This window comes from Trifolium pratense, linkage group LG2 (genome assembly GCF_020283565.1).
Source record: "Trifolium pratense cultivar HEN17-A07 linkage group LG2, ARS_RC_1.1, whole genome shotgun sequence".
Classification (NCBI taxonomy): Eukaryota; Viridiplantae; Streptophyta; class Magnoliopsida; order Fabales; family Fabaceae; genus Trifolium; species Trifolium pratense.
The window spans coordinates 12,802,570-12,873,891 of record NC_060060.1 but is presented as its reverse complement, the minus strand read 5'-3'; the positions used below and the strand labels follow the sequence as shown (position 1 = coordinate 12,873,891).

The window sequence follows — 71,322 nt, the reverse complement described above, 5'->3', positions numbered from 1 at the left end:
TTGTAAAAATTTACAAGTAGGTCTAACTAGAGTGAGTTGGACAAATGACTACTTTATTGAAAATTTCTCAACGCACCTCAACATTTCTCCTGCACTCCCTAACGCACCTAAAAAAATTCGGAAAATACGTTCCGAACTGTTTTTTAGTGTAAAATTTACACTATAAAAAATTCGGAAAACGTTTTCCGAATTTTTTGGGAAGTGGGGGAGAAAGTGGGTGGGTGCGTTGAGAAATTTTCTACTTTATTTAATTACCAATTTGGACAAAGTACCGGATACAAAAAAATAAAAATTCTCCTTAAGTACAAGAAAAACCCCATTTTAAATATCTTTCTAAAAGTTTACATGCATAATAATAGAACTCATAATAAGTGATTAATTACTAGTATAGAATCTATTATTTGATAGGAGACAAGTCTTAATCAATGCTGCAAAATAGTGCTTTCAAAAATCTCGATTTGAAATAGATTGAACTAACTAAATTATCAAGACACTCTAACTAACATGTCAACTTCAATTAACGAAATACTAGTGAAGTGGACGCAAAGAAAAAAAAGTTTCTTTTCAAGTTAACCAATTATTACACCAACAATACTCATTACTAAGAACCTTAGTACTATATAGTTCACATATTTGTTACTTGTATTAAATGGGGCTCTTTCTGTGGTGCTTAATTTTGTCTTCAAATATATTCACTCATACACGTTTTGCCATTAATTGATTTAATTCTATCATAGTTTTAATTTGTTGTGTTTGGATTTTAAGTAAAGTTTGGTACTATTTAGCTCATAGCATAACATGGATAGAGAAGAAGGTGGAACATTGATCATGGGACGTGCAGAGATTGACACTGGAGCTCCATTCAAGTCAGTTAAGGAAGCTGTTCTTTTGTTTGGAGAAAGAGTCTTAGCTGGAGAAATTTATGCCAACAAGCTCAAAGAGGTTCTTTCTCTTTACATTCTCATTTTATTGCTACTAACGAACTAGTTTGACTCAACTGGTTAATAAATTTCAGTTTGCATCGAATCGATCAGAAGTATTGAATTCGAACCCTGACGCGTATAATCACTAGTTAAACTTTACATACATATAAGTTCATCGTCATGTAGTTCATAAGATTGCAAGTGACACAAAATTTACTTTTTTAAACAATGATATTTTAAAATAATTTTGAAATTGAATTTTTTATAGGTCACATGTCTTCCATCGATTAATTAATTCAATCCGCTAAATTGGTTTCGAACACATTTGATTGAAGATTCTCAATTTATGTATCGTTCAATAATTTTGTTAATTTTACAATCGACAATTTCAATGACTAAACTGTTGATTCAATGAGGTTTGAAATTGAAGAGGGTGCATAAATTCTGATTAATTTTCTTGTGATTATACATGTGCAATGATTAAGATGCAAAATGAAGAAAATGAAAGAGAGAGTGCACAATCCAAAACTGGAGCATTAGCATCTGAGCTAGAAGAAACAAAGCAAAAACTTGAAGGAACAAAAGAAGAAGCTAACTTCCTAGCTCAATGCATCAAATCCCTCAAAAAGGAACTAGACCAAACAAAGAAAGAGTTGGAAGAGACAAAGGCAAGAGAATTGAAGTTGCTACAACGATGCGCTATTCCAGAGACAACCGAAGACATCAAGTTCATAGCAAATGCAACCAACAAGGATATCAAAACACAAACCAATAACAACGACGATGATGATAACGAGGAAACAATCCAAAAAAGAAGATATGTGAAATTTGCTAGCCCTCATGTATTAGCTCATGTTATTCCTAATAAAGATGAGTTACTTGTGAGACCTAATTCAATCAAGAAAGGTAAGAAAAAGACAATGATGCCTTTGATAGGATGGCTTTTCTCTAAAAAGAAGGGAAGCCATGAAGTTGACTCTCCAAAAGCTTAAGGAGTGTTACTACATTAATAATTCCATGTTATTACTTTTCCTTATTTTCCTTGCCAAGTTCTTGTTTTGGTAGTGAAACAATGTAGGAAGAGTTTCCTTCTCTCGATAGAGTTATTGAAGAGAAAGTGAATAAACAGTGACTTTGTGCAAGCGTATACTGTATATATTATGTAGTATACAGTGCTTATACTATAATATACCTTACCACTTGAATATTTTATTTTTACATCTTGTTAACACAGAAGAAAATTTTGTTTTGGATAATAACGTATAGGGTTCAATTGATTTCTGATCGTTGCGTATGAAAAAATATTTATTGAAAGAGATCAATCTTTTAAATGGAAGGAGGAACCCAACGAACAAACACCAACACTTTAGGGGCACGCTGCATGAAATCCACCGTTTGACCAACCTGTGCATACTCCTTCGTTAGCCTACGAAAACAAGACCAAGAGTAGCAAGATCGAACAACATTCTCATCACGAGGTTCCTTATTTCTCCATGTCAATATGTAGTGACAAACCATATCCCAAAAAGCATTACACTCAACATCAAGACCATCAATCACACTTGTTCAAAAAGACCATCAATCACATTAAGATAGATGTTAAGAACAATCCACTTATGAAGATTAGCACCGAAAAATCGACTACACATATCAGCTGGAACATAATCTATCCAAGCTGCAATGGCCAGAGGGAAATCCTCATAACATGAATAATGCCATGACACACTACACTCTTTGTATATGTAACTTCATACAAAAACATATCAATAACACTAGTCATTAATACTGTGTCAATTTAAGCATAAAAGTTATTAACACAATGGTTAATAAATAGAAATCTAAGTTCGGCTTAGATGATAAAAAATATGTATATTTAGATAGAAATCTAAGTCTAAGATAAAATACTTAAACTTCACATAGTACTGTTAATACAAATATCTATCACTGATTCACCATGTAAAAGTTTCAGCATAAACGCCAAGTACCACGTCTCTTTTAAAATTCCAAACTACTGGCTTCTACAGATGGAAATATATTCAAAACAATCTAGCAGGAAGATGATGTGTATATATACACACAACTATTCATGACTAATCTTTCCAAGTTTAACCCTACAGGGAAATCCCCAAAAAAATACTTTCGAGATAAAAATCATGTACATTCATAAGTCATAACCAGAAGGTTGTTTTGCCGGAGGTAATCCTTCCAACAAATTCAATTGTCTTCGCAGCTTAACAATGTGAGCTTGCACCTAACACATTGCAAACATAGTTATTAGTTAGCACAGAAGTTCACAATATGTTTAAAAGACTTTAAATAGTTCAAGTACTACAAGACTAACAAATTATTTTCACTATTAAGAAAGAGAAATCCACAACATGTGCACAAAAGGAGCATTTAATTTAGTGCTCACTATATACATCCAAACTAGTGCAAAACAAATAAAACATTCGGCGAAAAAAAAAGAATTACTCCATTAAGTTTCACCATTCAATAAAAGCCTCCTAGACTACAGACAAGAAGAATGTGGACAAATACAAAAACAACGAATTACTCCATTAAGTTTCACCATCCAATAAAGGCCTCCTAAACTACAAACAAGAATGCAGACAAATACAATACGCATATCGTTTGTGAAAAGATGATCTTGATTAATTGCACACTAGGAATGAATCAAGGAATTGAATTGATTGTATTTATATTCAAAATGTAGTCCCCATAACTAGATATAATGTCACTTTACGGAAGAAAAAGTAAAACCTAACATGTAATGAAATAAATGCCGCTAACAATTTTCTAGTCATGAAACAGCGTATTCAAATAGAAAATGCATGATAGAGCAAAGCAACCAGAACCTGTTGGCGGGCTGATGCTAGTTTTAAGAGCTCATCAGCTTCTGAGAAGTTCAAGAACCACTGGCTTAGTGGATGGTCTTTGGTGTCACCTCTCTCGTTGTCATTCCTAGAATCAATTGGCACTGCAGAAACCAACACAATGGGATTATAAAGAATAGCTTTTGAAAGGTGAAATGTAATAGTAGTAATAATAACAATAAAAATCAGAAGATCATTGGAAGAAATGTACCCGGGCTTGGTAAATTCAAACCAGCCGGAAGCCTAGGAACAACAACAGCAGGATCATTCTGCACGCGTGCGAGAAAACTCTCAGAAGGTTCAGGAAAAACAACCTCATTGTAAGACTCAATGACAACAGGCCTCTTCGTAGTCTGCGGGCCAGATTCATCTTCAGGATACAATTTCAAATGGTGATACCTATAAAAACAAACAAAAGTCATTCAAAAAAGTGCAACCTCAAAGTAACGAGCGAAAAACGAATGCACTAGAGGAAGCAAAAAGAAGCTCACAAATCCAACTGTTTTTCACAGACATCACTGTGGAAAAAGAGGCTGATAGCTATCTCAAATTCACCCCAACCACATTCTGATACTTCAAAAGGCGGTGATTCAACAACTCTTGTTGGGTTGTTGAAACTAGGATGCAACTGAAACACAACCCTCTTAACCACCGCGGTAAGATCTTCATTAGAAGCTCCGCGTACATAAACCGTCCACTTATGAGATTGAGACCTAATAGCATTCAATTCAGTGATTAATTAAATTATAATTACAATTGCAACAAAATCTAAAATCAATAACCATAACCAATAAAACTAAGCAAAAATAAAAATCAGAACTTACTCACTAGCCTTCCTACCCAGATAAAATGCAATAGTCCCATAAACTATAGGGAGACAAATTTCAACATCTTTAACCCTCTTGTTGACATTCTGAACCAAAAATTCAATTTTTATCAGTAACCCAACAAAGCAAAATAACAAAAAAGCAAAGGGAAAATACAGGCACAATTAGGGTTGAATTTTTTTTGTATGATTGAAGCTAAAAACACATAAAGGTGTTACCTTTTTGTCACTATCTTCAGAGGGTAATGAAATTTTGAGACGAGAAGGTTTAATAGCAGAAGAACCATCATCTGATGGGTTTTCAGCTTGTTGTTTCTTGAGTGGTAACGTTTGAGAGTGAGACATTTGGTTGATTTCAGAAATTGAGAAATTTGAGAATTTGGGGTTTAGGGTTTTAGGGAGAAATTGGGCGCACTAATTTTATGTGTTGATTTTGATGATACTGATACAGACAGTGCAAGAGGATAATGCTTTCGCGTTTTTTTGTTCTTATTCTTCGGTGGTTGTTCATTTTTTTTTTTTTTTTTTTTGTATTATTGCATTTTCTTAAGATTAAAAAGAAAAAATCTTCCTGACCAAAAAAAAAAAATAAAAAGAAAAAATCTTAAATTAATGTGATGCACTTTATGTCCAGCGTGGCAGAGGCTGCCACTGTGCCAAAATGGAAGACTAATGCTATGTTTTGTAAAATATTGCCCAAAAGTCGATAAATTAGCTTGTAACGAATAAATTTAAGCTCATTTTAATAAGTTCATATTTTTAGCTTATAGTTTATCTATCTTTGTCATCTTACTTAAAAAAATTAAATATTTATTAAATATATATTTTTTTATGTCATTTCATACTTATAAACTAGTTTATTCGTTATCCACTATTTTTTGCCAAACAAAGTCTTATAGCTAATAACGAATAATCTAGCTGATTTTTTATTTTTTTTTACAATAATCTAGCTAATTTAGTTTATACTAAACATTTTTTTTATCACACTATAAATTCAAAATTTAACCGGAGAGTCTAATGCTCATTCCCTTGAAGTTCATACTTATAAGAAAAGAGGGAGAAAAAGGATTTAAATAAAATTTGAAAACCATATAAATATATGGTGTCTTTATTCATTTGTGTCAAAAATGTATATTTCTCTTCGGTATAATAGTGTTTTCTTTGGAGTATTTGTGTCAAAAAAGCAGTGTTGTTACATGTGTATTATTTACATAATTTAATTTGATCATATTTTTTATTAATGTATACAAACAGATGTTATTTTGTTCAATTTATCTCGACGAATATTTTAAAAAAATAAACCATTCATAATTTCTTAAAATATATAACTAATGATGAAAGTTGTAAATTAACATGTGTGCGGTGATCAAAAGTGACAAATAAAAAGAAATTGAGGGAGTGATAATTCCGTTATTACACGCTAAAAGTGACTTAAATTCTGTATAAAAAAAAAGTGACTTAAATTCAAGGAAGATTTAGAGGACATTTTGATTATTTTTAAGCTTAGAATAAGAGAATTTCATAATTTTAAAGAGTTGGTTTGTGCTAGAAGAAAGGTTTTACTATACATTTGGTCCCTTACGTTTATTTTAGGTTTCAATTTGGTCTCTTACGTTTAAAAAATATCAATTTGGTCCCTTACGTTTATTTTAGGTTTCAAGTTAGTCATTTCTGTCAATTTTGTCACATGTGGCAGTCAATTTGCATATGTGGACTGACACGTGGCACTTGGACACGCTGACACGTTTACTCTTCAAACGGTGTTAGTGACAAAACTAACGGAAAGGACTAACTTGAAACCTAAAATAAATGTAAGGGACCAAATTAGTACTTTTTAAACGTAAGGGACCAGATTAAAACCTAAAATAAACGTATGAGACCAAATGTGTAGTTAAGCCTAGAAGATTTCTGTTCATTACAGCCTCTACAGCAAGATTTATGCATCGATCAAGTGGCACCAAGAATGGGGTGGCAGGCTCAAATGTCAAAATTAAGCGGTCAAAAAAACTGTTGCTGAAATGGCAGAAAACTGCGCATGATGCGCAAGAAAGTGGATTATGATGCGCAAATGGCAGTGACACTTCTGCCACTTGCACATGATGCGCAGGAAACCGAGCATGATGTGCAAAAACTGGTAGTTGATCTATATAAGAGCTGTTCTTGCACCAGGAAAAAGGTTACGAACTTTGGGACCAAAATTGAAGATTGGAGCTCAATTGATGTGGATTCAAGCAAGGAACAGAGGGTTGAAACACTACAAAACCTCTTGTCATGAAGATTTCATTTCTTCTTCTTCATGTAATTTCTACTTTTAATATGAATTTCTAGATTCTTAGATTGAATTTTTATGGGATTCTTATTGTAATTTGTTTGAACCATGTGAACTTAACTCTTTATGAATAGATTATGATATAATTTTAATCAATTATTCTTTCCGGTTAATGCTTCAGGGTCGACCCAAGGGTAAAGCAGACCAAGCCCTAGTTTTAGGCCCCCAAAAAATATATTTTTTTATAGAGGATATAGGCCCCAAAAATAATTATACGTGTAAACTACTCGAGTATATGTATATTTAGGCCTCCAATTTTGTCAGCGAGGCCCCGTAGCCCAGTTGGTCGTGCGCTTTGTAAGTATCTTTCATGGGACACGAGTTTGAGTCCTAGTGAGGCCTGCCTTTTTTTTTTTTTTTTTTTTTTCTTTTCCTAGTTTTCTTCTCCTTTCACTGTTTTTACTGCATCAAATTTGTTAGTGGGAGGAAGCTTCTTTTTTTTTCTTTTTTTTCTTTCTTTTTCCAGGTTTTACTCCTACGCTTGGTGTTGTTTTCCACCTTTCTTTTCACAGTTTTTTATAATGTTCTTCAGAAAAATACTCTTAAGCTTTAACTTATATAACCAATACATTTTAAAATAATATAAAAAATGAAACAAATAAATTAAATTAAAATGAATAAAACAAATATAATTCAATAAAAATCATATTTTTTATTTTGTTCATATTATAGAAGTATTTTTTTAATAGTATATTTTATTTTTATTACAAATAAAATCGATATATTTTTTATTTTTTTACAAAAAAAATCTTATTTAATTTTTTGTAAATATAATTTTTACCTTTTATTTTTTGTTTACAATGTTGGTAATAAGAATCGAACCTAGGACCTCATGCATATCACCTAAATCCTTCACCACTAAACTTAATCTAGTGGCTTATTTTACGTTTTTATTTCTTACAATATTTTTTACTTAAAAAATACACATTTTCCTGTTAGGCCTCATATTAATTTTTGCTTTAGGCCCCACATTGTGTTGGGCCGGCCCCGATGCTTCATATAATTTGACGAAATGATACGATGAACTTAATAGTTGATTTATCATGAGAATGAAAATTAGCTATTGACCTGGGAATGATTGAACAATTGATGATCACTTTAGAAATTTAGGTTTATTGATTGTGATTTAGGAATCAATGCTTGTGAAAACCTCACTTAAACACAAATTCACCCAAGAGATTGAGGAGTTGTGATTAAGTGAGAGGATTATTATCCAAGAGATTAGGAATAATCATTTTATTGATTCAATCTTGAAACTAGTTGAGTAATTCATGAGTATATAATATGATTCACCAAACAAATTACTATGAAATGAACCGAAGAGATTTAATCGTCCGCCAATTGTTCGATAAAATTTCAATATTCGTTTTCAACAAATTCTTATGAACAAAACCCCCCAAATATTCTTTTATTTTCATTTAAGCATTGATTTAATTGTTTTGGTTCAAAGATAAAGACAATCATCGTGGACACGATATCTTAATTGCTACTTGACGATAATTGTATACTTACAATTTATCTATCAAAGAGTATTTTTTAAAAACAGTGGTATAATCAAGACGACTTTAATTGTGTAAATAATTTACACAAATACTACTAAGAATTTAAAAACATTTTTTTAAAAATTGTGTATCAGTATTACACACCTTAAATATTTAAATTTAAATGTTATTATCAGTTTTAAAATTTTTTTTAGCTCTTTCACGTGCTTCTTCCGTCCCATATTATAAGAAAAAAAAATTATTTTTTTATGTCCAAAATTATAAGCAAGAAAAACCAACTTTTATCATTTTCAAGGTAAACTTTTACTTAATTTACTCTCTCTCTTCTTTTCCTCATAATCAATAACCAATAAAAATTCTTTTTACATATTTCCATGAAACTTATTTCAACAAAAACACAAAAAGTAATCTTGAAATCATCATATTTTACTTTTCTTAATAAGCGTGAAAATATTTTTTTGGTTATATTATTATGAAACGGAGAGAGTATGTTCCAAGACATTTGTTTGCAAGACTCAAAATTTCAACTTTTTGAGAGCAAAAGACTCAAAAATTTATGCTTAAATTTAATTTTTATTAGTTTTTTACTATTATAAATTAATTACTAGTACTACATAATACTAGTACTCCTATTCTTCCTTGTTTTGAAACTCTGATAATAATATACTAGTAGTAGTACAATACTAAAAAATCGTGCATCCAATTGATTGATATAATGTCAGTATTTTATTTTCTAATCAATGTCAGTATGATTTGTTGATTGATAAATAAATAGTACCAAAATCCTAATAATGAGTTACAGATTGAAATAGACAATTATTATATCAAGGAAAATTATAAATTAATTATATGAGAGACGATGCAATGTAAATTATGCAATGCACTATGCACCCAAGGATGATGTCTGGAGATGGAACTTTCACCTCAATAAAATGTCTGAATCTGATATCTGACTGGACTTTTCAATGTTTTCAACAATCTCAAAAGGAATCGCCAGAAGCCCAGAAGGTGTTGTTGCATGAAAAACAAATTCAAAATATGCTAACATATAGACAATATAGAGTGCTTCATGTGTGATAAAATATAAACAAAATTTATTTTTCTTAGGTTTATTATACCGTATAATTAATGTATTTTATCTATATTTATCTAATTTATATTGGAAAATGCTAAATAATATTCCCAGAGCACTGTTTAAGGATATAAATATGAAAGTTTTATCTTATGCATTCACTGCTTCAAGATGTAAAATGTTATTTTCCATCATTAATATATATATATATATATATATATATATGGGGAGAGATCAAATTACACCGGTGTAACATTTGAGTAATGTTACACCGCTCAATAACGCTTTAATTAATATATATATATATATATACTAAAAAAAGAAGTAAGTTTTGTTTACATTTTATTACGGAGAAATACTTTTACAATATAAAAAAAGTACAAGTTAAAAAAATGTAAATAAAAACTTCACACTCGAGTGTGTAAGAACATTGCATATGATATGTAGGAATCAGAGTTCGAATTCTGGTACTCCAATCTCACACTATTCATCTTAGGTGAAATTGTAGTCACTAGAATACTTGATAAATAAAAAAGTTTAATGAATTAAATATATAAATTTCAAAGATAAATTTTAAATCTTTGCTTCTCTAATATACTCCCCATGTCCTTAGAGATCACATGTTAGTAAGTCGATCAAAGGTTTGTTTGTTATAGATTTTTTAAAAATAGGTTCTTATAGTGTTATATAATTTTGTACAAAAAAACTTTTTAAAAAAGCTTCAAATGAAAATTTGGTTTGAATTGTTATTCTTAAAATGTTATTTTAAGTATTTGGTCATTTTATTGAAACTTTTTTTGGATATCAAAATTTCGAAAAATCACTTAATTTTAAAGCTATTTCAAATAGATTTTCATAAAAATCATTTTTGAAATACAACTTTTTGAAAAAATTGTGATTTTGACTATGTTTTGAACTTTTGATCTTCAATAATGTGTGTTTATGTTATATGATATCAAAAGTGTTTCAATTTAGAAAAAACGAATATAAAAAACTTGTAATATTTTAAAAATCAGTTTTAGAAAATTGATTTTAAAAAATACAAAAAAAAAATCAATTTTTTTAAAGCTGAAACAAACAAGCCCAAAAACAAATTTAATTGAAAAATGGAATCTCAAGTACTGCTCTGCACCAGCAGTTAGGGGTATGCATGACTCAATCATCTAACTGAAAACTTGTCTTGTATAATATGCACAATTCGTTTTTACCATTAGAATTATTGAATATTCAACTGTGATAAGTTATAATTTACTAATTCAATGGTACTTGTGCGTTGTGCAAATGATTTACTTGTATACATCGTATATTCGTATGTGTTGATAAGTTAACAAGTTTATAATGGTATTTTTATCCATAATTTTTTTCTCGTTGAATTGATTCTTTCTCATTTTATTTTTGTAGAAATAAGAATTTAATTTCTCGTTATAGGTTTTCTCAATAGTCATGAGTTTGGTTATGTCTCCCCTTATGTTTTGTTATTTTCTCTATTTTTTTATTAAAATTCACTTAGGGTGTGTTTGGGAGTTTTTTTTTTAGGGAAGAAAGTTAAAAATAGAAGAAGATAAAGTGGAAAGAATGAAGGGTTTTGGGAGAGGAGGGCTTTTGTGAGGTTTTTTCTTTCTTTTTTCATAATACAAAATTTCTTCAATTTGGGGAAACTTAAAAATTGTATTGGAAGGAAGATTTTGATAAATTATTCAAATACAATTTATGATTATTTTTTTTAGGTTCACAAATTCAATTTATGTTTTTTTTGACAAAAAATTCAATTTATGTTGTTATAATACTTTCAATACTAAAAATATGTTAATCATAAGTATTCATTTATATATATTCTCTACAATAACACAAAAGGTTAAAGATTTATTTGCTTTTTTCCCCACTACATATAGATGATTGTTTTGTTGTTGGGTGTCAAATGTCAATAGAGTTGGAATCTTCATCTTCATTAGTGATACATAATGATATTTTTGCACTATTTTTTTTCTCCATAAAAGTTGTGTAATCTTTGTGAATATAATATTGGAGGGATAGCGCGGAAACAACAATATGGAACAATTATTTAGGACTATAAGTAAAGGAAATACATCATTTCCATTTTAAATTTTAATGTTTTAGGTTATTTATATTGAATATTTAACTAATTTGTAATCTATGGGAATTCAAACGATATTTTGCTTGCCGAGCTTAGTGTTAGAAATAATATAAAACCATTGATATGACTCTATCCTAATACCTTAAGGTTTTGGGATAATCGGTTATTTGACATGGTATCAGAGCCTCTATGACTAAGTGGTTTAGAGTTCGATCCCCGCTCCCCTCACTTTCTAATTAAAAAGTGGAATTTAAGCATATGGTAGGTGATCCTATGTATTATCCACGCTTCAAGCCCAAGTAAGCTCTTGTGTGAGGTGGCGTGTTAGAAATAATATAAAATCATTGATATGACTATATCCTAACACCTTAAGATTTTGGGATAATCGATTATTTGACACTTAGTGCTATATATCACGACTTGAATTTGGCTAAAGACTTAGCGCTATACCGATTCTTCTAACGTTTATGGATTTCTTGACGAAATTGGGTGCTTCTTCTAACGTTGATTTGCTGATCCATATTTATCCTCTGAATAGCCTCTTAAACCTCCTCAGTAAACGCTACATGTACTCTCTTCCCCATAGAGTAGTCTTTGTTTTCTTTGTTTCATTCTTTTTTTAGCTTTGTAACAAAAAAAAAACTTAAACCCAAGAGTTTAATTTTCCTATGATAAATTCCTCTTTAAGATTCCTCTAACACAAATGGATGCTCATATATATATATAGGTTAAAATTGTACTTACAAAATGAGAAAAGTTTTGTTTTTTTTTCATTTTTTTTTAAGAAAACTCCAAGGACCAAACCCTTCACCACTAATTCGTGGCTTAGAATGAGAAGAGCTTTACTTATTTTAACCAAAACTAAAGGATCGTACATAGTTTCCTTCAATTCCGAACAAGAATGAAGAAGAAAAAAAACAGGTTATTTATTTATTTATTTATTTATTTCTTGTTTTTTAATAGGAAATCAAAAGTGATCGAGATTAAGGCAATAATTTAATTGGTTTGTGTACTTTTAATGAATTACCTTCTTTTCCCTCAACCGATCGATTTTTTTCATAAGCAGAAAACAAAAATTAAATCTCCAACCATTTATTTAAGTAGTCCAAAATTTTTACCACTTGAATCAAATAAAGCTCCAACAGTAATTACTTTATTTTCTATGGTCAAAGCATCAATAACACCTTTGAAATGTAATCAAACTTTATTTCATCCTCTGATATGTTATATCTCCTTGTCCTTTCTGCTTAAAGTAACTGGAAATCAAACAGAAAACATGAAAGTTTTGGTATCCCCAAATGAACTAAATTTTTTGTTATCATACCAAAATTAGAAAAGTTTTTTTATAAAAAAAAAACAATATATCATAATTTAATAAAACAAGACCACGTGATTAAACGAAGTACTAGTATTATATAACATAGCTCTTCATTATTAGATGAGAAATTGTATTTAGAAAACAAATGAAATTGGAACACAACACAAACCATGTTTCTCAATGAAAAATCAAATTGAATATCAGAGGATGAGAAGAAAAAAAAACCCCATCACAGACTTATTTAATTTCACTATACCTAATTTCATTTTGTTTTTTGTAGAACCATAAGTTAACCACTCTTTTCTCATTGCCATTAAAAAAAAAAAAACCATTCTTTGCTCAAAATCAAACCAATGAAAAATGATTGGACAGCTGGTCAAGGGCTCAAGGAAATTATATCTTGCTTTTCCAAAAGTGTGTACAATTGATCATAACCTAATTGAATAAGAAGTGGAGAGAAGAGGAGACACCCCAAATCATTTTTCACATTTGTTTCAAGTCTCCAACATTGTTTGCATAATCAAAATAAACCAATTTGTTATGTTGTCACGTAAGAACATGTAATTCATTAAATTCAATGTAAAAACTCAATAATTGTGTCCACAAATTCTACTCCCTTCGTCCCAAAATACTATAAAAACTCATTGACCACTGCACGCATGTCAATACATCTAAAAATTGAAAAAAATATGAAAATTGTTAAGTCTGATGTCATAATTGAAGTCTGAACCCTAATTCTCCTACTTTATATGTGTGTGGATTTTTAACAGCTTGTCATTTTATCTACGTAAAATAAAAAACTCTAGAATTATAATATTATAATATCGAATTTATTCAATTTAAAGAAGTGACTTTGTCTAATAAAAATTTCTCTCTATTAGAAAAAGAAAAGCAACTCATTAAACTCATGAAAGTTACATCTGCCTTAAAAACTTTCAGAGAATCAAAGGAAATAATATACTGAAAAATATTACTAGGTTTGAGTCTATCCATAATTATGTCAATATGAAATCATGTCTGTTCCCGCAGAATATTAATTTCACACATATATATTGCCAAATCTCATTCGAATATAAATTCCTAAAAATCAATTGTTAGTTGATCTAGTGGTGATTAATGTTGGATTCGATCTATCGCAACTACGATCAAAAGAAGAATGAAACCACTTAATGCTAAACTGATCTCCGAATCAAATTATACGATTCAGTGGATAGATGGAAAAAAAAAGTAGAAGCTAATATGTCTAAGATAATACTTTTTGTATATGTTGGAAAAGTCACTATCGATCTAAAACATGGAAATAAAGAAAGGAAAAAGAAAAAGAAAGCAGTATAGAAGTAGAAGGCTAGATTGAGAGATATGGGAATGATCTTTGTGATGTTATGTTTAGAGATACGGTTGGAAAATTAGTGCAACAAGATGATTACCCGTAAGACTAGGAAGTGTACCACTGCGGCTGTGTGAGAGAGGCCTCTCTCTCTCTCTCTCTCTCTCTAGCTAGCTAGGGTACACACTCCCTTCCCTTATATTATACTATTATATATATATATATATATATATATATATATATATATATATATATATATATATATATATATATATATATATACTATGAGGTAAGCAGTTCAGGGTTATAGAGAGATAAGAGAGAGTGATCAGCAACTTCAAATTTGCTAACGTACACCCACTTGTTTTTTAGAAGGTGTGTATTAGCAAGTCATAACTAAAAAGTGATAACATACACCTTGAGGTGCATGTTGCTAAAACACTCCTTCTAAAAAATAAGTTGGTGTACGTTAGCAACTCCTATAAGCATTTGCTAGAATACACCCACTAATTTTTTAGAAGGTGTGTTTTAGCAACTAATAACTAAAAAGTGATTAAATACACCCTAAGGTGTACGTTGCTAATGCACACCTTCATAAAAATGCGTGGGTGTGTTATAGCAAATCCCATATATATATATGAAAGTGATTTAAAACAAATTAAAGAATGTGACCATTTGGCCAATCAACTAGTTGTGAATCTAAACTATATATTTGATTTTCTTTTAAGTAAATATTCGAGTTTGATTCTTATTAGATTTTTTTTTAAAAAAAAGTGATTTATCTTTTTGCTAAATTTTTAATACTCAACGTTAATGAATTAGACGATTAAGAAATAATAAGGTATGATTTTGAATATTGTGGGATCCATATTTCGTATGTTTTGTGAAGTGAGATTGATACTAGTCAGATTTGATCTTTTACATTCAAAAAAATAAGTCATATTTGATTTTTTTTTAATAACATTGAATATGTAAATAATCCCAATTGCGCATTTTATTTAGATTTATATCCACTTTTGCCCTTCTAAGTAACATTTTTTTTTGAAAAGCAAACAATTTATTAACCACAATTCTCGGCACAAGAAGAGCATAGAGAGGGACACAGAAGAAAGATACAAACAGGCAAGAAACACTTTTAGCTCTAAACAAGAGACAAAGCACCATCCCACCAAACAAAAGAAAAACCCACGCCCTTAAAACAACAGCCCTTCTATAAGTAACATGATTGTGGTGATTTTAATTAGTCCCTTATGTTTTTCTGACCAATTTTAGTCCTTATTATAGTAGGGGTGATCGTATCCAATCCAAAACTAAAATCGCAAACCGAAAATCGCAAAAAATCATATTTTGTGTGAACCGCACATATCATTTTTCTTCTAATCTGTGCGGTTTGGTTTGGTTTGCGGTTTTCATTTCAGAAAACCGAACCAAACCGTAATACTTAACTTAACCCTATCAACTAGTAGCAATCAACATATTACCTAGTTCAACTTAGCAAGCCCAACCCAAATTGAATCCATAAAACAGTATGCTGTGAAAACATATCATTTCATGCAATCAAGAACTATATTGTTCATATTAAAAATAAGTTCTTATGTATATGCAATTTTTGTATATGCATAATATATAATGTAAACAATAAAATAAATTAAAATTTCCTATGTGTATTTTGTAACAAGTTGGTAATATTGTCGTATTTTTTATATTGCGATAAATCGCATAAATCGAACCAATCCTAACCGCATTGATTTGGTTTGGATGATTTTTTAAAAATCACCGAACCAAATCGAACCGCGTGCATTTTATCTCGCAGTTAGGATGACTATTATGCTCAAAACCGAACAAAACTGCTCCGCGATCACCCCTATATTATAGTAGTGTCACTCCCTATTTATCTCTCAAATTTATGCTAATGTGACACAATTATGAATATTTGAATGTACTTATTCATCTTATAACATATTCTTCCAAAATCAAAACCTAAAACAGAAACTCAAATCATGCATCCTAAAAAATATTCAGAAATATAGGGTATGTTTGAAACACATTTTGTTTTTAGTTTTTAAAATGTGTTTTATAAATAAATATGTTTTAAAAAAACTGTTTTTAAGGAAATGAAAAATAAAACTCCTTTAACCTGTTTTATTTTTTCAGTTTTAAAAACTGGTCCATAGAAAATAATTTTTCAAAATACTTTTATTAAATTGAATTACCAATCAAGTTTTTTTGTCATTTGATTTTTAAGTCATTTGATTTTTAAGGGAAATGATTAGTTTGTCTTATCCCATTAAAAAAAATCTATAGTTCGGCTGCGAGCTTAGGAATGTATCATAAAAAATTATTTCCATGTAAGAATTGAACTTGAGTTATCATAAATTATGTATTATAGGGAAAATCATTAACCACTTGAATATTCAATGTATTTGTCACCCTAATTAAGGATTTCATCCTCTTTCACGTGATTTTTTTTCTTTGAACCAAATTGTCACTATTAATTGTGTCATCTAAGCATATACATTCAAGAAACATTTAAGATTACTATAATTTCTATAAATAAGAAAAGGAAAAATAAGGATAAAAATTACACAATATATATACTCCCTAATTGAGAGTATTTGGTTGCAAAAATGAATAGTTTAAGTCATTCATTTATTGTTAAAATAAAGGAACACACCCTAGATGTGTTAGCTATAGAGAGAGAGAGAGAGAGAGATGAAACTGTGAAAGCTAGCTATAGCTATATTAGCATATGTAAATGCATGAAAAGGAAAGGCAAATCTGATGATGAGCATTGTCAAAATCTCAAGCAAATTGTGTAATCTGAAAAGTTGAAAAATGTAGAGACACGTACACGAAGAGGGATCCAACAGCTTTGATGAACTCATGAACCATATAATATATAAAAAAACAAACTGTTACAACAGAATGAATTGAGAAAGGAAAGATTGAATAGTTCCATCCACCTTGGTTTTCCTCATTGGTTCTTTTTTATGTATAACTTGTTTACCCATAGCGTGAGCACACGACAAACCTAGACTAATTTTTTTTATTTTTTTATTTTTTATTTTTTTTTAAATATTTGTTTTATTTTCTTGAAAAATATTTGGTGTGTAACACTATTTTTCTTAGAATTCAACAAAACTTAACACTTATTTTATATTTATGATCTCGGATATGTAGTATATATATGTAATTAATGAATATTAAACTAGCTAGGACATTTTTTAGTGTGTAAATTGAACATCTTCTGTGTCTGTGTGCAACTGCAGAGAGTAATTTCTCGAATTTTTTGGACCAAAATTGATAACAAATTCTCCATAAGAATTTTAATATTGCTGCATGCCAAGTCAATGATTGAATCCAAGACCATAATTAAACTAGAAGAAAATATTCGCATTATCTTATTTAAGTGCGCTCTTGGGTATAGCTAGAACATTTTAAAGTGTTGTATCTGTACATGCTATACTAGATATTCATGTAATGATCGTTCGAAAAACACAATCAATTGTTATATGCTGAGTGAAATTAACTGATTCACGAGCCGTACTAATCACTTGAATTCTATAAAGTATAAACACAACATTACATATGTACAATAGACACTGACACATGTCCGATAACAGAACACACATAATTTGAAAAGTAATTGATAAAATTTTGAACATATATATGAATTTAGTGATTTTATTTTGGGCAATATTTTAGAAGGAAGATTGCATGCAGTGGGGGTCCAAGTCCAATAATATAATGTTTGATTGTAAGCAAAGTTCACTCACTTTCAAGGGTTGTTTTGTTTACTGGCAAATAGCATAAAATGGTGAAAGGTGGTGAAGCAGGCAGCGTAAGTTAAGTGGCAAAAAATGATGTAGCTTTCGAGTACTGATATCACACCAAGATAAAGATCCAGAAACCATGACATACCATTTGCATTTAATGCATAGTATTTAATTTTTGGGGCGCGTGCTCCGTCGCATAACAGAGAGAGACATGTATTTATGTACCCATCACAACACTAAGTCTGAAACTTACATTTACATTTCTATCCCTAGCTACCACTATGTTCTTCTAGCTATACTAATGTTCTGTTTTTTGCTTTTAATTCTTTTTTTGACTAATGCTTTTATTTCTCCATCTTCACCTACCATAGTAATTGCGTTATAGCACAAAATCTTTTTACAAATAATCAATTCATATAGTGTATGTTTGGTTTCAATTCTGGAGCAGCCAGAATTGATTTTGGACATGTAGAATGAATTCTGACTTGTTTGGTTCCTCAAAACTAGAATTGATTCTGCCTCCAGAATTGATTCTACTTGAAGCTAGAAATTGTAGCTTCTCATTCTAGAATTGATTTTTACACTCAAATTATTTGTTCAACTCACTTTTGTATGAATATATCCAAACATAAATCAATTCTATCAAAATCAATTCTGTCAAACTCAATTCTATCAAAATCAATTCTGTCCACCGCTGAACCAAACACATACATAGTATACTTTTGGTTTTAATTCTATAGCAGTCAGAATTGATTCCAAACATGTAAAATTGATTATGACTTGTTTGGTTTTTCAAAAGTAGAATTGATTCTGTTTCTAGAATTGATTCTACTTGAAGTTAGAAATCGTAACTTCTGATTGTAGAATTGATTTTTACACTCATTTTTGTATGAATATATCCAAACATAAATCAATTCTGTCAAACTCAATTCTATCAAAATCAATTATGTTCACCGCAGAACCAAACAAATACTTGATAGGAGAGTTGATTCTCTCCGTTCACATTATCATGTAATGAATTTTTTATCTTCAAATTAACAACTCAATTTTTTTTTTCTTCGGTAAATTGAATTTTTTTAGAATCGAGAGTTAGACATAAATCAATCTTACAAAATCGAATTGTAACATTAAAATTGTCTCTATTTAATAAACGCATGTCCAAACCATCTTATATTCGATGAAGTACTTCTTAACAATTTTTAATGGCATATATCATCACTGCTCCCCCCTCCGATAGAATATACACTTGAGGGAATTTTTTTCGACTTGATAGCATGTTGTTTAATATTTTTTTTTTATTAGTTTAAATTTAGATTGAACCTAATTCAATCTGCACAAATCGATTTGTAAGACGAGAACGATCTCCGTACATATGTTCAATCCATGTTTAATCTAATATGTTAAAAATATTGATAAATAGAGAATTGATATGAAATTGGTGTTAGAAAGGGTTGGTAATGCGAGATTGTATCCGAAGAAAACCCTAATTAACTTAAACTCACGGAGTCGTCCAATTGAAGAGCCGCAACCTGACCGGCCTGTATGAAAAATCAAACCCTCCGCATGTATATTTGAGAATTAGTCTTATAGCGGACGGCTTACATAGTTGTAGTGATTCCGATTCCCTAAAGTGTTTATGGTGGTCAAAGAATCTAACTACAAGGGACTAGCATATAAAAAGTTGAGGAATAGATCATCTCATTAAAATTTCATACTGATTTTGTGGTGCATGTTTTTTTTCAATAGGATTTGGTAGGGTTTTCTATCACAAATTTTTGATAGAATCTCATCCATTCAATACTTATAGAGTGATGTATACAAAACTTTCACATGATATCAATTGATGAAATCATGCATTTCCGTATGAATATATACTATTTGTTTTATATTAAAGATATGAGATTGTGGCCTTGTACATAGAGACAAAAACAACATAAAGCAAAGTGTTACTATAGTTTATTTGTCATCATCCAATAATTTGCAACTAAATCACTTCAAAAAGGCTTAAGAATTATGTCCCTTTATATTTATAAACATCTTATAAAGTTTAGTCACTTTATGCCAACATGTAGAAAAGTGTGACATATTAAAAAAAGAAAGAAAGAAAGATCAAGTAATTTGAAGAAAATGAATTTTGATGATAAAACAAATATTGAAAGCAACATATAACTAAAAGTAGCTTTATTCACATACTATATTTTCTATTTTTGATAATTTTTCAGCACTGATCATAATCAAGTCTTGTGCAGAAATAATTATTAATTAGACATTTTGAGATACCCTATTCTCTCAAGACTCAAGAAACTGTCTTAATTCAAAATCTTTGTCACACATATATAGAAATTGTACCATCTAAATTAACTATATAATCTTCTTTGCTCATCAATTCTACCTCTGCTTCAAAAGTACAATTCTAAAAGCTCTACTTCCTGAAAATAACTTTAGAATATGTGGACCAATATGCAGAACAAAAATAAATTAAATTAAATTAAAAAAAAAACCCTAATGAAAGAAAACAAAGGCTCATTAGGTCATATATGTATCTATGATGATTCTATTGGGACCCATACATGAGATTCATTCATGTATACTATGTTCTCACAACAAAATTACATTTGTACCCTCCATCTTTTATTCTTTCTCTAGTACAACAATATCTTAGTAGCTATAGAAAAATAATATATTCATGTAGGGGCCATGTCTGATTTTTCTACATCAAAAGAAGAACCTATTGAACTCCCAAATCACACTAGCATCATTCTTCTATTACCATTCATTCCTTCATTCATTCAGTAACATCTACTTTTTTCTTTCATTTCCAATATATCATTTCATACATACATACACACACACATATTACATTCTCAAATTACATTCATACCCTTTATTTTCCAATTTTAAATTCAATTAACAAGTTACTCCCCCTTTGTCTATGTATACAAAAAATACATTAAATCATATTTTATAATATAGTATATCTTGCAAAATGGCAATACCTTTTGATCCAAGTAAGTAAATTCCTAGTCACTTTCTAAACTCTGTTTTGTCCCTTCCCTTTTTATGAACACCTCTCTGTCAACTTCAGTCCTTCTCTCCCAGATATCTTTTCTGATTTTCTCTCTTTATCACTCCATGTACCATGTGCATGTGCATGCTCTCTCTATCATCATATATATCATCATATATATCATATTATATAGTATATAAATACATAACCTACCAACAATACATTACATAAGTACATGCAATCATCTCTCATATCCTCACCTACCCTCTATATATCTTTTTGTTTTGTTCTTGTTTTCAGTCCAAAAAAACAAGATGGAACAACCTCAACAACAAAACCAAAATGAAGAAGCAGGTGGAGGTGGCAGTAGTGGAAAAGGGGGGTATATGAGCAGACAAAGTAGTACAAGATGGACACCAACAACAGATCAAATAAGAATATTGAAAGATCTTTACTACACCAATGGAATAAGATCACCAAGTGCAGAACAGATTCAGAGGATCTCTGCTAGATTAAGACAATATGGTAAGATTGAAGGAAAAAATGTCTTTTATTGGTTTCAAAATCATAAAGCTAGAGAAAGACAGAAGAAAAGATTCACTTCTGATGTTAACAATGTTGTTCTTCCTACTATTCAAAGATCAACACCAAATAACAATGTTATTTCTTCTGCTAATTGGAAAGTACCTGATCATGATCATCAACAACAGCATGTTAATGTTCTTACCAATCATTCTAATCACAACATTTCATCTTCTGGTATATATATATATTCATTCATTCTAGTAATTCCTTTTTCAAGCAAGAAAAAATTGTAACTTATTGATTAAGTACTTTTATACTCCTTCTGTCTCAAAATATAAGCAACAAAATTAATGTATCATCGGGTCTAAATTTTAGACCAGATACATCAACTTTTATTGACCAGTTTTTTCTTATATTTTGAGAAGGATGGAGTATATATGCTTATAAGCTTATTATTAATCTTTTTTTGTTTTTGTTTATGTATAGGGCTTTCTACTGCTTCATGTTCTTCTGCTGAAATGGCTACTGTAGGCCAGATTGGAAATTATGGATATGGAACTGTGCCAATGGAGAAAAGTTTTAGGGTAAGTTTAGGATTGTGATTTTATTAAACATGAAAAACTTTATATTTTTTAGCTTTTTATTTTATTTTAATTTTTTGTCCCTTTTTTTTTTCTTTCTTTCTTTCATTGTTCAAATGTGTATGTAGCTTTGCAGTGCATTCAATCCATCATCAATGGTGTTTGCACAAGCAAGTTATATATATATCATAATCATGATCTTTTGTTTAGTAACCAAAAGAAGCAAAAATCCATAAAATTTCCATAATAGGCCACAAATATCATAATTTAAGCATTTAAAATAAAACTTTAATTTATGAAGTGAAAGTAACACTTGTATTAAATTAAAATTAAATTAAATCCACCAACAATAGTTCACTTTCACTAGCTCTGCTCATAACTAGTCACTAGTTTTATAGATCATTAAAACTCTACTCTTAGGTATATAGCTTAGACATGTCACATATTTTAATGTTGAAGTAGTACATACCATTTTAATTTTAATTGTAATATAATATAAAGTTTTGATTTTAATTTTTCTTCTTCTTAGGAGTGCACAATATCAGCTGGATGTAGTAGTAGTAAAGTTGGAAGCACCATAAATAATCACTTAGGATGGATTGGTCATCATGTTGATCCATATTCTTCTTCAACAAATTATGCAAATTTATTTGGAAAATTAAAATCGAATGAAGAAATCATGGAAGAAGATGAAGAACAAGAACATGAAATTGAAACTCTTCCTTTATTTCCTATGCATGGTGAAGACATTAATCATGATGGCTATTGTAACCTCAAATCAAATTCATCTAACTATGGTGGTGCTGGCTATGGTTGGTATCAAGCTGAAAATCATGGTTTCATCAATGGTTCTTCCTTGGAACTTAGCCTCAACTCTTACACTCGTAGATCACCAGATTATGCTAATTGAATTTGCTTAGTTTCAAGATTTTAAGTTTTAAGATGAAGTTTAATTTGCTTAGTATTTATTTATCATATATATATAATATAATGAATTTAGGGTATGTAAGTTAAGTTAAGTTAATTAATGAATGTGAAAAAAATATTATTATTAATGTAAATTAGTTTGTTTCTGTTTTAGTTAAGAGTTATTCCTAACTTGACACGTGTCATGCTGGTAACTTAATTGGAATGACACTTATATGACTAATTATTAGAAATAATTATTGTTATGTTATTTTGTTTGTACATCTTCCCTACAAACATTCTTTTCATTAATTTGCTAATTAATTCAAATGATTGGTTTACAAAAAGTTATATTAATATACTAAAAAAAGTGATGATGATTGAATGTTAAAAGTTAATCATGCATTACACAAAGACACATAATTAACCACCAACTTTATTACCTCAAAAAAAAAAAAAAAAACCACCAAACTTTATTCATACTAGTATCATTGTATTTGGCTTGCAAGCAGTGCAAAATCCTGTGCTGCATCAAAGGAACAGTACTCCATCGTTTTCTATGAATCAGTGACGCATTAATGACATATTCTTTTAGATCGATGACTGTTTAATTTGGGTGTGAAATTGAATATGATAATATTTAGGAAAATGTTAACATGTGCATCAAGAGCACATGTTAAGAATACAAATATAGTAATATTCTCTTGTAACTTGTGCATTATACTTTTTAAACATTAAATTCTTTTATGTTATTAAATGCATATTTCTATTTTTAGATACCTTAACATGTGCCTTTGGTGCACATGTTAACATGAGCCTAATATTTATCATAATGTGTGTTTGCTTTTTCCATGATAAAAATGAATTTTGAATGAATTGAGTTTGTAAAATTTGTTAGTGAGTTTTAATGTGAAGTTGTTTACTTCATATTAAAATCAATATTAAGTTTAAGGTAAATAAATAGAGTGTTTAGTGTTTGAACTTCAACTATTACGTATGTAATGTAATGCAATATTTCAATCAACTGAACTAAGAACGCTGATTACTTCATTTAGTTTTTATTATAAATAAGATACATAAATTACTCAATAAATTTAAAATGTGATTTTTATTTTATTTTCTTATAATAATAGGGAATGTGGTGTATTTGGTTTATGTTTAGGTAAAATTGAAATTAATTAAAAATTTGAGCGTAAAAATTATGTTTGGATTCAAAACTACAATTGAAACTTTAAGTTAAAATCAATTTTAGAATCAAAATCAATTATAATTGATAATACTCAAACATGTTATTATTCTTCCTATCGTGAAAGCAAATTATAAAAACTATTTGGATCCACGTTAGAATCTTCGGACTTATGTCCAAACTCCGATCCAATGAGATATTTCCCCACAATTTTAGTGAAGGTTGCGTAGTTCCAAACACTATAATAATAAAAAATGAAAAACAGGAGGTTCACCTGAATCCCAATTCTTTGCATTAAGAAAAGAATATCTACATGAACTAATTGATCTCGATCCCATCAGTTTAAAATCAGTCGACTCATATTACATATTCATCAAATCATACATAAATAATTTTTGTCGTTGATTTGAGACCAATATATGTTGTTGAATATCCAAATTCCTTGAACACTAATTCATCTCACATAAAAATCACTTGAATATTTGCTTATTTATGATTATAGAGCGTGAGAGAGTGAAAACAAGTACTGTAGATAGAGAGAGATATAAGTGGGGGACCAGTGAAGCCATCTTTGTCAGTGTGGTATGGTATGGTCTTAAGGAACTGACAACTTGTACGTTAAGTTTTGATTTTCTTTTTATTTCTTCTCTGTATTATTATCTTCTTATGCTATAGTAGTAGTATGTAATGCTAAATTGCTAATGCATATGTATAGAAATCATAGAGATATAGTGATACAGCTTTATTATTTATTATGTATCTCTGAGCATTTTATGGTGCAGACTATGAATGAAATTGCATAAAAATAAATAGGGCATGAAACGGGTCCGTTAAAGGAGAGAAATTAAAAAAGCACACAGGAATAAGACTGTTCACTAGTAGGAATAGGAGAGTATATATTTTGAAGTTTGAACCCTAGCTAGCTTCATCGAAAATAGTTACCATGCCACATACTATAATTATTACCACCATGTTGTCCTCTCCTCCTCTCTTAGCTCATACTATGTGCATTATTAATGAATCAATATATATATGTAGTACATCTAATTTGGACTGGCCTTTCACCAATCTACTCCATGTCCCTCTTCAACTAATGAGCTATATAGTATTTGGATTGTTGGGCGTTGAAAATGGATGCAGTCACGTAAAGAGTTCGATTGAAATCAGATTGTAATGTTAATTTAACACTAACAAATGTAATTATTGATCATAATTTGAAATTAAAATTCAAGTGTAGTCATTATTTAACCGCATGAAATTTATTTCCATAAGCTATACCATGTTATTATAAATTTAAAATGGATTATCATTCTTATTAAAACATTTAAATTAACTTCATACATGCAATTGAAAAAACATCAAAACGAAATATGCATGCGATCTATAGGCTTAATTAGCACATAATTTCAATAGATTGGGCAGAGATCGTCATTTAATTTATCCAAACACCATTTTCAAGACAACTTTAATATAATGATCATTGAGACACTAAACTCTCAATCTCGAAAGATACATGTACATTTCTCGTATTCTAAATAGCTCAAAGCACTATTAATGTCAAAATCCTTACGACTATATATCACCTCTAGCCCCCAAAGAGACAACACTAAAAAGAGATGGAAGACATAACTTACAATGACTACCACAAACCCTAACCACCAACACACCAAACAGTGAGTATTTTAAGTGTGAGTTGAGTCCTATATTGGATAAAAAAGTGGTCATTGAACACTTTATAAGTAAGAGGACCCATGAACCTAATGCCTTAAAGTTTTGGGTTAAGATGTGGTGTCCAACTCAATTATATAGTTGTTCAATGTCCAATGTAATGATCCTCGAACCCCTCTAGACTTAACACACTGGTAATATGAAGCCCATTGAATCCTCCAAAAATAGTACATACAACTTAAAATTCATGTGTGCCCAATAAAATTTTCTCCGAAACAAATTAAGACGGATATGAACCCTATTCAACAGTAATCATAATGAAAAAACCATTAATCTTGAAGGGAATATAACTCTTTTATAACTATCCATGTACTTAACACGAGAGTCTTTAAAGTAAATAAGTTTAACAATAAAAGAAATCTAACTCGAAAATATCATAAATGGATTTAACCACATTAATTTATACCTTTGTCTTCCCCCTTATATCATCATCCACAGGAAAAAAAATTAACATATGATAACATGTTCAACCTCAAACAAACTCTTTTATAATATGAAAAAGTCTCTCCTCCACCTAAATCTCGTAAAGTCGATACACTTATACATTGACAATAGTGATATTGTTAAGATGCAGGACAAAATGGCTTACATAAGAGTCACTATATTATACTCTTTGTTGTACTTTCAAACAACATGCATAAATTCAATATTTTTAGGATTTTGAAACAACAAAACTTTGAACATAAAAAATCATGAGTAATTAAGTTAAAAGCCATACAAAAAGCACTTAAATTTTGTCATTTTTAAAATACACTAGATGTGACAAAAATTCTAATTCGATGTGAGTGTAAAACATTTTTTTGAGACCGTGTAAATGTGAAATGTGGTTTCAACCTCTGATGCTACTACTGCGGATCCGGATTTGCTACAGTCCAAAAAGCACGCAGTTTAACGCAGTTTTAATCTCGTCCATTAAATTCATATCGGGCGGCTTAGATTAAAAACTGGGTTTTTCTAATCAAATCGATCTCAGCCATTAAAATCAAATCGGACGGTTTAAAATGACAACAGCGTGTTACTGTGCGCTAATTTAACAGCACCAAATCTGATTCCCTACTACTGCTTCATCGTTACTCAAATGCTACCGCGCCTGCACCAGTGAGCAGTGATGTCTCAACCTCTTCACAACTTCTTTCTCCCTTCCATGAAATGGGGCAGCACGGGGAAGAATCACAACAACCACCAACGTTCCCATCGTCTACTTGAGCACGCTTTCGAGCCTGATTCCTAACCTAACTCTCGTCATGTCCTCACCGACTCGGATCACAAACCGCTATGAACTGATTAATTTAAAATAAATTTTTACTAGTAGCAAGACAAACCAAACATTACACGTAAGCCACTAGGTTTGGTTCGGTGGTAAGGGGTTTGAGTAATATGCATAAGGTCCTACGTTCAAATGTTCGATCCTCATTGACTCCATTGTAAATTTTTTTTAAAGAAATGCAATGGATTTGCAGTAGTTTGCTGCAGAAGCAAACGCCATTGAGAAAGAGAAACAATATGACAAATGAAGAAAATCATAAAAAGGAGATCAATAAAAGACTTAAATTTTTTATTGATAACAGGTCAGTCTTATAAGACCATAGATAACGACTAATGAACATCTAAGATTAAAGATTACAAAAATACATCATTTTGCATCCTAAAACGAGATATGTATTTTTTCAAATATCACAACTAGCGAAATCATAACTTTGGAGTTGTACTCTTCATCAAAAGGCTCACCGCCTGAGGAGGAGGAGGAGGAGGGTACTTGTCATGCCATCATTCAAGATCTTCATTTTCTTCACGGAATTTAAAATTCTGCACCTATACAAAATAACACCAATATTACACAAGAAAGTCTAAGTAACATGCCTAAAATTGTAGTAAGCAAGGGTCTGAATACCCATCAATGCGAAAATGGACGTACTCTTCTTAAGAAACAGGTTGATCACCGAATACGATAAGATGATGAAGAACGTTTACGTCCCACGTTCCAAACAAGTTGTTGAAACAAGGAAAGTACTTCATTTTCTTCGCGCAATTTAACTTTTGCACACCTATATATATTAAAAGAGAAACTATTTAATACTTAATAACTAAAGAAGATCCAAAAACTGACATTACACTGTTCATTTTCTCCTCATCCTGATACACAAAAGGTTCAAAAGGAAATTTAAAAATTGTGTTGACATGAATTTATTTCCATTAACTATCAAAGCCAAGATGTAATTAATGGAGGTAGATATAAGATAACGAAGAGGAATAAAATTATACCAAATATAAACAATACCATAAATCAAATAGTTGTAAAAGCAATTGAATGAGGAAACATCACAACCTTAAGTAGAGAAGATCTATATTGTAACAGCACAAATCTTCTATTCTCCATATAGGACGCCAAAATAGGAAGTGTTGAATTTTTAAGGGAGCATCAAATGCAATTTTCAATAAAAATAAAATATTAGAAACTAAATTCTTACATTGAGTAGATATTCAGCACCTCAATATTGTCTCCTTTCGCAGCATCTTTTAATGAGATTAGACTTGGAGTGTGTGGAATTATTTGAACTAGTATCGAATCAGTCCCACAAATTCGAAAAACTTTGAACCCATATTTCTCAGGTTCGTAGTAGATAAGACGATTTTGAGAATGATATAACAATATGGAAGCACCATCTTCAAAGTGTTTTAGCGGCCAACATAAACCATAATGCCGATCTGGTCTGCCCAAAGAACTGATTGAAGTATCAATGTTGTAAACCTTAGTCCATGATTCTCCAATGCCATATTCATTCATAACCCACATTGTAACATAATCGAAAGATGCATCGCAAATGTAAAGCAATCCCCTTGATTCTCCCATGCGGATACACTCATCAGGGGAAATTATATTATGATTATTAAACACATGTGGAGGAGAAGGAAATGATTGCAAACTCTCACTTTCTAAACAAAAACACAATATAGACCTATTCTGAGTCTGACCCTCAAATCTGATCCAATGAATCACACCATTCAAACAAGTGGGATACTCAAGCCTCGAATTAGAAACTTGAGGATCCACTTCAACATTTCTCCATGATGGCATTCCAAGTGTGTTTATCTCAAAAATCATACGCTCAAACACCCGGTGGTTGTTATTTCTAACAAATTTCTTCCAAATTTGTATCACCTTATATTCATTAGTTTTAGGTTGGAAACCAAAACCAAAACCAACTGGTTCTAGATTACTTAATCGATTAGAAGTCACAAATTGCCCTATTTGTGGGACAGATGGGGTGTAAGTAGCTTTAGGAAGTCTCATAAATTCACCAGTGACTGGATTGCAAATCACTAAAGGGCTTCCTTCAAATGGGCAACACAAACAAAACAAGCCATTGCAAGAATTCACAATACCAAAACTATCATAATGTGGCTTGACATCAACATTAAGCATTTGACTATCCCCATCATTGTTCTTGTCAGTGTTTTTCTCCAAAACTAATCTCATAGCACGAACAGGACGCTTGGGTTTATTCATCACTTTCTCCCTTAATGATTTGGCATCACGAAGAGGAAGCTTGAATATAGGCTGAAGCTTCAAACACCTGTCACTTCCAATCTCATATTTTTCAGGTTCACATTCAAGAAGGTATAGGGTTCTTGACACTCGTCTATGGTCGAGTGTCCGAATCATGAGACTAGCAGGTGTTTTCTGAAAGTGCAATTTAGCAAAATGTGGATCTGAAATGAGTGTTTTCCAGATTTTGCAGACACATTTACAAATGAGAAGAGACTTAATCGGAAGTTGAAGCAAAATTTGAACAGTGAGGTGAGATGGAATATTATCAAAGTAAGGGCAAAGTTCATGATTTTGCATCTCATCAACAACTTTCCCTTTTGCCTTATTGCATCTTTGGCTAAACCTTGCAGAGGGAATTGAAAGCTTTTTTCTTTTCATGGATACACTAAATTGCAAAAAGGATCAACAAAAACAAAATAAATAGTAAATCAAAACAACAAACACAGAGAAAATAAGTTATCATAAGAAGCTAAATGAGAAGGTTGGAGTTGGATTGATAAATAAGTTATCATAAGAAGCTAAATGAAAACACAAGAAAGTGATTATTGATAAATAAATACTAGTGATTAGTGAGAGTAGCTTGCTTGTATAGTATAAACCGAGAAAAAATCGGAACAGAGAGAAGTGGAAATTACTCACTGACCTTGGTATTGGCAGTAGAAAGCAATTAACAGAACAACAGGCGATGCAGACGGATGTTGGACAGGAGGTTCAATGAATCTACAAAATACTCCCTCCGATCCTATATATAAGATAAGAAATACTTTACTCCGATCCTATATATAAGAAATACTTTACTTATTAGATTCGTTGTAAAATTGATGAATCTAAACTATATTATTGTCTAGATTCATTGTAAAATTAATGAATCTAGACAATAATGAATCTAGACTATATTATTGTCTAGATTCATTAATTTTACGATGAATATAAAAAACAAAAAATTTATTATATATAGACCAAAGGGAGTAATTATAAGACATTAATAACTTTCTAGATACATCAAAAATTCGATGTATGTAGACCATAATACATCAATTTATCTTTGTATTCGGTCCATTTAGACTTGTGGCCAAGTAAGTATCATGTCTCACAAAAACAATCGTTGCAACCTTTGATCGCATGCACACATGATTAAATAACAGAACATCTTCTGCAAAACTGCAATTCTAAGGGAATTTCACTCTAACACATAATATCTCATTCTATACAAACCATTCATCACAAAATATATCTATATATATAATTCCTAAATAGTTCTCCTAACCCTAATCCACTAGACCAATCAAATTGTTTCATTTAGCCACATCATCCATTTAAATCCAAATAAACCACTCTACAATGCCACATCATTTCTACTTATTATTATTATTATTATTATTATTATTATTATTATTATTATTATTATTTATTATTATTTTATTATTTCATCTCTATACTTTTCATATTCTACATTTATAAACTTATGACTTTTTAATATACACTCAATCTATATATATAAATCCTAGATAGTTGTGGAATTGTCTATCTAAACCCTAATCCACAAACCAATGAAAACTTTTCATTTAGCCATATCATCCACTTACATTCATTTAATGTGGGGTACTAATTGTAATTATTATTATTATTATTATTATTATTATTATTATTATTTTGGGTTATTATTCATTTACATTTTTTTGTTCATTTTATTATTTTTTGTATTTTATTGTTTTTTTTTTCAAAAAGGTTAATGTTTTTGCTAATAATCTTTTGTCCAATCTTTGTAAATATAAGGAGTTGGTCGATTGTCAGGACTACTTTCTAATGTTAGTAAAAAAAATAGATAAAATAAAGTTTACTAATGGTTGTTATGTCCTGTATGATTTTTATCATATTCGATATTTGAGTATGAGTTAAGTTGATTTATTTTTGCTCCAATAAGTTTCAAATTAATATAAATGTCAAATTCGATAATACAGTAGTTTTTTTGTAAGAGATAATAAAGTAGTTTATCCAACTCAGAATCCTCCAATAAGATTTATAATATAAATAAAAACTTATGTTTCAACATCGATTGTTTTCCATGGTCAATTATATGTTGTCATTTCCATAGTTATTTTGAAGAATGAGTTAAAGATATTGCTAATCAATGTTAATGAAGAAGATACCAAAGTAACTTCAAATCTGATGTATAAATAAGTTTTTTAAATGTATAAGTATCGATATATATAATTCCTATATAGTTGTGCAACCACTAATCTAACCACAGTGTATGAGTATGACCATAAACCGTTTTCATAGTGACATGACAATTTATGGATTACCAACTTATTTTGGTAGATGCAATAGGATCCATTGTAATCTTTTCGAAATGTATAAACACATCTTTAATATCTATCTTATATTTACATCACTTTATTATATTTTTTTAAGGAACATCACTTTATTATTATTATTATTATTATTTTGTTTTTATTGATGTTATTATTATAATTTTCATAATACTTATTGTTTCAATTTATACGAATGATTTTTCAACATTATAATATAAAATACCGCATAACACCCGTGCATCGCACGGGTGTGGGACTAGTATTCAATGAATGAATGAATCTGTGCACTAAATAATCAATGACAAAAACTTGTGCACAGATTCATTCATTCATTCATTGAATATATATTTTGTGATGAATGGTTTGTAAACTAGGGTTAGTGCAACGATTGTGATTTAGCATAATTTAATGAATGAATGAATCTGTAAACTAAAATCCTAGACTAAAATCCTAGTTTACAAAAACTTGTGATTTAGCATAACCCTGCATGCTGTATGGAGATTAAATTACTTCTTAACAGTTGTAGTCTTCACTAAAGTTTGCAGCAGTACTCTTTCACTAAGGAACTATGGTTATGTGATGTTAGCAAAAAACTACAATTTGAAGGAGATGAAATTATCATGAGAAACTATTTACTACTAATAAAATATTATAAGCTATATCCTTTACCTTGAATAGATATTCAAGACCTCAATATTGTCTCCTTTCGCCACATCCTTCAATGAGATTAAACTAGGAATATGTGAAATTACTTCAACTAATTTTGATTGAGTCCCATCAATTCGAAAAACTTTGATTAAACTTGTAGGCTTGGCCGAAACATCAATGTTGTAAACCTTAGTTCATGATTCTCCAATACCATACTTCTTCATAACCCACATTGTAACAGCGCAAAAAGAAGATCTTTGACATATGTAAAAAAATCCTCTTAATTCTCCCATGGTGAGTTTTCTGCCTAGGACTGTAGAATTTCTTAACACATGTGGAGGAGAAGAGAATGGTTGCAACCTCTCACTTTCAAATTTGAAACACAATATTGACATTTGCTAACCACCAATATTGATCCAATGAAGTGCGCCATTCACACAAGTCGGATACTTAAGCTTTGAAATAGAAATCTTACTATCCAACATTTCTCCATGATGGTGTTCCAAGCGTGTGCATTTCAAGGAACAGACGCACAAGCTCTCGTTCATGGACGTGGTCAACATATGTCCACACTATTTTTTATCACTTTATATTCATTAGTTTTAGGTTGGAAACCAAAACCAGCATGTGCTTTCATTTGTACCTGAATTGTGTGAGTACTGGAAGGAGCCATATTAGCATCAGGAAGTTTTATGAACTCCCTGGTGATTGGGCTGCAAATCACTAAAGGGTTTCCATTAGATGTGTTGTGAATTCTTTAATATCACACCAATAACTTTGATGTGTGGAGCAAATTGAATAAGCGATCAAAACGTGGAAATAACAATAATAATCACGAACAAAAGATAAGCGATAAAACTGTAAAGAACACGAAGCAAGTGTTTACCCAGTTCAGTCAAAACCGACCTACTCTGGGGGAGAGAGACTCTCCGTTCCACTATCGATAGAAAAGCTTGATTACAACGAGATTCAATACAAGAGTTGCAAGAATTAGACTTCAACCCTAATTCTACCCTTTTCCCAGATCTCTTCCCGTGACCAAGAGATTTCAATCAATAAGTGTTTCCCGGTGTTACAATGATTATCCAAACCCTAGAGTATACCCCAAAAGATCCCCTTTTGACCCTAGATTGATGTTGGTGAAGAAACCTTGCAAAACCCACTTTCGCTCTCTTCCTGGCAGCTGCAGAAAACAACACACAGTATTTGTACTGTGTTTTGCGCACCATGCGCTGGAAAACGGCGCATCATGCGCCAAGGCCAGTAGCCCCTGCTGCTGCTGCGCCTCATGCTCAATGAATGGCGCATCATGCGCTACTGGCAGGGAAAACAACAATTTTCTGCTTCCTTCCATCATTTCAAAGGCAGATCCAACAAGATGGATCACACAAACAAAGCAAGCCATTGTAAGAATTCACAATACCAAACTTAAATATCTTTTTGCCCTCATTATTGTTCTGGTCATTTTTCTCCATAAATGATTCGGCATCACGAAGAGGAAGCTTGAACATAGGCTCCAACTTGACATGATTGTTGCTTCCAATCTCAAACTTTTCAGGTTCACACTCAACAAGGTACAGGGTTCTTGTCACTCGTCTATAATCAGCAGGCCGAATCATGAAACAAATTGGTGCTTGCTCAAAGTGCAATTATTAGTTTCCTTTTTGCTGCATTGCTTCTCTTCATATCCCTTGCAGAGGTAATTGGATCCTTTCTTCTTTTCATGGCTACGTGTATGTTTGGTTCTACGGTGAGAAATGATTTTGAGTGAATTGATTTTGTAAAATTGATTTTGGCTAAAACCGAGTTAAATGTGAAGTGATTTATTTTTTAATACATTCATATAAACATGAGTTGAACATGAAACCGAGTTGAACATTCATATAGTTTTCTTTCTTTGTGTTGTTTCAATCATAAATATATGTTATGCTCTGAAAGAAAATTATAAATTTGAAGCTTGAAAAATCATATACAAACACGGATGAAGGAACATAAAGAACGTAAAAAAATATAAAGGACTAAATCGTTACCTGAAATTAAATTAAGGGACTACGAGAGTAATTTTGCCAAAAATAAAATAAACGGACTCTAAGAAGCAAATAAAAGCTTACCCGTTTTTTGTTCTATAATAGTCTAATGGTTCTCGGTCCGGGTCACTGCTTATTATTAATATCATGTATCTACCAATTGAATTGTACCGACTCACAAAATAACTTTATATAACAATTTTTTTGGGTAGATAATCGAAATGGGAAAATCATTATAAACTCACATACATAAGTGAGGAAACCGGGGTTTCGAACCCCGGTCATAACGTCCGGCCTAACAATTTCGACATTTTATATCAGTTGAGTTAGCACTTGTCGACAAATAACTTTCTAACAATTAAATATAGAAAACAAACGAAGAGCGATTAGTGAAAGTACCTTGGAGAAGTTATTGTATGCGCTGTTAAGCTGTGTAAACAAGAGTTGTTAAGGCGCGTTAGTCAGTACCACCATATTGCAAATAAGTTCTTCGAGCAAATGCAATGTATCACAAAATAATCTTACTATGGTTTTGTATAAAATTTAGACCAAATACATTTTGTTGACCTGTTTTTGCTTATATTTGAGACTGACGGAGTAAGTAGTAGTTTCAAGCCAAAAAAAAGAAAAAAAAAAGTAGCAGTTTGAATACGAATTGTTAGATTAGATATCAAATGCTGCTTAATGGATGAAGAATTAGAAATGTGAGGAGGTATACAGTGAGGTTAGGCTTGTTATGCTAAGAGAGTTTTGTCCCACTGATATGACTCTGCAACAACCAAAGCTCAAACAAGTTGAAGCTTCACAGTTGTTGAAAAATCCACCACCACAATCCGCCATGGCTCTGCCATTGCCGATATTTGACAACACTCTTTACAATAAGATTGATCGAATTAAAATGTTCAACAATTTGTACAGATATTAATTATTGTCTAGCATTACAACATTACAGTAGCTACTTCAGTTTATGACTCATTGAGATAGTTAAGTTCAATGAGAATTTTAACTACTTAATCGAAGTCCTTATGATCTGCTTCAGTTTCTTTAAATCCTACTGAATTTCAAATGCCACTGTGATATGTTATAGTTTCAACACAACAATTAGTTCAACAAATTATCTATCCAAATTTAAGTTTAATAAATTCAAAATAAATTTTTAGTAGCAAGACAAACCAAACATTACATGCAATGGATTTGCAGTTTGTTGCAGAAGCAAAAACAAATAACGAGATGCCGCCATTGAGAAAGAGAAACAAGATATGACAAATGAAGAAAATCATAAAAAGGAGATCAATAAACAGATGTAAAAGGTGGTGCAATAATCATTTTCATTTTCATACCTCCCACTTGAAGCACTAAACTAAATAGTTCAAACCATAAAACAATAATAGGAAAATGTGAAATCATAACCAACAAACCTGAGTTATAAAGTGAACAAGGCAAAAGGATAGTGAAGGGTTCAATAGTATGCCAAAACAATTAAAATTCAATTGTTAAAAGTAATAAATCTAATCATAACCAATATTGCGAAAGAAAGTCTAAGTAACATGCCTAAAATAGTAAGCAAGGGTCTGAATACCCATCAATGCGAAAACAGACGTACTCTTCTTAATAAACAGGCTGATCACCGAATTCTTCACCATCAAATTGAGGAGGAAGATACATTAAGTAACCATAAGTTGAGACAAGGAAAGAACTTCATTTTCTTCACGCAATTTAACATTTGCACACCTATATAAATTAAAACAATTAGACAGTATAATTTCAAGAAACCGTTTACTACTTAATAACTAAAGAAGATCCAAAAACTGACATTACTATGATTTTTAAGGGAGCATCAAATTCAAATTTCAATAAAAATAAATTATTAGGAAGCTAAATTCTTACATTGAGTGGATATTCAGCACCTCAATATTATCTCCTTCCACAACATCTTTTAATGAGATTAGACTTGGAGTGTGTGGAATTACTTCAACTAATTCTGAACCCGTATCATGAATTCGAAAAACTTTGAACCCATATTTCTCAGGTTCATAGTAGATAAGACAATTGCAGGAATGATATAACAATATGGAAGCACCATCTTCAAAGTGTTTTAGCGGCCAACATAAACCATAACTCCACCGATCCGGTGTGCCCAAAGAACTGATCGTAGTATCAATGTTGTAAACCTGAGTCCATGATTCTCCAATGCCATATTCATTCATAACCCACATTGTAACATCATGTATAAAAGATGTATCGCAAATGTAAAGCAATCCCCTTGATTCTCCCATGCTGATATGCTGATTACAAGAAATTCTATTATGATTTCTAAACACTTGTGGAGGAGGAGAAGGAAATGATTGCAACCTCTCACTTTCTAAACAAAAACACAATATAGACCTTTCATGACGCTCAAATCTGATCCAATGAATCACGCCATTCAAACAAGTGGGATACTTAAGCCTCGAATAAAAAACTTGATGATCCACTTCAACATTTCTCCATGATGGTGTTCCAAGTGTGTTTATGTCAAGAATCATACGCTCAAACACATGGTGATAGCCACGTTTAACAAATTTGTTCCAAATTTGTATCACCATATATTCATTAGTTTTAGGTTGGAAACTAAAACCAAAACCAACTGGTTCTAGATTACGTAGTTGATTAGGAGTTTTAGTAGCTTTAGGAAGTCTCATAAACTCGCCAGTGACTGGATTGCAAATCACTAAAGGGTTTCCTTCAATTGGAAAACACAAACAAAGCAAGCCATTGCAAGAATTCACAACACCAAACTTATCATCATATGGCTTGACATCAATATTAAGCATTTGGCTATCCCCATCACTATTCTTGTTGTTTTTTTTCCAAAACTAATCTCACAGCACGAATAGGACGCTTGGGTCTATTCCTTAAAGATTTGGCATCACGAAGAGGAAGCTTGAATATAGGAGAAAGCTTGACAAGATTGTCACTTCCAATCTCAAACTTTTCAGGCTCGCACTCAAGAAGTTGCAGGGTTCTAGACACCCGTGTTGAGTCACTGGTCCGAATCATGAAACTACTCGGTGATCGCTGAAAGTGCAATTTAGCAAAATGTGGTTCTGAAATGAGTGTTTTCCAGATTTTGCAGACACATTTACAAATGAGAAGAGACTTAATCGGAAGTTGAAGCAAAATTTGTGCAGTGATGTGAGATGGAATATTATCAAAGTAAGGGCAAAGTTGATGATTTTGCATCTCATCATCAACTTTCCCTTTTGTTTATTGCATCTTTGGCTAGCCCTTGCAGAGGGAATTGGATACTTTTTTGTTTTCATGGTTTACACTAAATTGCAAAAAGGATCAACAGAAACAAAATAAGTAGTAAATCAAAACAAACAAACAGAGAAAATAAGTTATGATAGAAGCTAAATGAGAAGAAAATAAAAAGGTTTGAGTTGGATTCTTTGGATTAATGAGTAAATCAAAGTGATTATCGATAAATAAATAAATAAATAAATAAATAAATAAATAAAGAGTGATCAGTGAGAGTACCTTGTATAATAAAACTGTTGGCGAATAAGGGTTTCAACACAGAACAGAACTGCAAAAGTAGGTTTACATTTTCAAACGTAGTCGGGTCTAACCAATTTTTATTTTTGAAAAAAAAGTCTCGGCCCATTATATTTTTGAACCACATTCTTCCATCATATTTGAATCGGCGTCTTAAGAAAAGATAATAAGAAGATAGGAATGGAGTTTAAAACTGCATTAAGCCACACAATTCTTCCTCCATGACTACTAAACGTATTACCCCAACAGTTCAACCTTTTATGAAGGTTGTCCAACAACGGTTCCCATGATGAAAGTCGTCTAGGATTTGGACCTGCTCTCACAAATTCATCATTTTGCTTTTTCTAGAACAATCATTAAATTATCCTTATCTAATCAATTCCATCCAAACTCCTTAAAAAGATGGTTCAATATAATTTACACAGATAAGGATCCAGAATGAAAATGACATATAGGCTTAAATGAGACAGAGTTTGTTTGAAGTCTCACATTGCTTAGGTTCCCGGATGTGAAGTGTATAAATGAAGTCTAACATTATAAACTAAGCCAACAAGATAACATGCCAGTCTTGTAAAACCATAGATAACGACTAATGAACATCTAGGATTAAAGATTACAAAAAGACATCATTTTGCATCATAAAACGAGATATGTATTTTTTCAAATATCACAACTAGCGAAATCATAACTTTGGAGTTGTACTCTTCATCAAAAGGCCCACCACCTGAGGAGGAGGAGGAGAGCACTTGTCAAGCCATCATTCAGGATCTTCATTTTCTTCACAGACTTTAAAATTTGTGCACCTATACAAAATGACACCAATATTAAGTAAGAAAGTCTACGTAACATGCCTAAAATTGTAGTAATCTGAATACACGTCAACGTGAAAACAGACGTACTCTTCTTAAGAAACAAGTTCATCACCGAATTCTTCACCATCAAATTGAGGAAGATATATAAATCAAATTACAATAAGATGATGAAGAACGTGTACTTACCAAGTCTCAAACAAGTTGTTGAGACAAGGAAAGAACTTCATTTTCTTCGCGCAATTTAACATTTGCACACCTGTATAAATCAAAACAATATTAGGGAATAATTTCAATAACTAAAGAAGAGAAGATCCAAAAACTATACCATAAATCAAATAGTTGTATAAGCAACTGATTGAGGAAACATCACAACCTTAAGAAGAGAAGATCTATATTGTAACAACACATGTCTTCTATTCTCACACATGACACATGTCTCTTTCAATACTTGTCTTTGATTAATTAAATAATGACCCTTATGCCAGTTTTGATACAGAGACTTGAAGGTCTAAGTAAATGCTTATGACCAACCAACCACTTTATAAACCGGCCTCTTTCAATACTTGTCTTATGATTAAAATTAATTATGATTTTTAAGGGAGCATCAAATTCAATTTTCAAAAAAAATAAAATATTAGAAGCTAAATTCTTACATTGAGTAGATATTCAGCACCTCAATATTGTCTCCTTTCACAACATCTTTTAATGAGACTAGACTTGGAGTGTGTGGAATTATTTGAACTTGTTCTGAATCAGTCCCATGAATTCGAAAAACTTTGAATCCATATTTCTCAGGTTCGAAGTAGATAAGACACTTGCAGGAATGATATAACAGCAAGGAAGCACCATCTTCAAAGTGTTTTAGCGGCCAACATAAACCACAACGCCACCGATCCGGTCTGCCCAAAGCACTGATCGAAGTATCAATGTTGTAAACCTTAGTCCATGATTCTCCAATGCCATATTCTTTCATAACCCACATTGTAACATCATGGAAAGAAGATCTATCGCAAATGTAAAGCAATCCCCTTGATTCTCCCATGCTGATAGGCTCATTACGAGAAACTGTATGATGATTTCTAAACACATGTGGAGGAGAAGGAAATGATTGCAACCTCTCACTTTCTAAACAAAAACACAATATAGACCTATTCTGAGTTTGACCCTCAAATCTGATCCAATGAATCACGCCATTCAAACAAGTGGGATACTTAAGCGTCGAATTAGAAACTTGAGGATCCACTTCAACATTTCTCCATGATAGTGTTCCAACTGTGTTTATCTCAAATATCATACGCTCCAACACCCGGGTATAGGAACGTCTAACATATTTATTCCAAATTTGTATCACCATATATTCATTAGTTTTAGGTTGGAAACCAAAACCAAAACCAACTGGTTCTAGCTTACGTACTCGACTAGGAGCGTTAGCAGATTTAGGAAGTCTTATAAACTCACCAGTGACTGGATTGCTAATCACTAAAGGGTTTCCTTCAAATGGACAACACAAACAAAGCAAGCCATTGCAAGAATTCACAACGCCAAACTTATCATAATATGGTTTGGAATCAATATTAAGCATTTGACTATCCCCATCACTGTTCTTGTCAGTGTTTTTCTCCAAAACTAATCTCACAGCACGAACAGGGCGCTTGGGTTTATTCATCATTTTCTCCCTTAACGATTTGGCATCACGAAGAGGAAGCTTGAATATAGGCTGAAGCTTGACATGATTGTCACTTCCAATCTCAAACTTCTCAGGCTCGCATTCAAGAAGGTGTAGGGTTCTTGACACTCTATGGTCTTTGGTCCGAATCATGAGACTAACGGGTGTTTTGTGAAAGTGCAATTTAACAAAATGTGGTTCTGAAATGAGTGCTTTCCACATTTTGCAGACACATTTACAAATGAGAAGAGACTTAATCGGAAGTTGAAGCAAAATTTGCACAACAAGGTGAGATGGAATATTAGCAAAGTAAGGGCAAAGTTCATGATTTTCTGTTTCATCAACAACTTTATTGCATCTTTGGCTAACCCTTGGAGAGGGAATTGAATACTTTTTTCTTTTCATGGTTTACCCTAAATTGCAAAAAGGAACAACAGAAACAAAATACTAAGTAGTAAGTAAATCAAAACAAACAGAGAAAATTAGTTATTATAGAATCTAAATTAGAAGAAAATGAAAAGTTTCGAGTTGGATTGTTTGGATTAATTAATAAGTAAATGAATAAAGAGTGATTAGTGAGAGTAGCTTGCTTGTATAGTACTAGTACTATAAACCAAGAAAAAGATGGGAACAGAGTAAAGAGGAAAGTAGTGACTGACCTTGGTAGTAGAACAGAACTAGAAGATAGTCATGGACGGTGGTTGGCCGAAGAAAGCAATTATGATGGCAAGTAAGGAAGGGTTTATTATAGACAGAACAACACGTGATGCGGATGGATGATGAATTGGAAGTGTGACTATCCATGAAGCCTGCTCCAGGGACACGATACCGATATACCACACCGATACCGACACCTATACGGTGATATGAATTTTTTTTCAAAATTCTCGATCCCATACGGCTGGATACGTTATTTAAATATATATATATATATATATATATATATATATATATATAGGGGTTTTCTAACTTAGACCCTAGTTTGGTCTAAGTTAGCAAGGTGCACCTTTTCAATTGGACCAAAATACCCATTCTTTTAATTTTTGAAAGAATAGAGCAACAGGGGCATTTCTGTAATTTTACATAAAAAAAAACATAACAACACGCGCCCCACCTTCTTAAACAATTAATAGACGTGGATCCAGTGTCGCGCGCGTACGGAAGGACCATGGTTACAGACCGTTGATTTCCATCAGACAGCCAAGATGTGATCTCATTAAGACTGTCTGATCAATCAGACAGCCCAGATCATCCTGATCTATCAGATCATCCTGTCTGCGCCACACTAGATTATAAGCTGGAGAGAGAAAATTTTGCTTTTGAAAAGGCAGCCACGTGTCAGCATATGAATGGGTCTGCGTGATTTTTTCCATTTTATACTTTAAACTCGATTATTTCGTCGTAAATTAATTTTTTATTTTTTATTTTTTATACCAAAATTCATAACTTTTTTTTCTCTACAAATAGAGACTTGGTTCGTTTGATTTGGACACCGAAAAAAAAACGCAATTTTTCACTACTTTAAACTCGATTATATCGTCGTAAATTAATTTTTTATTTTTTATACCAAAATTCATAATTTTATTTCCCTACAAATAGAGACTTGGTTCGTTTGATTTGGACACAAAAAAAAAAACGCAATTTTTCACTACCTTAATCTCATTTTATTGTTTACTAAATACGTTACTTGTGTGTTGTAAACTCAACCAACTCACTGAAACCATTATACCAGGAAAATAGTAGATAATATTCTGGAACTTTTGGTATATTTTATGAAATTTTTGGAGACCTGAAACTATTTTTAGTTAATTAAATGAGATAAAACGGTAATTAAAAACTAATGTTTGCTTCTGAAACCATTTAATTGGTAGAATGGTTGCACATAGTTGTATTCTGAAACCATTTTACTGGTAGAATGGTTTCAATGGGTAATTTATTAATTGTGTTTGCTTCTGAAACCATTTATCTGGTACAATGGTTTCAGAGAGTTGTAATCTGAAACCATTTTGCTGGTAGAATGGTTTCAGTAAGTTGATTATTAGTTATTTGCTTCTGAAACCATTTAGCTTGTAGAATGGTTGCACATAGTTGTATTCTGAAACCATTTTACTGGTAGAATGGTTTCAGTGAGTAATTTATTAATTGTGTTTGCTTCTGAAACCATTTATCTGGTACAATGGTTTCAGAGAGTTGTAATCTGAAACCATTTTGCTGGTAGAATGGTTTCAGTAAGTTGATTATTAGTTATTTGCTTCTGAAACCATTTAGCTTGTAGAATGGTTGCACATAGTTGTATTCTGAAACCATTTTACTGGTAGAATGGTTTCAGTGAGTAATTTATTAATTGTGTTTGCTTCTGAAACCATTTATCTGGTACAATGGTTTCAGAGAGTTGTAATCTGAAACCATTTTGCTGGTAGAATGGTTTCAGTAAGTTGATTATTAATTATTTGCTTCTGAAACCATTTAGCTTGTAGAATGGTTGCACATAGTTGTATTCTGAAACCATTTTACTGGTAGAATGGTTTCAGTGAGTAATTTATTAATTGTGTTTGCTTCTGAAACCATTTATCTGGTAGAATGGTTTCAGAGAGTTGTAATCTGAAACCATTTTGCTGGTAAAATGGTTTCAGTAAGTTGATTATTAGTTATTTGCTTCTGAAACCATTTAGCTTGTAGAATGGTTTCAGAGATTTGTACTCCGAAACCATTTTTCTGGTAGAATGGTTTCAGTGAGTTGATGTAAGGTAGTGAAAAATGAGATTAAGGTAGTGAAAAATTGGGTTTTTTTTTCTGTGTCCAAATCAAACGAACCAAGTCTCTATTTGTAGAGAAAAAAAAATTATGAATTTTGGTATAAAAAATAAAAAATAAAAAATTAATTTACGACGAAATAATCGAGTTTAAAGTAGTGAAAAATTGCGTTTTTTTTTCGGTGTCCAAATCAAACGAACCAAGTCTCTATTTGTAGAGAAAAAAAAATTATGAATTTTGGTATAAAAAATAAAAAATAAAAAATTAATTTACGACGAAATAATCGAGTTTAAAGTATTAAATGAAAAAAAATTAACGCAGCCAATCATATGCTGACACGTGGCCTTACCTTTTCAAAAGGCTTTCTCTCTCCTCCCATCCTTCACACCACGCGCTCTTGTCGGCGCGTGTGATGCACGCGCGTGGATTTTGTCCACTAATAGCGTGACACGTGTCCTGGGGGGGGGAAAAAGAAGTGGGGGGCGCGTGTAAAATTGCAGAAAATTACAGAAATGCCCCTGTTGCTCTATTCTTTCAAAAATTAAAAAAATGGGTATTTTTGTCCAACTCAAAAGGTGCACCTTGCTAACTTAGACCCAACTGGGTCTAAGTTAGCAGCCCCCATATATATATATGCACAATATATAAACATAACTAAAATCAATAATGACAAAAAATTAACATTCAAATTACTCAAATCGAGCAAATAAGTGACAATTACATATCTTAATTTAAATACTATCCAAAAAGGGGAGTGAAATGAATAACTCAACTGGTTAAACTAGTTGAGTTAAGAGTTTTTTTTGAAAAAAAGTTGAGTTAAGGGTTAAAGAGTTGGAGATCCAAGGTTCAAGTCCTGACAAAGAGAAAAACTAACATAACAGTATAATATACTAACAATTTGCTTATAAAAAAAATACGTACTACCCAAAAAAAATATAGTTGGTAACATCATACTCTAACATTCAATACTCACGAATTGTATCAGTCTCATTTCCTATGTTTCCATCATCAAAAAACATTAATTGTCTGATACTATACGCGTATCGAAGAAGTATCTGACACGTATCGGTTATATATATTTTTTAAAAATAATATTAATTTCCGATACTTCTCCGATACGTGTATCGAAGAGTACCGGATAAGTATCGGTATCGAATATGTATCGGACACAATACTTCGCCATTTTTAGAGTATCAGGGCTTCACTAGTGACTATAGATGGATGGATGTAAATTCTCTAATCTAAGGGATGTAGATACTGCTCGGACCCGTAGATTCTATAGAGACACATTAATCGGTACGGTCACATCCCCTACGCTAAAGCAAGGAGCATAATTATGATTTATGAGAATAATTCTTTAGCTTAAATACAATTTTGAACCGTCGTATCGTGATTGTGCAATTTTAGTTCTTAAATATTTTTTTTTTAGCAATTTTAGTCCTTCAGCCTTATTCCCTTTCTAATTCTAAAAATCCCCTTCTTTAACTTTATGGCTATGTTTGGATTGATGGTTCATAACAGAATGAGCTGGAATGAAACATAATGGAATGGAGCAGGACAGAATGAAACATAAATTCCGTTCCATTGTTTAGATATTCAATGATGGAATAGAACAAAATTACCACTCCGTTGTTTGGGAAGTGAACGGAATAAAATAAATTATAACATTTTTATTTCAATTTTATCCTTATTTTAAAACATAAGCTATAAGCAATAATTCCAATTCAGTCAAACTAAACCAACATTGAATATCAATTTGAATTACTTTCTTACTAATAAGGGTTTCTCGTACTATTAATTCCATCTCATATTGTTTAAAAAACTTGTAATAAGTGCTAGTTCCAACTTGAATTGAGATACAAAAGCTAATTCCATTTCATACTTGTATTCAGTGCTAGATTTTGTTATGATATTTTCCTGATGTGTGTAACTGTGAGAGTAATTCTAAGTTGAAATACACTCTGAGCATTAGTCAAGTAGCATTATTCAGAATAGTCAAATAGCAAATTCATAATCAAGTCTTTTGAATTCATAATTAAATAGCAAAAGTATGGCTTTTGGACGCCAATCCATAAGACAGAGAAAATTCCAAAACCTGGTCTTAAAGCAAATTTACAATCCATAAACAACCAAATCACAACTTGGACACAAAATCAGTACTTAAACAAAATAAGTCAAGCATTGGATTCACTGCATATGGTAATACTCTTCTTTAAGGTTTGTTCGGCACAATGAGAGGTAACATTGCCTTGCGCTTATCAATTGGAACTCCATAAAAATGGCATACAATGATCAATAGAAAGAACAATCTATGGGTATTAAACAAAATGCATCAAAAATATGGGTAAGAAAACAAGAACAATTTATTTTCATTTTCTAGGCAAACAATGACCAATAAAAATGGCGTACCTTGTTGGGAAAATGTGAAGAAATGAGCAGTCAGAACACAGAGGAAGAAGTAAATTGTAGAGGGTCTTGTGAAGAATGTGTGAAATATGAGTATTTGAGAAGAGGAAGAGACAAATAAAAAAATGGTAAAAAAGTAATATAAAAAATCTGAAATTTCATTCCATTGGATGTACCCCAAATTGGGGGGAATGAAAAATTGGAGGATTGAGTGGTATATGATGAAGTTGGTTCCATTGAGTTCCATTCCATTCCATTAACATTTTGCAAATCCAAACAATGGAATTCTATTATTTACCTTTCCATTCCACCACATATTACCAATCCAAACATAGCCTATGAGAGTTGGAGAAATAAATTGGTGAATTAAAAAACCGAAAGAGTGGAAATTGTACAAAGGGAATAAACTTGAAGGACTAGAATTGCTAAAAATAATAATTTAAGAAGGTAAAATTGCACATTTATGAAACTTGAGGGGTTAAAATTACATTCAAGCCTAATTGTTTCTCCTAGACAAATTATCTAACCTACTAAATCTTTCCCTTAAAATACCACCTTCATGGATCATGTCAAAACAACTTCGATTCACCACAACCTACAATCTAAAAAAGAAGGTCGACAAATCAAAAAGTTCAGTTTAGCCGCCTTCCTTGACAAGTCGACATATTTAATAGCATGTTTGGTATCATATCCATTTTTCAATTCTCGCGTCCTAACAAAGCTTTATGTAATAAATAAATAAATGTGTAACAATATTAAAAAAATTGTTCTAATAAACTATTTTAAACAACAATAGGATAGATGAATTTGTATTTGATGATATTATATGAGATTGTAAACATATTTTGTACTTTTATTTTACAAACTCTCATGTTGAGTTTATTACCACAAATGAAGTTGCTCACAATTTCACAAGAGTGGCCACATCTCTGTTGGCGCAGCAAAAGCATCAAGCACACACACACAGTGCAATAGGCTCAAGGAAAGCCTATGAGCACAGTTCACAGTTTCTGCAAAAACTGTGATGAAATGAAAGGAAACTGTGTTCTTGGTTTTGTGAGGAAGAAGAAGATGAAATTAAGAGAAAAGTAACATTTTTATTCATTCATTAATGGGCCAAGTAAAAATATATTACAAGTGATACACATAAGTGTATTTATATGTGTTACTTAAGCTACAAGTAACAAACTATCAGTTATGAATTATACATTCTCAACACTCCTCCTTAATTCATATCTGATGTACAAGTAACCAAGCCTAAGTTCCTTCTTAAAAACTCCAAGTTTTACTGCTTTAGTAAAACCATCAGCAAGCTGCACATCAGTTGTGTTGGCGCAGCAGAAGCAAGAGTTTGCTTGGTTCAGAGGATGCACGGTTCAGAGGTTGTGTTGCCTCTGACTCTGATGCGCTTCAGAGGATGGATTGCAGGCAAGCTCAGCAGGCATGCAGGCTTGACCTTGGGCACACTAGCAGTTTTGCAGAAACTGCTATATACAAGATGAACAAGTTTCTTGATGAAATTGATTAACAACTGAACATGAAAGACTTAGGGAAATAGAGAGTTTATTCTTCCTTAATGGGCCAAAAAATTGAATTGAATTACAATATAATGCACTAGTTGCACTTTATATAGGGTGGCTTATGTAACAAGCCAGCTCATCCCTTAGGCCTAAACTAATTCCCTAACTACTTAGTTAGTTACTAACAAACTTTAACTAACAAGTTGGTTGTAACTAACTCTAACAACACCTAAAAAAACAAATTTCAAGATGAATTAACCACTTTCTTAACACTCCTCCTTAATTCATGCTTGAATTGCAAACAACCAGTCCTAAGCTCCTCCTTAAAAACTCAAACCTGTCAAGCTTCACAGCCTTTGTAAAACCATCTGCAAGCTGTACTTCAGTTGGACAATACTGCACTTCAATCATTCCATTTGTCACTTGTTCCCTAATGAAATGAAATCTGGTAGCAATGTGCTTGCTCCTGCCATGTGAAATTGGATTTTTAGCAAGACTTATAGCAGACTTGTTATCAATCCTTAGGATTAGAGGCTTCACTGGTTCACACTTGATTTCTATCATCACTGAATTCAACCAAATTGCTTGACATGCTGCAAAGGTGCCTGCTATATACTCAGCTTCACAAGATGAGAGAGCAGTCACAGCTTGTTTCTTTGTACACCAAGAGATTGCAGCATTATTGAACTTGAAAACATACCCTGATGTGCTCCTCCTATCAGTTATGTCTCCACACCAATCACTATCAGAATACCCTATCAAAGTACTCCATGCACTGTTTGTACCAATAGGGAATAGCAAGCCAATTTCCAAAGTACCTTTGAGGTATCTGAGGATTCTCTTAGCAGCTATCATGTGTGACTTCCTTGGATCATGCATAAATCTGCTGATAACACTCACAGCATAGCATATATCAGGCCTACTGTTGCACACATACCTCAATGAGCCAACTATTTGTCTGAACACAGTTGGATCAACCTTCTCTTCATCTGAGCACTCATCAATTTTTGTATTTGTCTCTGATGGATTTGACAATGGATTGCAGCTTTCCATTTCAAATTTTTCAAGCAATTCACCAATGTACTTCTGCTGGTGCATTACTATACCATCTTCTCTTCTCATAAATTCCATTCCTAGAAAGAATGAAAGTTCACCAAGATCAGACATTTCAAATTCACTTTTGAGCTTATCTTTCACTTTTGCAATTTCTGCAATTCTACTTCCAGTTATGAGCAAATCATCAACATATAAGCAGATTATGACAATATCTTCATCTTTAGGGCAATGTACATATACACCAAACTCAGCAGCACACTTTTTAAACCCTATCTGAATCAGAAAGTCATCAATCCTTTTGTTCCATGCTCTAGGAGCCTGTTTCAAGCCATATAGTGCCTTATACAGCTTATACACCATTGATTCTTTTCCTTTTATTTCAAAACCTGGAGGCTGTGACACATACACTTCCTCATCAAGTGGACCATTCAGAAATGCTGATTTCACATCCAGATGGTACAGGCTCCATTTGTTCTTACAGGCCAATGCTACAACCAACCTCACAGTCTCTATTCTAGCAACTGGTGCAAACACTTCATTGTAGTCAATTCCATGTTTCTGTAAGAATCCTCTAGCAACTAACCTTGCTTTGTGCTTTGAAATTGTGCCATCAGGGTTCAATTTCACTTTGAACACCCATTTCACATCAATCTTCTTTTTCTTGTCTGGCAAGTCAACTAGCTTCCAGGTCTGGTTTTTCTCAATTGACCTCAGCTCTTCTTCCATTGCCTTCTTCCACACATTACTTTTCAAAGCATCTCTGTAGTTCAATGGTTCAGAATCAGCTAGTAATGCAAAGTGAATGAGATCACCCTCATCATTCACTACATTGTCTTGAGTAACTTCACAATCATTCAATCTAGCTGGTACCCGTTTGGTTCTTTGAGTCCTTGCAATCATATGAATTCTGTCATCATCATCACTTGATAAATTCATATTACCATCATTATCTGTACCTTGATTCTGAATAGTTTCAGCAGCAGGTTCACCTTCATCACCTCCATCAGATTCATCACTTGAACTTGGATAAATGAAGGTTGACTGCAATTCACTATTGTACACTGGTTCCTTCTCCCATTTCCATTTCTCTTCTTCATTCACAATTACATCCCTGCTAATGTGAACCTTCTGAGTAACTGGATTGTATAGCTTGTAGGCACCAGTTGGATGATATCCTATGAGTATCATTATTTCACTTTTATCCTCAAGTTTGGTTCTTCTAGCATCTGGTACATGCTTATAGCATAATGAGCCAAAAACCTTGAGGTGTTTCACACTTGGCTTCCTCCCACACCAAGCTTCCTCTGGCACAACTTTCAGTTTCTTAGTAGGACATTTGTTCAGAATGTAGGCTGCAGTAAGTACTGCTTCACCCCAGAACTTGTGTGGCAAATTCTTCTGCTTAATCATGCTCCTTGCCATATCTAACACTGTTCTGTTTCTTCTTTCAGCTAGTCCATTGTGCTGTGGTGTGTATGGAGCAGTAACTTCATGTGTAATGCCTTGATTAGTACAGAAGTTCTCAAACTCACTTGAGGTATACTCTCCACCACCATCTGTTCTCAAAATCTTAATTGATTTCTCACTTTCTTTTTCAATCAAGACTTTAAACTTCTTAAACACTTCTAAAGCTTCACTCTTTAGCTTCAAAGTGTATAACCAGATCATTCTGCTATATTCATCAACAAATGTGATGAAATACTTGCTTCCCCCTAATGAAGCAGCTTCAAATGGACCACAGATGTCACTATGAATCACTTGCAATACACCACTAGCTCTTTTAGGCATTTCAGCTACAAAAGGTTTTCTACTGTGCTTACTCTTCACACATATCTCACATATGGACTTCTTAGTCTTAAACTTAGGCAGGCCATACACCAATTCCTTAGAATTTAAATCACTGAGGCTTCTATAGTTTAAGTGTCCATACCTTTTGTGCCAAAGTGCTTCAACCTCATCAATCACTGTGGTAGACATGCACATCATATCTACACTTAAGATTTTACACCTGTAGGTTCTGTTGTTTGACAAGCTGCACATCAGAACCAAGTTCTTCATTTTGTCAAACAGCTTCAGTGCATTGTCCTCCATACTTACAGAGAACCCTCTTTGCACTAATTGACCTAAACTGAGCAAATTGCAATTCATACTAGGGACATATAACACTTCAGAGATGATCACTTTACCTCCCTTCTTACTTTTGATCACTATGTTACCAATACCTTCAGCAGCAAGCTTTCTCCCATCTGCTAGTTTTATACTAGACCTTTTGCTTGCATCAAAATTGGTTAACCATTCTCTATGTGGTGTCATATGATTTGAACACCCTGAATCAAGAAACCATTCTTCATTCTTCTCACACTCATCCCCTATAGTAGCCATCATCAAGACTGACTTTACATCACTTTCTTCTGCAACATTAGCCTCTTGTTGATCTTTCTTGTACCAACACTCATCTGCAAAATGGCCAAGATTCTCACAATTGTAGCATTTCACCTTGCTTTTATCAAAGTTCTTCTTTTTGTTTTTACTTTTGGCAAAACCTCCTCCTTTAGAGGATTCAGCTTTGTCATCAGTTTTTGAACTCTGATCTTTAAGCCACTTTGGTTTATCTTTGCCTTTCTTTTTGTAGTTCTTGCCATTATCTTCTTTCTTGTTGGTTTGAGCTTGCAAGGCTTGTTGTTCTTTCTTTTCTGAACCTCTACTGAGAACTTTAATCTCATGTGCTTCCAAAGCACTTTGTAATTCCTCAATTTTCATAGTAGCTCTATCTTTCACATACTCTATAGCTATTACCACATTATCAAAGTTTGGAGTTAAGGATCTAAGCACTTTCTCTACTACCATTTCATCAGTGACAGTCTCTCCACAGTTTTGCATTTGATGTACAAGTGCAAGAAGTTTTGAGAAGAAATCACTTACTTTTTGATCCTCTTCCATCACCATAGACTCATATTGCCTCCTAAAGGCCTGCAATTTCACCTTCTTGACCTTGGTTCCACCATCGTGGTAACCCTCGAGTATATCCCAAGCTTCTTTGGACTTAGTTGATTTTGAAATCTTTTCAAAATGCTGTGCATCACAATTCTGCTGGATATAGAACAAAGCCTTGCAGTCTTTTTTCTTGTTTTCTTTGTATGTATTTCTCTGATCATTAGTTGGATTTGCTCCCAACTCATCGTATCCATTCACCACTACCTCAAGACACTCTTGTGCTCCAAATAAGGACTTCATCACTGCACTCCATCTATCCCAATTCTTTCCATCAAGAATCAGAATGTTTGTACCAAAACCTTGGGTGTTCATCTTGAATTTTCAAGAAATCAATCTACACAACTCACTTTGTGTTTCTCCACTTGATTCCTTCACAATTCACTCTTGTTACCTGTGATTGAACCAGGCTCTTGATGCCAATTGTTGGCGCAGCAGAAGCAAGAGTTTGCTTGGTTCAGAGGATGCACGGTTCAGAGGTTGTGTTGCCTCTGACTCTGATGCGCTTCAGAGGATGGATTGCAGGCAAGCTCAGCAGGCACGCAGGCTTGACCTTGGGCACACTAGCAGTTTTGCAGAAACTGCTATATACAAGATGAACAAGTTTCTTGATGAAATTGATTAACAACTGAACATGAAAGACTTAGGGAAATAGAGAGTTTATTCTTCCTTAATGGGCCAAAAAATTGAATTGAATTACAATATAATGCACTAGTTGCACTTTATATAGGGTGGCTTATGTAACAAGCCAGCTCATCCCTTAGGCCTAAACTAATTCCCTAACTACTTAGTTAGTTACTAACAAACTTTAACTAACAAGTTGGTTGTAACTAACTCTAACAACACCTAAAAAAACAAATTTCAAGATGAATTAACCACTTTCTTAACAAGTTGGACAATATTGTACCTCAATCATTCCATTTGTCACTTGTTCTCTTATGAAATGAAACCTGGTAGCAATATTGTACCTGCTTTATATAAAATAGGCTAACATCAATATTACGAAACAAAGCCTAAGTAACATACCGAAAATCATAGTAAGCAGGGGTCAGAATACCAATCAATATGAAAACAGACGTACTCTTCTTAGGAAGAATGCTCTTCACCAGATTCATGACCAACACCATCAGATGAGGATGAGGAGGAAGATATATTTATGATATCAAAATGAAATGATGAAGAACGACCTATACTTTCTAAGTCTTCATCATTCGGTTGAGACAACGAAAGAGCTTCATTTTCTTCACGCAATTTAAACTTTGCACACCTAGATAAATTAAAACAATATTAGGGAATGATGATTAAGTAATGTTAGCTAAAACTGTGAATTGCAGGGGATGGAATATTCTTGATAAACTATTTACTACTGAACAACTAAAGAAGATCCAAAAGAACTGACATTACTAAAGAAGATGTAATTAGTAACGAAAGATTGTGTCCACATGATTTTTTTCCATTAATTGTAAGAACCAGAGATGTAATTCAAGGCACTAGATATTAGATAATGAAAAAGAACTAAAATTATAATAAATATAAACAACACAGCAAATATATTAGTTGTAAATAAAACCAATTGATTGGGAAAACATCACGTATGCCCCTTTGAGTACTCGTCTTACGATTAGAATTAATTATTACTGTTATAAATAAATAAATAGTAAATATTCTATTATTAGGAGTAATCTTCTATTAATAATTTGTATTTGGCTCATGAGCTCATTAGGTTAGAATTGTAACAAATATCGAGGCCTAACTCATCCTTACAAAACCGGCTTGTAAGGTGAGGATTGCCTCCTCTTTATAAACTCTTCTCAAGAATCCTATCTATCCGATGTGGGACTAAATCCCACCGAGTGTTGGCCGCTAACAAGAATAGTCTATATAAACACATTAGTGATTGTAAATTATTCATAACTTGAAATATAATAATATATTCAGTTTTCACATGGTATCAGAGCCTCTATGAATAAGTGGTCTAGAGTTCGATCACCGCTCCCCTCACCTTCTAATTAAAAAGTGGAATTTAAGCATATGGTAGGTGGACCTATGCATTATCCACGCTTCGAGCCCAAGTGGGCTCTTGCGTGAGGGGCGTGTTAAAAATAATATAAAACCATTCATGTAGCTCTATCCTAACGGCTTAAACTTTTGGGATAATCGATTATTTGTCACAATTGATATGGTTTTATATTATTTCTAACAATTACTATGATTGTTAAGGCAATGTCATTAGATTCAATTACCCAATAAAAATAAATTATTAGAAGCTACATTCTTACCTTGAGTGGAAGTTCAGCACCTCAATGTCGTCTCCTTTCACGACATCCTTCAATGGGATTAGACTTGCAATATGTGGAATTATTTCAAAAAAATCTGAACGAGACCCATGAATTTGAAAAACTTTGAATCCATATTTATCAGGTTCATAGTAAATAAAACAATTGCAGGAATGATATAACAATACAGCAGCACCTTCTTCAAAGTGTTTTACCGGCAAACATAAACCATAACGTGACACATCGGGGTGGCCCAAAGAACTGACTAATGTATCAATGCTGTACAGCTTAGTCCAGGATTCTCCATTGCCATATTCATTCATGACCCACATTGTAACATCAGAGAAAAAGGTCGAGTCACAAATGTAAAGAAATCCCTTTAATTCTCCCATAGTAAGATTGGTGTTACCAGTTCTATTGTTATGATATCCTAATACATGTGGAGGAGAAAGAAATGATTGAAATCTCTCACTTTCTAGACAGAAACACAATATAGACATTTGCCGACCCTCAAATCCGCCCTCAAATCCAATCCAATGAAGTGCACCATTCACACAAGTGGGATACTTAAGCCACGGAATAGAAACTTGAGAATCCACTTCAACATTTCTCCATAATGATGTTCCAAGCGTGTTTATCTCAACGATCACACTCTTACAGTCATTGAAACGAAAACCATATATAATCAACATTTTTATCACCTTATATTCATTAGTTTTAGCAAGAAAACCAAGAGCAGATTGTCGTTGTAGCATTCTTCTTTCAGTTGCGTTTAACCTAAAAGGAGTTGTAGTAGCTTTAGGAAGTCTTATGAACTCTCCAGTGACTGGGTTGCAAACCACTAAAGGGTTTCCAGTAAACAAGTCAGACAAACAAAGCAAGCCATTGCAAGAATTCACAATATTAAACTTATTATCAAGTTCTTGTTTACTAGGAGTATAAAGGCTTTGTCTACCCCTATTACTGCTCTCGCCGTTTTTATCCAAAAAAAATCTACTAGCACGAAGAGGAAGCTTGAAAATAGGCTGAAGCTTCACACGATTGTCACTTCCAATCTCAAACTTTTCAGGGTCGCACTCAAGAAGGTATAAGGTTCTTGACACTCGTCTATGGTCTTTTGTCCGAATCATGAAACTAACAGATGTTTTCTCAAAGTGCAATTTAGCAAAATGTGGTTCTGAAATTAGTGTTTTCCAGATTTTGCAGACACATTTACAAATGAGAAGAGACTTAATCGGAAGTTGAAGCAAAATTTGAACAGTGAGGTGAGATGGTATATTAGCAAAGTAAGGGCAAAGTTCATGGCTTTCTTCCTCTTCATCAACTTTCCCTTTTGCTTTATTGCATCTTTGGCTAACCCTTGTAGGGGAAATTGAACCATTTTTTCTTTTCATGGATACACTAAATTGCAAAAAGGATTAACAGAAACAAAATAAGTAGAAAATCAAATCAAACACACAAAATGGGATTCATATTTGATAATAATTATTATTATAGAGGCTAAACTATAAACTATGAAGCAAATATAAGAAAATAAAAAGGTGCCATTCATCATAGCTACACTAAATTGCAAAAACAAGAAGAAGAAGAAAAAAAAAAAGGTAAACTTCGGAATGGTGATCAGAAAATGGGAAAGTACCTTTGTTTGATTGTAGAATTCAGAATTGCAAAAGCTGGAAAGTTTGGCGAAAGAAATTAAGAGGGAGGGTTGTTTATATATACAGAGCAACACGTATACAGTATACTTGTTTGAGTTTAATTGTAAGTGTTATAAGTCCCGGCGGAGGCCTAATTAGTGGATGTTCATCCTAACTATTCCCCTTCCTATAACTCCCACTAATGAGTGCACCTTAATTACTTATTTACTTTGTTCTTCCACTTCACCTCTTTGTGTCCTGTAAATACACACAAGTGATGAGTTGAATACAAAGATCTCATTCTCTACCTATATGCTTTAGCTCTTCTAACACGTTATCGACACACAAGCTCTAACAACACAAATTGAAGTTTAGAAGCAAAAACAATTATTTAAGATTATTGGCACAGTAAGTTGATCAACCCACTAAGCATGGTAATGTTTTTCTATTTTCATGGTATTTATCATTTTTAACGGTTTATAGTTTGAATGTGAATGTGTTTTCTTTTCGCACATGCTTCTTGATTGGTATCCTTTCATATTACTTGCAATTTGTATGCTTGTTTGTAGAGGTAATGCAACTTCTGCCCCTCCTTCTATCGCCACTATGTTCCGTTTTGAGGGAGGGACGGAACACACACATCCATACTAGATCACCACACCAAACACTCCCGTTTAGAGCACAATAAATAAAAAGTAAGTGTCAAGAGCTTTCGTCAACTTCTCAACCATGAAGACACGAAGATAACTTTTTATTAATGATGCCTTGCTGAATCAAGTTGGACTTTGTAGAATGCTGATTTGTAAGTAATCACCATATTCCCACCACTAAAATACAAGTAGTTTATTGAATGAATGATGAATCTGTACCCTAAATAACCATGTTCCCGATATTTGTTCACACATACAACTTCCTAATTGGACTGCTGCCTATCATACATCAGTAGTTTTAGGACAATGAGACATTATATAGGAGTATTAACTAAAAACCCGTGCGAGTTATTCGTTGACTTGGTGAAGATATTACCAACGTTGTCACTTGACAGAGGCATTTTGATTTCCCACATGTAGACAAAATGTTAAAAATAGTAACTAGGTTGCTTACTAATACTTCCCCAAACTGCACCCACCCATTTGATGGTATCAAACTCTTGAACCACATACCAGCATTAGTGCAGCTATATAGTATGGTGACGGCTGAACAAAAAACGAACAAAAGGGTTTTGTGCATATACAAAACAAATTCGACGGGAAAACATGTCTGATGAATTTAAATAGAGAAAAGAAGATATGCACTGTCAATGTAAATTAGTTTTACATTTTAGAATCGAACTTCAGACCTCAAGAGGAGCACACTCCCAGGTCCAGACCAATACCAATGCACCAACCCAAGTGGGTTTTAAACTAGTTTTACATTGACAACCAATAACAGTCAAATATTTGCCTTATGTTGCAAAATGGTGAATTTGTCGTCGAATATCAATGTAAAATTGTTAGTGCACCTCCATTAAACTCACTCAGATAATTTTAAAGTGAACTTGACAAAAGGATGTCGAAGGATTAAATATCATGCCAAAACTATTGAAATTCAATTGCTAAAATTTTAAATATTAATCGATTCAATCAAGGCTCCTCAAATAGACGGTTCATAATATTTCACACTTAGGGATTCATAAACCCCTTTCAAGGAGCAATTAGAGACTCAGAATCTACGAAGACGGGATAGATGAAAAAAAACACATATAGGGAGATCAAGAAACAAAATAAAAAGAACAACCAATAGTCATTGTCCTTTTCTAAACCAAGCCAACAAAACAAGATAACAAATCAGTTTCGTAAAACCATAGATAATGACTAATGAACATCTAGATTAAAGTTTACAAGATGTTTGCATCCTAAAACCATATCTGTATTTTTTCAAAAGTCGCACAACTAATATATGCAAATTCCTTCTAATCAGTTGTACTCTTCACCAAATGCCTCACCACCAGAGGAGGAAGGTACTTGTCAAGTCATCAATCAAGATCTTCATTTTCTTCACACAATTTAAAATTTGCACACCTATATAAAATAACATCAATATTACAAAACAAAGCCTAAGAAACATACCGAAAATCGTAGTAAGAAGGGGTCAGAATGCCAATCAATGTGAAAACAGACGTACTCTTCTTAGGAAGAATGCTATATTCTTCACCAACACCATCAGATGATGAGGCCGTAAAAAAAAACACCATCAGATGAGGAGGAAGATATATCACCATCAGATGAGGAGGAAGACATATCACCATCAGATGATATATTTATGATTTCAAAATAAAATGATGAAGAACGACGTATTCTTTCTAAGTCTTCATCATTCGGTTGAGACAACGAAAGAGTTTCATTTTCTTCACGCAATTTAAACTTTGCACACCTATATAAATTAAAACAATATTAGGGAACAATGATTAAGTAATATTAGCTAAAACTGTGAATTGCAGGGAATGGAATAGTCTCGATAGACTATTTACTACTGAACGACTAAAGAAGATCCAAAAGAACTGACATTACAACAACTGTCCGTTTTCTCCTTCTCCATCAAAACAGAAAGTATACAAAAAAATTCTAAGATGTAATTAGTAACGAAAGATTGTGTCTGCATATATTTTTTTTTCCTTTAATTGTAAGAACCAGAGATGTAATTAAAGGCGGTAGATATTAGATAACGAAAAAGAACTAAAATTATAATAAATACAAACAACACCAAAAATATATTAGTTGTAAATAAAAGCAATTTATTGGGGAAACGTCATATATGCCCCTTTGGTAGTCGTCTTACAATTAGAAGCTACATTCTTACCTTGAGTGGATATTCTGCACCTCAATGTTGTCTCCTTTAATGACATCCTTCAATGAGATTAGACTTGGAATATGTGGAATTATTTCAAAGAAATCTGAACGAGACCCATGAATTTGAAAAACTTTGAATCCATATTTATCAGGTTCATAGTAGATAAAACAATTGCAGGAATGATATAACAATACAGCAGCACCTTCTTCAAAGTGTTTTACTGGCAAACATAAACCACAATGTGACAGATTGGGGCGGCCCAAAGAACTGACTAATGTATCAATATTGTACAACTTAGTCCAGGAATCTCCATTGCCATATTCATTCATGACCCACATTGTAACATCAGAGAAACAGGTCGAGTCACAAATGTAAAGAAATCCCTTTAATTCTCCCATAGTAATATTGGTGTTACCATAAGTGCTATTGTTATGATTTCCAAACACATGTGGAGGAGAAGGAAATGATTGAAATCTCTCACTTTCTAGACAGAAACACAATATAGACATTTGCTGACCCTCAAATCCGATCCAATGAAGTGCACCATTCACACAAGTGGGATACTTAAGCCGCGGAATAGAAAGTTGAGAATCCACTTCAACATTTCTCCATAATGATGTTCCAAGTGTGTTTATCTCAACGATCACACTCTCACAGTCATTGGAACGGAAACCATATCTAATCAACATTTTTATCACCTTATATTCATTAGTTTTAGGTAGAAAACCAAGAGCAGTTTGTAGTTTCTTTCTTACTTGAGTTGTGTTTAACCTAAAACGAGTTATAGTAGCTTTAGGAAGTCTTATGAACTCTCCAGTAACTGGGTTGCAAACCACTAAAGGGTTTCCAGTACTCAAGTCAGACAAACAAAGCAAGCCATTGCAAGAATTCACAATATTAAACTTATCAAGGTCTGGTTTACTATAAAGGCCTTGTCTGCCACTATTACTGCTCTCGCCGTTTTTATCCAAAACAAATCTGTTACAGTGAAGAAGGGATTTAGCATCACGAAGAGGAAGCTTGAATATAGGCTGAAGCTTCACATGATTGTCACTTCCAATCTCAAACTTTTCAGGCTCGCACTCAAGAAGGTATAACGTTCTTGACACTCGTCTATGGTCGTTTGTCCGAATCATGAGACTAACAGGTGTTTTCTCAAAGTGCAATTTAGCAAAATGTGGTTCTGAAATGAGTGTTTTCCACATTTTGCACACACATCTACAAATTATAAGCGACTTAATCGGAAGTTGAAGCAGAATTTGCACAGTGATGTGAGATGGAATATTAGCAAAGTAAGGGCAAAGTTGATGGCTTTCTTCCTCATCAACAACTTTCCCTTTTGCTTTATTACATCTTTGGCTAACCCTTGTAGGGGAAATTGAATGCTTTTTTCTTTTCATGGTTTACACTATAATTGCAAAAAGGAACAACAGAAACAAAATAAGTAGTAAATCAAAATAAATACATAAAATGGGATTCATATTTGATAATTATCCATAGAGGCCAAACTAGTAAGCAAACATAAGAATTCATAGCTACACACACTAAATTGCAATTGCAAACACAAGAATGAAAAACAAAAATGGAACGGTGATGAGAAAGGATAAACGGGAAAGTAGTACCTTTTTGGATTGGAGTATTTTGCAAAAGCTCTGAATCGTTGGCGAGAGAAATTAAGGGGGCCAGCCAGGGTTTATATATACGGACCCTGGTTCGAAGACGGGTAGACTGCTCCGGTTTTTAGAATTTTTGTTTGAATAAATTTTTAATTAAATTCTTTTTTTGAAAACAATTTTTTAATTAATTTAAATTTAAGTTTTTTTTGAACGTTAAAGACATACTATTTTTTTGAAGACAAAGTTAAATATATATTTTATTCGCTATTAATTTTTGTTTGTTTGGATATTATATGTACGGACACAAAGTGATTTTTCTCTTATAATCGATTTTTTTTATATGTAAAAGTCACGAATCCTTTAATCATTTGTTTAAGAGGTTCAAAATTTTTACCACTTAAACTAATTTATTATTGATTTTTAATTTTTTTTACCGACAATTTAATCATGGTCATTAAACCTTGTAGAACCGGACCCCCAATTTATGGGGCCTCAAAAGCAACAAAAAATATGCTCAATAAATGGCAATGGAAGGGATTGGATTCTCTCCAATTATTCGTCTCATGTTGTCTCTTTTTTTCCTAATCCAGTGATTGATAAATTATAAAGAGTAAAAAACTAATTAAGATGAAAGGGAAAAAAAAGTGAATGGATGGCTATGCAGCAGCGGACCTAGGGGTGGGCTGAGGTGGGCCATGGCCCACCCCCACCCCCAAAAAATAATTTTTTTTATATGTAGGGTATTAATTTAAATGTATTATTAATGATTTTAAGTCACCCGGTATATATATATGTACAAATATTAATGTAAATATTAATTTAGAGTATATTATTGATGATTATAAGTAATTCGGTACACATATTAGTTCAAGTATTAGTGTAAATGTTAGTTCATAATTAATTGAATTTATAATAATAGATAAAATTAGCAGTTTAACTAGCATATATAAATATGAAATGACATAAAAAAATATGTTTAATTAATATTAAATTTTTCAAGTCCCATATTTTCACATTTGTTGCAATTTTAGTCCTATCTCAATATTTTTTTATTACTTTTTTGCTGTAAAATTAGCGAATTTTAATGGAAAAAAATTGTGAATTTTGGTCTCAAATTTGATATTTTATCTTTAGATTCAATGTTGGAGACAATAAATCATGTTTATAGCCAAAAATCACAATTTTTAGAGTAAAAATATAGTTTGTTGGTACCAAAATTGTAACATGTGAAAATAGAGGAGCAAAAAATTCAATTTGAAAATAGATTGACTATTTTTCGGCCCACCCACAATATTTTTTCTGGTTCCGCCACTGTGGCTATGATTACCAAAACATGACCTACATGAGATGAATAATTGGATCCAAATCCGGCAACTGAATCATGAGCCGAGATCATAAAGAGTATACTGCGAGTATTCCTAAATCGTTAATTGATATCTATGTTTTTTTTAATCTAATTGATATCTATTTTTGATGATTGTTAGTGTTCAATAATTTATGTTTACACTATGTCAAAAATAATAATAATTTATGTTTAAAATATTTATTTAAAAGTGGGTTGAAAAATAAATTTCAAGGCTAAAAAGTAAAAATCAATTGTAGAAAATAAAAACTACAAATTTTAACTCAAATTACAACTTTTTGTCAAAAAAAACTCAAATTACAACTTAATTTTTGAGGTAAAATCAATTATACTTAAGAAAATGAATTTAATTTATATGTACCGTCGGTGTAAAGTTATTTTGCACATGCGTCCAATAATATACCGACACATCATGTATGGTAATTAAAAATACATGATGTGTCACATTCATTAAATGATGTGGCAACGCGTCATTGAATGTATGTGTAAGAAAAATTTACACCGACAATACACAACAATTAAACTATAAGAAAATCCAAATTTGTCAAAATCAATTTTATATCCTAATAATCAATTTCAGAACTTATTGTAATGCAGCATAGGACTTGTTTCCTCTTAAATTTGAACGACCTTGCAATGGCTACAGATGATTATCCCATCATATCCCACGTATATGGTTGATCAAATCTTATAAAGGTAGACCAATTATAGAATTGTTACATATAGCAAAGTTAGAACCCTTAACCATTTATTAGGATGTAGTCTTTTTTTCAAATATGCTATCAATAACCATGATGATCTTCTAGTGTGAATTTGTTCAAGAAACAAGATATCTCCCCAATCTTGATTAGGCATCCTTCGATCCTTGGTTTAACTGTTTCCATGGAGTTGATCGAAACAACGTCAGAATGAAAATTACCGAAATTGAAGGTGTTTGACCTGATTGAACCAGTTGCAGAATCAAGATCCTCATCCTCATCCATGGTAGAAGCCATTGTAGAGTTGATCGGAAGTTGTTGCAGTGGCTAAAGAAGCGGCAATAAACGTTAAGCTAAAACTGACATAATGTAAGCATGACTGACCCCATCTATTAGAAAACTCTGACAAGACTCTGTAACCAGAGCTCAAACAAGCTGAAGCAGCACAATCTCTTGTTAAAGTTTCACATCAAACAAATAGGAGAAGTGTTTTCGGAAAATTGTCAAAATTAGTATGATCCAGTAAGTGGCAAAACAGAGTAAAAAAATGCTTGTTATATTTACCAATTTTTTAAACCTGGTAACATAGCTCAAATTAAAATGTTCTAATAACTTGGACAGATATTACAACATTACAACACTACCTAACCTAGGAATTTAATTATAATTATAATATCTGCTTCAGTTTATGACTCATTGAAATAGTTAAGTTTACAACCAATGAATTTGATTTTGACTAATGATAGTATCAGCTTCAGTTGCTTGAACTGAATCTCAAGTTTCACTGTGATTGTGATAAGAAGAATATGATATAGTTTCAAGACAACTATCAGTTAATCCAATTATCCTATTCAAATTAGCTCCGTAGCATCCGAAATGTCTTTCAAACTTTAAAATATTTTTTTAGTAGCAAGACAAACAAAAATTTACATGCAATAGATTTGCAGTTTGCAGCAGATGGATAAACAAATAATGAGATGCCGCGATTGAGAAAGAGAAACAAGGAAGATATGACAGATGAAGAAAAGCATAAATAGGAGATCATGAAACAGATAAAAGAATGTGCAATAAACATTTTCTTTGAATGACATAACAGCATTTTTGGTCCTAATAATGATTTTGGGTTGCCCTATTCCCACCACCAAAATACAAGCAATTTATTGAAGAGATTTACTTTTGCCGCCCTACCGGTTACTCGCGCGCCCTATGCCTTTCTCATTTTACCCTTCCGCTACTTAAGTAGCGGAAGTTATAAAAATAAGGAATTTTGAAAAATGCCCTCTGCTACTTAAGTACCAGACGTTATAAAGGTAGGGTGTTTTTTGGGGTGTCCGTTACTTAAGTAATGAACTTGGGTATTTTGGTAATTTCGTAGGGCGCGCCTAAAAATCGATAGGGTGGCAAAAGTAAACTTCTTTATTGAATGAATGAATAAATCTGTACCCTAAACTTTGTTCACACTTCACAGATACATCTTCCTAATTGGACTGCTGCCTATCATATATCAGTAGTTTTAGGACAATGAGAAATTATATATTAACCAAAAACCTGAGTACTTGGTGAGGATATTACCAACGTTGTCACTTGACAGAGGCATTTTGATTTCCCAAATGTAGACAAAATGTTAAAAATAGTAACTAGGCTGCTTAGTGCTTACTAATACTTCCCCAAACTCCACCCATTTGATGGTATCAAACTCTTGAACCACATACCAGCATTAGTGCGACTATATTATAGTATGGTGACAGCTGAACAAAAAACGAACAAAAGGGTCTTGTGCATAGTCGCATACAAAACAAAATCGACAGGAAAACATGTCTAAATTTAAATAGAGAAAAGGAGATATGCACTGTCAGTGTAAACTAGTTTTACACTGACAACCAATAATAGTCAAGTATTTGCCTTATGTTGCAAAATGGTGAATTTGTCGTCGAATATCAGTGTAAAATAGTTTTAAATTGTTAGTGCACCTCCACTAAACTCATTTAAATAACTTTAAAGTGCACTTGTCAAAATAATATCAAGGCTCCCCAAATAAACAGTTCATAATATTTCGCACTTAGGGATTCATAAACCCTTTTAAAGGAGCAGTTAGAGACTGAGAATCTAAGAAGACGGGATAGATGCAGAAAAACACATATAGGAGATCAAGAAACAAAATGAAAAGGCTGAGCAATAATCATTGTCTTTTTCTAAACCAAGCCAACAAGATAATAAACCAGTCTCGTAAAATCATAGATAATGACTAATGAACATCTAGATTAAAGTTTACAAAAAAGACATCATTTGCATCCTAAAACCATATCTGTATTTTTTCAAAAATCACAACTAGCCAATTCATAACTTTTGATTTAGCATCCTTCTTATCAGTTGTACCTCTTTACCAAGATCTTCATTTCCTTCTTATCAGTTGTACCTCTTCTTATCAGTTGTACCTGTCAAGTCATAATCAAGATCTTCATTTTCTTCACACAATTTAAAATTTGCACACCTATATAAAATAACACCAATATTACGAAACAAAGCCTAAATAACATACCGAAAATCGTAGTAAGCAGGGGCCAGAATGCCAATCAATCGGATTCTTCACCAGATTCTTCACCAACACCATCAGACGAGGAAGAAGAGGAAGATATATTTATGATGTCATAGTCAAAATAAAATAATAAGCGTATACTTTCCAAGTCTCCATCAATCGGTTGAACTTGAGACAATGAAAAAGCTTCATTTTCTTCGTGCAATTTAAACTTTGAACACCTATGTAAATTAAAACAATATTAGGGAACAATGATTGAGTATTATGAGCAAAAACTGTGAATTGCAGGGGATGGAATAGTCTCGATAAACTATTTACTACTGAACAACTAAAGAAGATCCAAAAAAAGTGGCATTACAACAAGTCCCATTAATTGTAAGAACCAGGGATATAATTAAAGGAGTCCAGGTAAATGGAGCATACCTGGACTCTATACCTGGACTCTAATTAAAGGCGGTAGATATTAGATAATGAAAAAGAACTAAAATTATAATAAATATAAGCAACACCATAAATATACAAGTTGTAAATAAAAGCAGTTGATTGGGGAAACATCACATATGTCTCTTTGAATACTCGTCTTATAATTAACATTAATTATTACTATGATTTTTAAGGGAGCATCATTAGATTCAATTACCCAGTAAAAATAAAATATTAGAAGCTACATTCTTACCTTGAGTGGATATTCAGCACCTCAATGTTGTCAACTTTTACGACATCCTTCAATGAGATTAGACTTGGAATATGTGGAATTATTTCAACAAAATTTGAACCAGACCCATGCATTTGAAAAACTTTGAATCCATATTTCGTAGGTTCATAGTAGATAAAATAATTGCAGGAATGATATAACAATACGGAATCACCTTCTTCAAAGTGTTTTATTGGAAAACATAAACAATGATGTGGCAGATAATGTGACAGATCGGGACTCCCCAAAGAACTGGCTAATGTTGTGTTGTACAGCTTAGTCCACGATTCTCCATTGCCATATTCATTCATAACCCACATTGTAACATCAGTGAAAAAGGTCGAGTCACAAATGTAAAGAAATCCCTTTAATTCTCCCATAGTAATATAGGTGTTAACACTGTTATTATGATTTCCAAACACATGTGGAGGAGAAGGAAATGATTGAAATCTCTCACTTTCTAGACAGAAACACAATAGAGACATTTGCTGGTCCTCAAATCCACCCTCAAATCCGATCCAATGAATTGCACCATTCACACAAGTGGGATACTTGAGCCGCGGAATAGAAACTTGAGAATCCACTTCAACATTTCTCCATGATGGTGTTCCAAGTGTGTTTATCTCAAGGATCACACTCTCACAGTCATTGACACGTTGACCATAACTAACCAACATTTTTATCACCTTATATTCATTAGTTTTAGGTAGGAAACCAAGTGCAGTTTGTTGTTGTTTCTTTCTTACTTGAGTTGTAGTAGCTTCAGGAAGTCTTATGAACTCCCCAATGACCGGGTTGCAAACCACTAGAGGGTTTCCAATAATCAAGTCAGTCAAACAAAGCAAGCCATTGCAAGAATTCACAATATTAAACTTATCAAGGTCTGGTGTGGTAACAATATAATTGCTTTGTCTAACTCTATTACTGCTCTCGCCATTTTTATCCGATACAAATCTCTTACCGCGATGAGGGCATTTAGATTTATTCTTTATCTCGTCTGGTTTCTCCCCAAATTTTGAATTGGCATCACGAAGAGGAAGCTTGAAAGGCTCAAGCTTCACATGATCGTCAGTTCCAATCTCAAACTTTTCAGGGTTGCACTGAAGAAGGTATAGAGTTCTTGACACTTGTGTAGGGTCTTTTGTCCGAATCATGAGACTAACGGGTGTTTTGTGAAAGTGCAATTTAACAAAATGTGGTTCTGAAATGAGTGTTTTCCACATTTTGCAGACACACTTACAAATGAGAAGAGACTCAATCGGAAGTTGAAGCAAAATTTGCACAGTGATGTGAGATGGAATATTATCAAAGTAAGGGCAAAGTTCATCAACAACTTTCCCTTTTGCTTTGTTGGATCTTTGGCTAACCCTTGGAGAGGGAATTGAATGTTTTTTTCTTTTCATGGTTTACACTATAATTGCAAAAAGGAACGAACAACAAAAACAAAATAAGTAGTAAATCAAAACAACAAACACAAAATGGGAAACTAGAAAGTATGAAGCAAACATAATAAAAGAAAAATAAAAGGAAAAATGGGAACAGTGATAAGAAAATGGGAACAGTGATAAGAAAATGGGAAAGTAAGTACCTTTGTTGGATTGGAGAATTGCAAAAGCTGGAGCGTTGGCGAAAGAAATGAAGAGCGTTGGCGAAAGTAGTAGTAGATGGGAAAGTAAGTACCTTGTTTGAATCGAGGTTCTCAAAAATTCTATATTTTGAGATAGATGAATATTAACTAAAATTCTATATTTTTCGGTCAAAATTATTATTGTAGTATGACGTTATTCTTTTCTTTTTTATTTTAAAAAAATATTTTGCTTCTTTCTTATTAAAAGAATAAAAACAACACATAATACATTCATAATCAAAAAAATATTGCAAAATTATTTGGCTACTAATAATCATACAAAACCTAATATATAGCCAAAATATTTCATAATGTATATATAGTAAAATATGCATAATACCGATTCATAGCAAAATATCTCAAAACTGCTAGTAATTGGTAAATATAGTTAAGTTAAGTATATATGGACAGATTCGGGGAATCCGCAGGGGCGGATGCGCCTTCCCCGATCCCCGCCCCGAAGTATATATCCGCGGGAGAATTTTTGCCTCCATCCTTGTCTTCACGGGGGAAAATCCTTGTTTTCGGAGCTCCAAACGGGGCAATTCTCGCGGGGATCCGCTCTGACGGATGCAAATTGACATCCTTAGTTTTGATATCAAGTGGTTCAAACCTTCTCCCGATCGCAGTTATGGTGAATTCTCCACAGCTTTTAAGGATACAGTAAGCCACTACACAATACACTTTCTAGTGGAGTTAAAAGACAAACGATTGCGGCAATTTTAAATTTATTTCCTTCCTTGTTTAAGGATTTTTAATTTAAGAGATGTAAAATATAATTCATATATAAGTAGGGTGTGTTCGGATTTTCATTACAGTCTCATCCTTTATCTTTTGAAATCAGGAAAAATTCAAATTCAAATCCAAATTCAATCAACTGGGATTTTCTCGATCAAATCAGGACAGATACGAGCAAGGTTGTCAGAACCGGACTGGACCGGTCGGTCGGACCGGTCGGACCGTGAACCGGCCATGAAACCGGCTCGGTTATGATAAAAAACCGGACAGGAAACCAACCGAAAAAAAAAACGTGGCGAACCGGGTTGAACCGGCAAACCGGCCGGCCGGTCCAAACGGTTTTGCAATTTTTTTATTTTTTTTTTAAAAACAAGGCAAAATCTTTTTTTTTTTTTTTTAAAAAAAAATCTGAAACAACGTAGGAATAGGAAAAATTGTTTTTCATCTTTTTTCTCTTCTCTCATCAGTCATCAAGTAAAAACGCTTAACATCTCCTCCACCCTCTTCAACCTTGCCACAAACCCTTCCCCTTCCTCCTCTTGCTCCGGCGCCGGCGGTACTACTACTACCTCTTTTGCAGCCAGTTTCTTCTTCCAAGTCCATCAATGTCTTCTATTCCTCAAGTGAGTGTTTATTTATTAAATTCTTTTTTCTTTTTGCGTTCTTTTTTTCTTTTTGCGTTATTTTTTTCTTCTTTCTATTCTTGTTTTGATCTTTGTTGTTGTTCTTGTTTGCTTCTATCTAGTTGTTATTATTATTAGTTTGTTTTTTTTTTCTAGATTTAATTTACTTGCTTTTTCTAGGGTTAATGTTGATATTATTGGTTTTGGTAGTATGTTGCCAATTGATTTTTTTTGAAAGCAGTATGTTGTCAATTGATGTTATTGATGAACTTAGTTTATTATATAATTTCTAATTTGGTTTGAATTATAAATTTTATTTTATTTTGACCTTTGATATTGTATCTTTTTAATGTGTGAAATTATGAAATATTGAACAATTATTCATATATTTTTATTTATATATTAATTAAATTATATATTTAATAAAAAACGGTTCGACCCCGGTTGAACCCGGTCCGACCAATTGAACCTTGAACCGGTGAGCTTGCCGGTTCGATGACCGGTCCGGTTCTGACAACCTTGGATACGAGTACCCGCGGCTATGAGATTTATTGTCATGCATAGTAAAAAATAGGTCAAATTACACCGGAGGTCCTTTATCTTGTTTATTTGTAACACTTTAGTTCTTTATATTTTTTTTGCAACATTTTGGTCCTTTATCTTTTGTACAGCGCACATATACATCCTTTTTTTCATTTTTTTATTAAAAAAATGCTGAGATGACATTCCACATAGATAATCTTTTTTAAAATATTGTTTTATTGAAATTTAAAAAAAAATCTGGCAAAATGTATGAAGATATTCAATAGAACCTTCATATCTTCATATTCCTCATCATATTTTTCTTTAAATCATAATCAATTTTCACTCAAATACACCTCCAAATAACATAAATCTTTATTTTATATTCTCCTCAATCTCTCTATAAACTCAAACAAGAATTTCTAAACTCAAATTAAAATCCCCAAATTTTCAATAACCCTAAAAATTTCTTGGTAACTATTAATTTTTGTGACAGTAACAATTGTGTTAATTTCCATCATAATTTCTCAAAAATCAATCGTAAGTTTTCAATTTCGTCACTGATATATTATGGAATATTGAGGGAAAGAATCATGAAATAAGTAGGAACCGAGTACACCACTGATCTTTTAAGAACTCCATTCTTGAGAACTCCGAATTGGAATTTTTAGGGTTATTGAAAATTTGGGAATTTTAATTTGAATTTAGAAAGAGAACAAGGAGAATATAAAATAAAAATTTATGACAATTCATAATGATAAATACTAATTAGTGCAACTAATGATATTGGAGTAGTTAAGAGTACAGATATTTAGAATTTCTATTTGAAAGTTGTATAATCCAACACTTTAACAATTTTAATTTCAATTTTAGTTATCTTTTCTTTTATTTTCTCTTCTTTTAGTTCCTAGTCAGTAAGAACCCTAAGTGGATACACTAACAACACCATATGAAATTGTTCGATAAAATTCACAAATATACATAAAAAAAAAAACTGAACTTACGTCTAAATATATCTCACACCACCCTCATGATATTAATGGATCTAAATATTACAAGTCCATCACATCAAATTACAAATTAATTATTTTTCTTACATAAATAAAAAGTACTATATAGAACATTCTTTTTGACGCAATACTATATAGAACATTCTTTTAGTTCCGGCTCGGTTGAAGTCGTAATTCCTGATATTCACGCAATTGAAATATTGGTGACAGTTTGATCAAGATAGAATAACCAAGATATAATTAAATTGTAAAATTTAATATTAAAATCTAAACATATGATCTTGATCGAATAATCATTGATATTCTTGATTGCGTAGGATCCCTAACGGTAGAGTAGAGTATCTATGTGTTACACGACATAACAGACAATCAAACCACGATCTCCGGCGTCTCATCGGAGCTACTAGCACTAGAGTGATGGTGATCATCGGAGTCGGTTGCAGCTTTTTTCTTGATGAACTCAATGCAATCCGCTACAGCTTCACTATTGTGAGTATCATAGTGACTATAACAACGTCTTTGCCTTTCTCCGTCACCGGAACCACCGTGATTAGTAGTGGTTTTTGAAAATGCAGACATCATCATTAATCGGAACACTGCTTCTCTAAAACGCTCTAACAATGTCATTGGAGACGGAATCTTGTTCCTGTATGAGTTGCCTTTTAGCCTTGGCATGCATTGACCCTTCATCATTTTGATCCTTTCTTCTTTGTTTCTAGGAGAATCCATATTTATTGAAGAATCTATATTTGCATTGAACAATGATTCATAAATATACATGATTCATCTTATTGTATTTATTTATGTGGAATTTAGCTGTGTGTCTTGTTACTTTAGCATCTCAACTATATAAGCTTTGACCCATATAGTGCTTATTGAGCATAATTTTCCACTTTTTTTTTGGCTAAGCAAGATTATGGAAGGGTCCTTGCGGTTTAGTTTAATAGATTATTCATATTTTACTCAATATATATCTGTCTCTAGGTATGTTTAAACAAATTAATAGTGTATATATTAACTAATATAGGTGGAAGTTTATATTTATTGAGCCATGCTCATGTTACTCTTGAATTCAAATTTTGTCTTTGCTGCCTCACTAAGAATGCCTCACATGGTTACATGTGCTTGTTAATCCATGTATTACTATTACATTATTTTGCTTTACTCCATACAAAACATAAAAATTATCACATCCTTTACACATAAGCAATGATTAGATGTTTTTTGCAGCCAATAAAATTCTTTGGACCTTGAATAGCAACATATAGCTGCATCAAATTATTATTATTATTATTATTATTATTATTATTATTATTATTATTATTATTAGATTAAATACATTCATTATTTAATAAACTTAAAAAGTGAATTATTTTTTATAAAAAGATTAGATCAGGAAATACCTAAGAATTGGTTGAATCTTTGTAATAAACATAAGTTGGAATGACACATCTATATAGCAATTTGATAACTTAGTTTATTCATTTTAGTTACTTCCATTAAAAAGATGCTCTTAGGGAATACAATTGTTCAATGTTCACCCCTACTTAAATAATTGATCCCCCCATGCATCAAAGTTAAATATTGTACTGTGTACTATTGAGTACTTTCTGCATGCATGGAAAACAACACCATGTACCTTGTTCTCTTTAATAGCTTAGATGATACTTTCCATTGACAACGATTTACAAGACAGAATCGTTTGGCTGGTAATGAAAAGGGAGATGTGTTAATTGTTTTAGCCATAAAACCTTACACAGTTTATGCGACCTTAGTGTCTACCCTGTTTTGTCTATATAGAAGTATTTTGGAGACAAGAGTAACATGGCTTCACATGTTTATAAGTTGATAATGATAGGGTCCTTTTTTCATGTTTAGCCCCCAACATCACCTT

The 71,322-nt window shown here is 32.3% G+C and overlaps 7 protein-coding genes and 2 pseudogenes across 10 annotated transcripts; 2 read left to right on the top strand and 7 right to left on the bottom strand.

Moving 5' to 3' along the window:
* Positions 1 to 663: 663 nt before the first annotated feature.
* LOC123907728 (WEB family protein At3g51220-like) lies at positions 664 to 2,065 on the top strand. The gene is made up of 2 exons (XM_045958097.1): positions 664 to 942; positions 1,409 to 2,065. The coding sequence occupies exons 1-2, from the start codon at positions 799 to 801 to the stop codon at positions 1,913 to 1,915; spliced, it is 651 nt and encodes a 216-aa protein (XP_045814053.1). The 5' UTR covers positions 664 to 798; the 3' UTR covers positions 1,916 to 2,065.
* A 712-nt stretch (positions 2,066 to 2,777) lies between these two features.
* LOC123907727 (transcription initiation factor TFIID subunit 14b-like) lies at positions 2,778 to 5,127 on the bottom strand. Its single transcript, XM_045958096.1, has 6 exons — positions 4,842 to 5,127; positions 4,621 to 4,709; positions 4,288 to 4,509; positions 4,008 to 4,195; positions 3,779 to 3,900; positions 2,778 to 3,174 (listed from the first exon to the last, which is right to left on the bottom strand). Exons 1-6 carry the CDS (start codon positions 4,965 to 4,967, stop codon positions 3,085 to 3,087), a joined length of 837 nt encoding a protein of 278 aa, XP_045814052.1. The 5' UTR covers positions 4,968 to 5,127; the 3' UTR covers positions 2,778 to 3,084.
* A 16,235-nt stretch (positions 5,128 to 21,362) lies between these two features.
* Positions 21,363 to 23,064, top strand: LOC123907726 (protein WUSCHEL). The gene is made up of 3 exons (XM_045958095.1): positions 21,363 to 21,807; positions 22,060 to 22,157; positions 22,684 to 23,064. The coding sequence occupies exons 1-3, from the start codon at positions 21,363 to 21,365 to the stop codon at positions 23,062 to 23,064; spliced, it is 924 nt and encodes a 307-aa protein (XP_045814051.1).
* Positions 23,065 to 27,887: 4,823 nt separating this feature from the next.
* LOC123907721 (F-box/kelch-repeat protein At3g06240-like) lies at positions 27,888 to 30,284 on the bottom strand. Of its 2 annotated transcripts, XM_045958092.1 has the most exons (3): positions 30,168 to 30,284; positions 28,443 to 29,909; positions 27,888 to 28,019 (listed from the first exon to the last, which is right to left on the bottom strand). In XM_045958092.1, exons 2-3 carry the CDS (start codon positions 29,900 to 29,902, stop codon positions 27,911 to 27,913), a joined length of 1,569 nt encoding a protein of 522 aa, XP_045814048.1. In that variant the 5' UTR covers positions 29,903 to 29,909; positions 30,168 to 30,284; the 3' UTR covers positions 27,888 to 27,910. The 2 variants fall into 2 exon arrangements, with proteins under 2 accessions (XP_045814048.1, XP_045814047.1); XM_045958091.1 differs by having other exon boundaries at positions 28,443 to 30,282.
* A 2,220-nt stretch (positions 30,285 to 32,504) lies between these two features.
* LOC123904212 lies at positions 32,505 to 34,130 on the bottom strand (annotated as a pseudogene).
* Positions 34,131 to 35,784: 1,654 nt separating this feature from the next.
* On the bottom strand, positions 35,785 to 37,854 carry LOC123907724 (annotated as a pseudogene).
* Positions 37,855 to 38,560: 706 nt separating this feature from the next.
* LOC123907722 (F-box/kelch-repeat protein At3g06240-like) lies at positions 38,561 to 41,432 on the bottom strand. 2 transcript variants are annotated; one of them, XR_006809347.1, is made up of 4 exons: positions 41,189 to 41,418; positions 39,517 to 40,942; positions 38,951 to 39,119; positions 38,561 to 38,854 (listed from the first exon to the last, which is right to left on the bottom strand). XR_006809347.1 is itself a non-coding variant. In XM_045958093.1 (4 exons), the coding sequence occupies exons 2-3, from the start codon at positions 40,932 to 40,934 to the stop codon at positions 39,056 to 39,058; spliced, it is 1,482 nt and encodes a 493-aa protein (XP_045814049.1). In that variant the 5' UTR covers positions 40,935 to 40,942; positions 41,189 to 41,432; the 3' UTR covers positions 38,561 to 38,854; positions 39,050 to 39,055. The 2 variants fall into 2 exon arrangements, 1 of the variants encoding a protein (XP_045814049.1); XM_045958093.1 differs by having other exon boundaries at positions 39,050 to 39,119; positions 41,189 to 41,432.
* A 10,592-nt stretch (positions 41,433 to 52,024) lies between these two features.
* Positions 52,025 to 55,284, bottom strand: LOC123907720 (F-box/kelch-repeat protein At3g06240-like). 2 transcript variants are annotated; one of them, XM_045958089.1, is made up of 4 exons: positions 55,175 to 55,284; positions 53,539 to 54,936; positions 52,341 to 52,526; positions 52,025 to 52,227 (listed from the first exon to the last, which is right to left on the bottom strand). In XM_045958089.1, the coding sequence occupies exons 2-3, from the start codon at positions 54,927 to 54,929 to the stop codon at positions 52,346 to 52,348; spliced, it is 1,572 nt and encodes a 523-aa protein (XP_045814045.1). In that variant the 5' UTR covers positions 54,930 to 54,936; positions 55,175 to 55,284; the 3' UTR covers positions 52,025 to 52,227; positions 52,341 to 52,345. The 2 variants fall into 2 exon arrangements, with proteins under 2 accessions (XP_045814045.1, XP_045814046.1); XM_045958090.1 differs by lacking the exon at positions 55,175 to 55,284 and having other exon boundaries at positions 52,317 to 52,526.
* Positions 55,285 to 56,920: 1,636 nt separating this feature from the next.
* Positions 56,921 to 66,610, bottom strand: LOC123904210. The gene is made up of 9 exons (XM_045953899.1): positions 66,497 to 66,610; positions 64,891 to 66,319; positions 64,253 to 64,435; positions 64,095 to 64,169; positions 62,243 to 62,255; positions 61,900 to 62,005; positions 58,011 to 59,403; positions 57,336 to 57,584; positions 56,921 to 57,232 (listed from the first exon to the last, which is right to left on the bottom strand). The coding sequence occupies exons 2-8, from the start codon at positions 66,309 to 66,311 to the stop codon at positions 57,374 to 57,376; spliced, it is 3,402 nt and encodes a 1,133-aa protein (XP_045809855.1). The 5' UTR covers positions 66,312 to 66,319; positions 66,497 to 66,610; the 3' UTR covers positions 56,921 to 57,232; positions 57,336 to 57,373.
* Positions 66,611 to 71,322: the final 4,712 nt, after the last annotated feature.

Excerpts from the sequence above, each read along its gene's own strand:
- LOC123907720 (XM_045958089.1), bottom strand. The coding sequence starts at position 54,929 with ATGAAAAGAAAAAATGGTTCAATTTCCCCTACAAGGGTTAGCCAAAGA. Across the intron at positions 52,527-53,538 it reads GTGCTGAACTTCCACTCAAG|GTGTGCAAAGTTTAAATTGC; the intron begins GTAAGAATGTAG and ends TAATTTATCTAG.
- LOC123904210 (XM_045953899.1), bottom strand. The coding sequence starts at position 66,311 with ATGAAAAGAAAAAAACATTCAATTCCCTCTCCAAGGGTTAGCCAAAGA. Across the intron at positions 59,404-61,899 it reads GTCAAACACCTTCAATTTCG|CCATGAAAAGAAAAAAGCAT; the intron begins GTAATTTTCATT and ends TTATAGTGTAAA. Across the intron at positions 57,585-58,010 it reads GTGCAGAATATCCACTCAAG|GTGTGCAAAGTTTAAATTGC; the intron begins GTAAGAATGTAG and ends TAATTTATATAG.
- LOC123907721 (XM_045958092.1), bottom strand. The coding sequence starts at position 29,902 with ATGAAAAGAAAAAAGCTTTCAATTCCCTCTGCAAGGTTTAGCCAAAGA. Across the intron at positions 28,020-28,442 it reads GTGCTGAATATCTACTCAAT|GTGTGCAAAAGTTAAATTGC; the intron begins GTAAGAATTTAG and ends TAATATATATAG.
- LOC123907727 (XM_045958096.1), bottom strand. The coding sequence starts at position 4,967 with ATGTCTCACTCTCAAACGTTACCACTCAAGAAACAACAAGCTGAAAAC. Across the intron at positions 4,510-4,620 it reads CTGGGTAGGAAGGCTAGTGA|GTCTCAATCTCATAAGTGGA; the intron begins GTAAGTTCTGAT and ends GAATGCTATTAG. Across the intron at positions 3,901-4,007 it reads TTTGAATTTACCAAGCCCGG|TGCCAATTGATTCTAGGAAT; the intron begins GTACATTTCTTC and ends TGGTTTCTGCAG.
- LOC123907722 (XM_045958093.1), bottom strand. The coding sequence starts at position 40,934 with ATGAAAAGAAAAAAGTATTCAATTCCCTCTCCAAGGGTTAGCCAAAGA. Across the intron at positions 39,120-39,516 it reads GTGCTGAATATCTACTCAAT|GTGTGCAAATGTTAAATTGC; the intron begins GTAAGAATTTAG and ends TGATTTATACAG.
- LOC123907726 (XM_045958095.1), top strand. The coding sequence starts at position 21,363 with ATGGAACAACCTCAACAACAAAACCAAAATGAAGAAGCAGGTGGAGGT. Across the intron at positions 21,808-22,059 it reads TCACAACATTTCATCTTCTG|GGCTTTCTACTGCTTCATGT; the intron begins GTATATATATAT and ends GTTTATGTATAG. Across the intron at positions 22,158-22,683 it reads CAATGGAGAAAAGTTTTAGG|GAGTGCACAATATCAGCTGG; the intron begins GTAAGTTTAGGA and ends TCTTCTTCTTAG.
- LOC123907728 (XM_045958097.1), top strand. The coding sequence starts at position 799 with ATGGATAGAGAAGAAGGTGGAACATTGATCATGGGACGTGCAGAGATT. Across the intron at positions 943-1,408 it reads ATGCCAACAAGCTCAAAGAG|ATGCAAAATGAAGAAAATGA; the intron begins GTTCTTTCTCTT and ends GCAATGATTAAG.